The sequence below is a fragment of the Apodemus sylvaticus genome, chromosome 4 (assembly GCF_947179515.1).
Source record: "Apodemus sylvaticus chromosome 4, mApoSyl1.1, whole genome shotgun sequence".
Classification (NCBI taxonomy): domain Eukaryota; kingdom Metazoa; phylum Chordata; class Mammalia; order Rodentia; family Muridae; genus Apodemus; species Apodemus sylvaticus.
This window is the reverse complement of record NC_067475.1, coordinates 162716053-162773800: the sequence shown is the minus strand read 5'-3', so window position 1 is coordinate 162773800 and position 57748 is coordinate 162716053. Positions and strand designations below refer to the sequence as shown.

At 42.9% G+C, this 57748-nt stretch overlaps 1 long non-coding RNA gene across 3 annotated transcripts; it reads right to left on the bottom strand.

Moving 5' to 3' along the window:
* Positions 1-22985: 22985 nt before the first annotated feature.
* Positions 22986-52762, bottom strand: LOC127683537 (uncharacterized). 3 transcript variants are annotated; one of them, XR_007977574.1, is made up of 6 exons: positions 52630-52762; positions 51433-51531; positions 48906-48968; positions 46485-46583; positions 44917-45032; positions 32360-32527 (listed from the first exon to the last, which is right to left on the bottom strand). It is a non-coding gene; the product is annotated as an uncharacterized LOC127683537 (long non-coding RNA). The 3 variants fall into 3 exon arrangements; XR_007977573.1 differs by lacking the exons at positions 32360-32527; positions 52630-52762 and adding an exon at positions 22986-23092 and having other exon boundaries at positions 51433-51966; XR_007977572.1 differs by lacking the exon at positions 52630-52762 and having other exon boundaries at positions 51433-51966.
* Positions 52763-57748: the final 4986 nt, after the last annotated feature.

The window sequence follows — 57748 nt, the reverse complement described above, 5'->3', positions numbered from 1 at the left end:
GAGGGAAGGAAAGGAAAAACAGGAGAAAAGAAAAAAGGAAGAGAAAGAAAAGAAAGAGCAAGAGAGAAGCGAACAGAAGCGAACAGAAGAGGGCTAATGGGCTGCTTCAGCTGTTCAGCGCGCTTGGTGCTCCTGCAGAGGACCCAGGTTCAGTTCCCAGCACCCACATGACAGCTCACAACTGTCTGTCTCCAGCTTCAGGGGCCCCGACTTCCTCTTCTGACCTCCTCAGGCACCAGCACACGTGAGATACACAGACTTGAAGGCATAACACTCATCCCATGATATAAATACATCTAAAAAAATTTTAAAAGGGAAAGAAAAAGATGCCAACTTGGGAAGGAGTAAGAACCTGACTTGCTGCTGAAGGGTGACAGGGTGACGGCAAAAAGCACCGACTTTGTTAGACACGCCAGGGAGAAACCCTTCAACTGTGTTCATAGGTTTTAGATACTTTGATATTGCCTCTCAGGTAAGAAAGTAAGTTAATAGTTTCACCATCTGAGCGAAGCTGGGATGAGGTGCCCAGCACTAGGAGCTATCACAGGGAAGAGAGCATCTCTGCCCAGCTGTGGGATCTCCAATGAGTTTATGAGCTGAATAATCTTCAGGTGCAGCACTGTCTGAGCCCCGCATCCTTCCCGCATCCCCATCAACTAAGCAATCAGAAGTGAATGATGACGCTCAGCAGGTCCAGGCAATGTAGAATACAGTCAGAATACACTGTCTCACACACCATTCATGGTGACAGGTCACAAGGCAGAAAGCCAGTTAGTCCTGGCTGCAGCTCAAATCAGATTGAAGGTGATCGAGTACTATTTTGAAATTAATTTAGGATGCTGCAGGTGATGGATCAAGAATTGTCTTTAGAGGATACCTAAGTCCAAATATTAACAATCCAAATAGCAACAGAAGAAAAGGGTTGAGCTCATTCATCTTTGTTTTTGATGTGTCCTGATACGAGTTACATCCAGGGCCTCACGCCTTCCAAAGAAAGCCTCTACCACCGAGCATTATATCCAGTCCCATGACTTACTTACGGCTGTACAAAATGCTCTAATCATAACTATAACTATAACTATAGCTATAGCTATAACTATAACTATATAATGATTGTAGAAAAACTACACTAAATTGTTGGTAGAAATTGTTTTAGATAATGTGGTTTGGAGTAAACCTGCCTTTTTTCCCCCCCTTCCTTTCTTCCTTCCTTCCTTTCTACTTTTTAATCATTTCTCTGTGTCTGAAAGTACACTGTAGTTACAAAAATTAATTCTATCTTTGAAAGGGATTATATTCAATAAGGTTCAGGAAGGACTGATGGGAAGCGAGAGTCTGCAGCAGAGGTTGTTTTAAAGTGCCCTTCCTGGGCTCCAGATTTATTTTTCCAGCTTTCTACGGGATACTTCTTGTTTCGGGGGCGGGATCCTGCTATGTATCCCAGGTTGCCCTTGAACTCATGATCCCTTCTCTTTGCCTTCCTGGGATGGCAAACATGTCCCACAGTTTGCTTCTACTATGTACACTAGTTGACTGTCCCTCTGTCTATACACTAGTTGATTGTCCCTCTGTCTATACATTAGTAGTTGACTGTCCCTCTGTCTGTCTATATATTAGTTGACTGTCCCTCTGTCTATACATTAGTTGACTGTCCCTCTGTCTATACATTAGTTGACTGTCCCTCTGTCTATTCAAACTGTACTTATATTTCCTTTGATTTTACAATCCTTCCCCACTTTCTGGTGCTAGGGTCGAACCCAAGGCCTTATGCATGCCTGGTAAGCACTGCACTCCACCACGAACCACACACTCAGCTTCCAAATGTTTTTTCATGTTTGTTTTTCTTGGAAGGGCCTTTTTAAATGTTAGAAATGTGGTTGTAATTACTTTGGAAAGTGATCTATTTCCTAAAATCATGTTGAAAGGTGTTTTTTAACATAAAGACAGACTACTTGTATAAGGGGATTAATATACATTACTGTATATGACTCAGTATCTTCATTCATCCTCAAACTTCCTTCCTGTGTCTGAAAGGTCAGAGGTGAAATTTATTGAAACCTCCTCTAGAAAGGAAACTGAGTCCAGGCTCACCTGCAGGCAGCCTCATGTCCCTGTATTTCCCCTTAGTTTCTGCACTGCTAGTGACGCGCCTGGACCTCATGATTTGGCGAACTATTGAGACACCATGAGCATCTGAGGGCTCCAGTCCACAGCCCCATGGCCTGATGCACTTGCTCACTCAAAACAGGTTAGCCATACATGTCCCAGGCCAAGACAGCTGAAGTCACAGCCAGGTGGAGCTTTCGCCAACTAAAAAAAACACATAAAATAAAATAACTAGGGGATGACATTTGAAATGTAAATAAAGAAAATATCTAATAAGAAAGTGAAAAATCAAAAGGAGCTGGAGAGATGGCTCAGTGGTTAAGAGCACTGACTGCTCTTCCAGAGGTCCTGAGTTCAAGTCTGAGCAACCATATGGTGGCTCACAACCATCTATAATGGAATCTGATGCCCTCTTCTGGTGTGCCTGAAGATAGCAACAATGTACTCACATACATAAAATAAATAAATAAATCTTTAAAAAAATAAATAAAATAATTAATTAAATTTTAAAGACCAGAGAAAACCTAAACATTTTTGTTGTTGTTGTTTTGCCTTGTTTTGTTTTTTGATATGGAGTTTCATAGAGCCCAGCGTGATCTTGAACTCACCATTTGGCTGAGGATGACCTTGAGGTCCTGATCTTTCTACCTCAGTCTTCGGAATGCTACAGTATCAGGCATACACAACACCCAGATAGTGGAGTTTGTTGCTGTTGTTTTGTTTTTCGCCCATCTTATCTAGTTTGATTTGAGACAAGGTTATGCCTTGTAGGCCAGGCTGGCCACCAGCTCTCAATCTTGATGCTTCAGCTCAGAGTACTGGAATTGTGGGGTGTGTCTTCAAGTCTGGTAAGCAGTGCTTTTACTCTTCATGTCTACTGGCTGCCTTCACGGTGATAAACGGTGCTGTATAAACAAATCTCACTCAGCTGTGAAACCTGCAAGTTATATAATGGCCTGCCATGAAACACGCACACAGATATAACAGCAGTTACGAGAGTAGCCAACCTACCATTTTTTTAACTTAAGCTCCACGTCATAAGATTAATACTGCTGATGCACACAAGAACCTGAGATTAGATGGGTAATGGACCCTAAGGGAAAAACTACTAGTATTATTCTGCTAAATCAACATGGCAATAAAATGAGTCCTGATGATTTATTGCTATTTCCATAGAGCAGTGCATCTGTCACCCCTCATCAGAGAAGCAATTAACACGAGATCCACAGCTGGACAATGTGCAGAAAGTGAGAGGCTGAAGTGTGCAGCCCTGAATGGGATGAATGTCTTCATCAAACCCCTCCTCTCAAGGCTCAGGGTCTACTCAGAAGAGGAGGCAGAGAGCTGGTGAGAACCAGACCTGGTGGAAGATGTCAGTGGAATACCACTTACCAGAGATAACAGGGCAGATGCAGATGTGAAGACTGTACGCACCGGGTCAGCCAGACAAAACCTCAAGGTAGGGGAAAGGAGGTGGGACAAAGCCCCACCCTGCCTCAGTCATGATCACTATGGCTGTGATAAACCGCCGGGACCAAAGGCAACTTGGGAAGGAAAGGATTTATTTGGCTTCCATATCACTGTGCATCACTGAAGGAAATCGAGACAGGAGCTCAAGCAGGGCAGGAACCTAGAGGCAGGAGCTGATGCAGCCGCCATGGAGGAGCGCTGCTTACTGGCTTACTCAGCTGACATTCTTCAGAGCTCAGGACTATCTGCGGAGGCACTGCCCCACCCACGGTCTGGTCCCTCCCACTGAATTAAAAAATTCAGTCTCCTTAAAATATCTAGTGTCTCTTAAAATCAAAGTCTTCTAAAACTCTAAAATATCTTTAAAAGGTCTAAGTCTTACCACTGTGGGCTCCTGTAAAATAATAAAATAAAATAAAATAAAATAACAAAATAAAACCAAATACCGTCTTACTTCAAGAAGGAAAACTAGTATACAGTCACACTCGGAACAAGGCAAAACCAAACTTCAAATGTGTAAATAACTCCGCCCAACGTCTGGGATCCTCTAACAACCAGAAGGGGTCCGGAAAAGAGCATAGGTAACCGTGCCGTCCATGGCACGCAGAGCTTGTCTGCTGGGTCAGGCTGGCTCCACAGCACACACAGGGCAGCCATCCTTGGTGCTCCTCCCACGGTGCTGGCCTCTCTAAGACCCCAGTCTCTGCTGTCACTGCTCTCGTGGGCTCTCTTCACAGTGCGAAGCTTCAACTCCCCTGCATGGCCCCTTCAGTCCCGGGCCTTCAGTTGCCACAGAGGTCATCATACCTGGCCTCTCACAGTGCCAAACCTCAGCTGCTCTCCAGGACCCTTTCAGGCCTTCAAGACCAGTGCACCAAGTCTGCTGCCATCATGAAACTAAGTAGCACACACCTCTCGAGAAGGAACTCATCACAAAGGATGCCTACTGTGGGAGGAAACTCAGTTTTCGTCAAGACAGTGGTCAGTGATACTGTATTGATACTGATCTCTGTATTGATCAACTACACTCTAGGGCAGGCCTAACACAAATTATACCCCATAACTTTTTGTTTGTTTTGTTTTTGAGACAGTTTTCCTGTGTAACAGCCCTGGCTATCCTAGAACTCACCCAATAGACCAGGATGGTCTTGAACTCAAAGATCCACCAGTCTCTGCCTCCCAAATGCTGGGATTAAAGACATGTACCACCATGCCTGGCTGACTTTGTGATTTTTAATGACATTTTTCTTTTTAAAGAGAGAAAGCATGGACTTGGATGAACTGTAGTTAAGGGAGCTCTGGGGGGAGTTGGGACATGGGAAAGAATACATTAAAAGTAGACCATGTGAGGCTCTCAGAGAATAAATAATAAATAAATAAGTAAATAAATGGTAAATAAATAAATGCTCTTATTAAGAACAGAATCCCCCAGAGCATATACTCAATGTACTCTATATCCTACCACTGAGATATCTATGCATCCAGATTCTATTTACACTAGTGTGATGGAATCTGTACAGATGTCCATCAACTAATGAATGGATAATGAAAAAGTGGTTCAAATGCAAAACAGAATTATTTTCATCTATAAAAAATGAAATTATGGAATTTGCAGGAAAGTGCATGAAGCTGACAACTACTCTATTGAGTGACATAACCCGGGCACTAGTGTTGTAAGCCCAGTGTGGAAAGACAAGCACCACATTCTATCTCACAGGTGGATCATAACTTCAAGTTTTTAAATTTTTGTGTTTAATTTGACATGTCTGTAGAGACCAGGAAATAAAAAAAAAAAAAAATAAAACCAAAATGGGAAGAAGAAGAAACGTTAAGAAGAGTAGCGAGGGTACTGGAGCACGTGTAATTGGAAATCAGAGGGAGGAGCACGGAGAATGGAAGGGTCTAAGTGGGATGAAGGGATCTGGCGGGATAAGGGGGCTTAGACGGGGTGGGGGCTCTGGACGGGGGTGTGGGGTAGTCAGGCAGAACTAAGACTGTACGAGCTACAATATGTGAACTCAGTATTTTGCAATATGTGTACTCGGTATTTTGCAAGTTAGTTTAGTTTTGTTTCTTGGGTTTTGTTGTGTTGTTGTTGTTTTAAATGAGATTGAGGGCTGGAGAGATGGCTCAATGATTTAAGAGTACTGACTGCCCTTCCAGAAATCCTGAGTTCAGTTGCCAGCAATACACATGGTGGCTCAGAACCATCTGTATTGGAATCTGGTTCCCTCTTCTGTTGTGTCTGAAAGACAGCTACAGTGTACTCACATACATTAAATAAATAAATAAATAAATAAATAAATCTTAAAAAAAGAGAAATTGAACTGAGGTCCACTGTGTTGGCTTATGATGGTCCTCGCAGAAACCATAGGTTATAAAGTCAAGGTTATCCCCGTTCCTGACATGGGATATCTCCTCATGAATAGGAAATAGGCTCGGTGAGGCCCTCCTGTGCTGCTAAACAGCACAAGCTATGCTGATCACTTTAGGTAAGACTTTAGTACTAAAAATACCATCCAGTTTTATTACAGAACATAAAGCAAAGCGAAACACAGGAAGCTTCCTCCTTGCTGGCTAGCCTTCATCATGACTGAAGGTGCAATCTAGGCCACCAGATGAGAAAAGTCATCGGAAAACTGTGTGCTACAACACAGACCAAGCAAGCAAGATGCGCTCATTGGCAAGACTGCTGTGATGGTAACACCCCACACTGCTGTGACGGTAACACCCCACACCGCTGTGATGGTCACACATAGACTCTAGGAGAGGAGCTTTCTATTGCTGCTTTGCTCAGTGACTATGTTGTCAAAGTGCCTTTTAAATACTTATGTTCCTATCCATACATTACAGCTGCCTTCAGCCTCCATCAGGCAAGCTTCTTTGTACAGTCACTTCAGTTAACGCATAGCCAGCCAAAGCGTGGAGACTATGACGGCTGAGCTCTCTCTCATTCCTAAACAGAACATCTACATCACACACAGCTGAGAGACAGAGGAATGTACAATATGTGAGACAAGGGAATGAATTCTAGAAGAAGAGGGAAGCAAAGATGTCCCCTCCCTGTGAACTCGGGAATGAACGGGGTGATACAGAGATGATGTTCGAAAGGAACAGGCCAACTTCCCAATCCTCAGCCCGTGACTTCAGCTCTGAACACCTCTGAACAAATAACACTCTACAGATAAAGCTAAGCCTCACATTTCTCTGAGGAAATAGGTTGACTCCAAGATGTTGTCCCAAGCAGGACGTGGTGGCTTGTGCCTGTCGGTCCAGTCCTCAGAGAGCAGAGACAAAGGGGAATAACAGGGACAGGCCAGAACAGGTCATGTAAAGACCCTGTGTCTATATGCAAGACTCTGTCTCTAAAACAAAATGAAATTTAAAATACCAAAATGCTACCACAGATGCTACCACAACACATAGCAGATGCCCTAGATTATCCTTCTCAGACGCGGAAAAAAAATGTCATTTTTTTTTCTGAGTTCCCTGTCCCACACTTTGGAAGAAGTCTTTTGGGCCTGTAATGAGCTCAGTCTGAAAATTGTGTCTGAGGTGAGCATGAGCTGGAGCTGTCTGTGAGCATGGATCACAGGTGTGGCAAAGATTCTTTCAGCAAACGCAAGTCATGTATATAGCGCACGGGTTTCGAGAGGATGTCAAAATAATCTAGACGCCAATTCTCACAGCACCCAGCTTGCCTGGCAGGCTCAGGCCATGTCCACAGGAAAGCAACTGCTTAAAACCCAGCAGGTTAACAGCTATGCCGCCAGATTTCCTGACCTCTGAGGAAACCCACAAGCACAGCGGCCCATCCTCCGCTCTAGGTGACTGATGTTCCTACCTCTTAGCTGCTGAATGAACACCTCCGGAATGGACAGCTGCCTGTCTCCACTTGCCCCTCTTGAGTCACAGAACACCAAGGCTTCCTTTGAAGCAAGACCACAGAGTACAGCCTTTTCCCTCTGGGGGATTGCTTGTTCAAACACATGTGTGAGCGCTCCTTGGAGAAACTCACTTGTTCCCTTGTGTTTGTTTTCTGAATACGACAAGGAAGAATAAAAGAGAGTAATCAGGGCTTTCCAGGCCTGAAAACTAAAACTGAACATTAGCAATAAAGTAGAATTAGAACTAACTTTCCACTCGCTAAGGGTCCTGTCATACGGATCAGGTTTTCTTTAAGTGTCACAGCATATGTTACCAAAGCATCTCTCTCTCTCTCTCTCTCTCTCTCTCTCTCTGTGTGTGTGTGTAAAACACATGCACTCCATAGCTAAGTGAAAGGACTATTTGTCTGTCTCTCTTCCTCCTTCCGCTGAGTCCCTGCCTTACACACAACTCCACGTCCCTGATGCTAATGAAAGCCAAGCAAGCTCTCACAAGCAAGACCTAAACCAAACTAGTTCATCTGACCCGTTCCCGCTTCTTAATTACTATGTGTTCATTTTAATAGGAAAGGTTACTGTTCTTGTTTAATCCAACAGGTTCTGGCAGAAACATTTTAAGAAATCTGATTGCAGCATTTCCTGCAATTAACAGTAACTGTTCTTCCTGTGCTCCAGAGTGGGATAGCAGACCCTGAAAGCCAGAAACCGTCAGGTTTTACCCACTGCGTTCACTCACTACTGTGTCCGTTTGTTAACTGTCCATAAATCCTGGATTCACAGAAGACACGTTTCAGGCCTGCTTTGAGTCTTGTGCAACGCACTGAAACCAAAGTTTGGAACAGGAAGGTTTTTACTTCTATGAGCATCTAGTGTGTGCTTTCCCCCCATTTCATATATTATTCAAAACTACCCCCATTAATAGGTGTACTGTTGTCCCCATTTTATATGACTGGAAAAGTGAGACTAGTGAAGGAAGAGAACCTTCCAAGAAGCCATAGCGTGCAGAGACATGTTTGATGCACTCAGACAATTGTGGGTCACCTGCATGCCCCAGTGTCGCTCAGCATGTGGGATGCATCACAGCACAAAAGAAGCAAAGAGCTTTCCTTTCCTCTCTTTCTCTGTGAACACGATCTGTAGGCCTGGCAGAGAACATGCTAGAAACTCCTGAAGACCTTTTCAAACTCGTCAGTAACCATTATTCACCATGGCAATTCAATCAGGCTAAGAGCAAAGCCTGAGCCTGAGAGCTCTTCTTAGACGATTCAGTCATCCCGGGAGCACGCAGGAGTGTGTCCCTCCCTAGAGTACACTCTGCTCCAGTGCTTGCCTTCACCGTGTGAGCGTACGAAGAATCAAAGCACCCTTCAGTGGCATTGACAATGACATGATTCCTGGACCTCATCGAACCACTTGATGGAATAACACGGACTTCCTCCGCCAAGCAAGGAGGAATTCTGGCCACCAGACAACCTTCTGATCTCAGAGGCGGGTTCCATCGTTGTTGTTATTGCTGCCGCTACCGGTATTTTTTGTTTGTTTGTTTGTTTGTTTGGTTGGTTTGGTTTTGTCTTATTTTGTTTTTATTTGTTTTTGTTTCAGTTTCTTTTGAGTTTCCAGCTTGCTGACATAATGCTACAAATTTTAGTCTTACACACTCATAATTGTGTAAATGAACTCTTCTCCTTAATACAGAGAAGTCTAACAAACAGAGAAAGAAGTGCTAGGAAGATGACCAAATCCACTGAAGGAAGACATGATGGGACAGCTAAAGAACTGAGTCTTTACCTACTGGGAACTGTAGACATTTTCAGATAAACCAAAAAGCTTACCCTTGGACACTCCGCACAAGAAGAAAAGAAGAGGAGGAGGAGGAAAAAGGAGGAGGAGGAGGAGAAAGAAGAAGAAGAAGAAGAAGAAGAAGAAGAAGAAGAAGAAGAAGAAGAAGAAGAAGAAGAAGAGTGGTGTATGCTGGGAGCTCCCTTTGGTCCTTTTCCCTTTAAGCTGGTATCCCCTCTCCTGAGAAGCAGCTATTGAGGAACATGTAACTAGTTGGAACTGGAAGTGTGCCTAAGTGTGGTTACCTCATTGTTATAACAAGATCCACCAAATTATCCTGGGATGAAGATCAAGAAAAGGTGGAGTTTTGTGCTGAATAATGGGGCTTTGGCTTCCAGACCCTCATGAAGGCACCTGCGTGTTCTGAGACTGTGTTAGACTCTGGATCTGTCTTCTGATGTAATAACCATAAAAACTGTCCGGGATTTTAGAGACTTAAGGATTAAAGCAGCAGAGCAGGGCTGGGCAGAGGCCTCGGGGGCTGAGAGCTCTTGCTGCTCTCTCAGAGGACCACAGCTTGGTTCCCAGTCCCTAGAGCATGGCTGGGACTCACAACTGCATGTATCCCACGTCTCCCTGCAGGGACCCCTGAAATGCACGTGGTACACATAGCCTGTGTCCTCACAAGGCACATACTTAGACAGATGAAAACACTAAATAAGCAATCCTGTAAAACTGAAGGGGAGCAGAGAAAGGGTGAGAGAACAGCTACGATAGGAAATATCTAGGGACTGAAGACAGAGAGCGAGAGGGAAGAAATAAAAATAAACTGTGATGAGCTTGTGTGCAAATGTGCATATGTGAAAATTCCATGATGAAACCCATTACGTTGTATGCTAATCCAAAGCTTAATAAGATGAGGTTATATAAATAAAATAGTAACCAATAGTAGCGGTATTTAATAATGAAAATAAAAAGAGTTAAAACAAAGATTGGCAAGACGCTGAGCATAAGGATGGACTCCTGCAGTCCCAGCACGGGAGCCTGAGGCAGGAGGAGTGTGCACTGAAGATTTTATTTATAAAAAAGGTTTAGAAGAGGGGGAGGGGAAGGCTGAGAGAGGAGGACCGGGGACTACAGTTATAACCTACAGCCTTAGGTCGGGTTTCAAGGACCCTGCTCATAGCTGAGCCTGGCTGAGCAGTTGCTCAGAAGTTACCAGAGGAAGGAGAAGCTGCTGAACACAGATTGTTTCAGAAGTGGTTTTGCAATGGTGTGTGTTTATTGCAGTGCTTTGTGGCCATTGCACTGGTGGCAAACTGTGCCTGTCTGCGAGGTGTCCATCTTAACTTGTGTGCACTCTGCTGGTTTTCCTTGCACGCTCTTCCTTCTGCTGAGATCCACTTCCGTCATCCACTCAGTCAGTGCGTATTCAGTCCCCTCCTAGGCCCCACACTGTGGCGGATGTTTGAAATGCAATGGTGAGCACAAGATAGAACCTTGTTCTCAAACTTTGTGAAATACTCCAGCAGTGAAGGGGGGTTAAAAGAGGAGGTGGTCCAGAAATTACTGAGCCAACTTCTGACGGGACACCCTTGGCCTGGCTAACACACTGCAAGTCTTCTGTTTTACTGCAAAGTTCTAGAGGCTTCATGGGAATAGAACTTCCATGAGTACAGATTTTATAAAATATTTTTATTAATTCTTCAAGAATTTCTTGTGATTTATTTTAATCATATTTGCCCCCTGTCCTTTCCTTAACTCCTCCAAGATCCACCCCCTCATACCTTCCCTAACTTTGTTTTTGTTTTTTTTAATGATAACCCATCACCGCCCATTTGTGCTGCTCATATACTCTGGGTGTGGGGCCGTCTACCTGAGCATGGTCAACGTAGCAAGAGCCACATCCTCAAAGAAAACAGACTCCCTGTCTCTCAGAAGCCACAAAGTGTTCATAGCTCTTCAGTTTGGGATGAGGGCTCTTGAATTCCTTTCCACTCCATGCTAGAATGTTGACTGGATTGATCTTGTGCAGGCCTCCTGCAGAAGCCCAAGCTGCTGTGGGTTTATGAATACAGTGGCCACCAAGCCCAGAAGACCAGCCCAGCACTCCTTCACCTCTGGCGCCTACAATCTTCCTTCCCACCCCTTCTTCTGAGATGGTCTCCTCAGCACTAGAGAGGCAGGATGACACAGATGACGCAGTTGTGACTGAGTAGTAAGTGGAGATGCTTACAGACGGGAGATGTGCAATGTGAAAAGAGTAGCTCAGAGCTCCACTTCCCCCCAACTTACTTCCTTTCTACTTCACTTCCTGTCTCCTCCACTTCCTCCCTGCCCCCTCCTCCACTTCCTCCCTGCCCCCTCCTCCACTTCCTCCCTGCCCCCTCCTCACTTCCTCCCTGCCTCTTCTTTTCTACTTAACAGTACATTTGAATTTCAGATGTGCTTAAGGGCAAGAAATGAGTGAAATCAGAGTGTATACGCTCCTACAGGGGATGTGTAGCAAAGGGATAGGAACCACACAAATCCACACCATATCCAACTTCAGCCAGAACAATGAAGGAAAGACACACAGAGAAAGGACAGGGGAAGCTCACACAACCTGGAGACTTCAGGGAGGCACCAAACACATAGACTTTTACTCTTTCTACAGAAAATCATGCAATTGCTCCATCAGTCCCAGCCAATATTAGCAATATTGTCATTTTCTCCCCAAGCTGCTAAAACTGTCTACCACTTCCAAGAGAGGCTGGTTTTCTTGTGTGGTCTCACTACTTAGTGGGTGTGAAGTGGAAGAGATTATCATCCCTTTCTGTGGGATCTTCCACAGAGTAGCTGTGCTGTTTGGCTATGCCATGAGTTAGCCTTAATGGCTGCAGTGGAGGCTCCCATGGGGATCAGTAAAGAGCATAAACACTGATCCTAAGTCCCACTCCAAGAAAGTCTGGTTCATTTGAGGTTTGAAACAGCCTGGTGATTTCATGGGCAGCGATGACTGATGACACCAGGCAGGAGTGATTTGGGAAAGACTTTTATATCTGACCCTGACCCATAGCTTTTGATGTGTGGAGTAGTTGCACTGTCTGTTTTTGTGAAGGATGTACACTTTGCAAATTGGATTCAGCCAAGAGTGGTCCCAGTTTTCTCTGGACCTGAGATCCTCTACACCATGCATTATTATGTCTGGTTAAGCATATTTCAAGGATTATAACTTTTTGAAATGTACTGAGGGGAATATTCTGGGATGCACAGTTAAATATTGGGGTTGGGGTTGAAGAGGACCAAAAGCCTGAATCTTCCAGCTTCGTCTGGGAGTTGTAGAGGAAGCATGATTAGCCCAACAAGCGGAGAAGAAAAGTATGTAGTTACAGTGAGTGTGAATTTGAGACTGTAATGCTAAAATCTTAAGATTTTATCCAAATTCAAGCTTAATACGCTTCAGTTGTGACCCATCAAGGTTCATAGTCTTCAGTGAGATGGCCAGAAATCCTAATGCCAGCGTCATCTCGTGAAACACAAAGGAAAAGACCACAACCTTAGCAACACATATGCACGTGCACATAAGTATCTTCACTGAAACATTGAGCACTTCTCATTATATAAGCCACAGAGGCGATCCGAGGGAGCCTGATGAGGAGGGGAGCGCGGGGACCTGGAAAGCTGAGTGGGGCAGAGGTCAGGCTGGGCGTGGCAAGCACCCAGGCTTTGATGCCTCAGAGAGAAAGTACAGAAGGGAGGGGCTCTCCAAAGGAGCGAGGATGGAGAAAGAACGTGAGGAAACTGGTGTGGCGTTGGCAGCAAGCAGAAGGCTTAAGAAACAGGGAGGAAGCTGGCCAGCTGGGATTTAGAAGAGGTAGTGTGGGTCCTGGGAAAGCACTCTGGATGGATACGGTGAGACCCATGCACTGCCCTCATCAGCTTGGTGTCATCTACCCACTCACACAGCACAATCCGCTCTCTTCCCCAGTCCAGGAAATGTGTACGCTGCAGGTGAAGACTTTTTTTCATTTCTAAAAGTGGGAAAGCACCAAGTTCCTCAGCCAGGAGGTGAAAAGGAGTGTTTGCAAAGGGAAAGACGGAAGCACGGACACAGGTGCAGAGGACTGGCGAGTTTCGCAACGACTGACCTGGAGCTTAGAAGCCCAGAACCGATGACTCTGCAAAAGGAACAGGGACTCATGTGTGAACGAGGCATGTTGAAATAAGGACCTACAGGAACTTGTCACTCTCTATTAATTATGTAGGTGGTAAAGAAGAAAAGGATGAGTCAAAGTTATTCCTGGGCTGTAAGCCGCGGGGGATTTACACACCATGGAAACTTGAGAAACCTTGTGGGGTGTTAGGACCCTGGGGCCCAGGTTACAACACAGAATGATCAATAACCAATTCCACACGTCGTCCCTGTGGAAGCATCAGGACGCATCTGTGCATTCACCTGAGTCTCAGTGCAGTTTTCTAACACGTACCAGCAGGACAAGAACTCCCTGACCACTCCCCACCCGGAAAGACACCCATGGCAAAATGCACCGATACCCCATCCCACTGTTCAGTTTGGAGAATTACAAGCTCTAGACTGACCCATTATGATTTTACATATTAGTTTGCTAAAGCTCTGTTACAAAATTCCACACATGGGCTAGCATAAAGAACAAGAAGACACTTCTTCCTCACAGTTCCCGTCTCCTTGGCTGGCATGGTTAGGTGGTGTAAGCCCGGCATCCTCTCCTCCTCTGACTGTGATTCTGTCATATTGGATGACATGATGGTCCACGGAATGACTTCATCAAGCATCCTTTACCTACTCAGTGGCCTTGTCTGTGAATGCCATCACACTTTGAGGACCTGGGCATAGGAATTCGACCTGTGGGTGCTGGGGAAAGATAATTCACGTCATAACACTCAGTGGTATGAGTTTTCTAGCTGTGCTCTTGGAAAGTCTCAATATTTTGGAAGCAGAAACTTAAGATTGAACATTGCTAAGATGCCTAGTAAGATAGTTCAGTAGATAAGGGCACTTGCCACTAAGCCTGACTGACCCGAGTTCAAGTCTAGGAACCTACACAGGAAAGGAGAAAAGCTACACCTGCAAGTTGTCCTCTGACCTTTATGTGCAGGGGTGTGCACATGCATGCGTACATAAATACCTGCATGCACACACACACACACACACACACACGTAATTTAAAAATGTAAAGGCTACTGAAAAGTGGTTCTCCTTCCAAAAAGAAAAGGAAATTAATTTATCATGGACATCCTAGGAAATGCATAGGTAAAAATACAATATGCAACTAAATTTTTATTCTTTAGTCCCACAATTATTTTTAATTTATAAGAAAGAGGGAAAAGGGCATTTCCTTTCACCCTCTTTGAAGCTCCTACTTCCACAGTGGCCTGTGGATAGTGTCCCTCCAAACATTCATTTTACTTGTGTATCTGTGTTCTCGTGCCTTCCATTACAGAGCATGATACAGCAGAAAATAAGGCAGTCGGGCCCCCTGATGCCATTTCCTTAATGCAGTTTACAGCTCAGACAAGCAAATGCACCATCACAGTTATATGTGACAAAGGCTAGATGAAGTCTACTCGTGGTGCCAGAGAGGGTCAACACAGTGGCTCTCGCCCAATCTCTGGGACTTATTAAAGGCTTCCATGAGATCATGACATTTCAATAGGCACTCAGAGAATGGGGTAAGCAGATTCCAATCAGAAAGTGACCATCACAGTTCCAGGTGTGAGAGAGTGAGTCAGCTCCCTCAGGGCCGTTGGAAGAATTTCAGCACACTGGGGAGTGTTATAAGAGGGCATCGGGAGGGTGAGAAGGCCAGTGCACAGGTGTGCGTTAAAGAGTTCATGAGCTCCTCTGGCGCGGGAGCTGTGGAAGAGACTTAAACTGTAGACTGATTTTAATCAGACTCGTACCTCAACACGTTTACTGAGGCTACTGTGGGCAGAACAGCTGAGGCAGAGGAAAAGGAAGACACTTGCTAGCTTGTTGGAAGAGTTAAAAGTAGATGATATTGGAAGTAGGATCTTGACAAAAAATAAAATTGAATGAGGTGGCTTCTAGTGCTACAGTCGGGCTCCATCAAGCACAGCAGTGCTTCCTACTCTATGTTGTTCCCTGGTGTCATCAGTGCCTTAAGTATTGCTTGGCACAGAGTAGTAGTAGAAATATGAATTAGATAGATATCCACTTCTTTTAGGTATCTATCTTATGAAATAGTTAGATAAACAAAGGAAAGAGAGAGAGAGAGAGAGAGAGAGAGAGAGAGAGAGAGAGAGAGAGAAGGCTGGTCCCAAACTTCCAGCACTCCTGCCTCCACCACCACACCTGCTTTAGAAACACATTTTTCCCCAAATATTTTTAACTCGCAGCTCATTGCCTCTGTGGATGTGGGACATGACATGAGTTGAAAACACTTGGCCAGACTTGGGTTCAGGAGGCCTGTGATGCTGTTTCTGAGATAGGAAAGGAGAAAGAAAAGCACTAGCTTCTACAGCCTTCTCAAATGTCTCAATGGAAATGTAATGGAGTTGTGGAGAACTCATATGCAATTCCTGGTTTAGGAATCTATGAATCTTTAGTTTAATTTTCACATGACCCATGTTCAGTGTGATCATGTCTGGGAGCATGTAAGGCCGACAGCGTGTCAATAGAAGGGTCTGGAATGTTCCCTGTAAGCCTGATTCTCTCTCTCTCTCTCTCTCTCTCTCTCTCTCTCTCTCTCTCTCTCTCTCTCTCTCTCTCTCATCACCGTGTCACTCAGTCTGACCTCACATTCATGACTCCTGTACTTTGGTCTCCAAGGTGCTTGGATCACACATACATGTTATCCCACTTGATACTGCCAAGATTTTTAGTATCAACTAAAACAGCATTATATTCTACAGTTAAAGTGCGGCTGTTCTATTACTCTTTATCTTAAAACAAGATTTTTATTATATTTGTGTCTATGTGTCTTAGTTAGGGTTTCTATTGCCACGATGAGATACCATAGCCAATAAGCAAGCTGAAGAGGAGGTTTATTTGGCTTGCACTTCTATATCGCTGATCATCATCAAAGGAAATCAGGGCAGGAATTCAAACAGAACCTGGCGGCAGGAGCTGATGTAGAGACCACGGAGAGGTGCTGCTCACTGGCTGGCTCAGTCCTCTCTTATAAAACCCAAGACCATCTGTTAGGCACCGGCTCTAATACTTTGTCCTAATCTGGCTCCCCAAATCACACTGGAATCTGCATGTCCAGGCACTGAGGGTCCCTGTCCCCAATTGATTTTTGATTAATCAATAAAAAGGCAACAGCCAATGGCTGGGCCGAGTGAGAGAGGCTGGACTTTTAGGAAACTCGGGGATGGGGAAGAGGGTGGGGGAAGAAGGGAACTGACCACCATGCTGTGGAGGAACAGGAGGGGGAAATGGCTGAAATGTAGGTATAAAGGGAAAGTGGCCCCACGGGAGGGCTGCCCAGAAGAAGGCAGGGTAGCCTTAGAGAGGTCTCAAAGTGCCCAGCCATCGAGCTAGTAAGTAATATTAAAAATATCACTGTGCATATGCGTATGCATGTGCATGTGCACGTGTGTGTGTGTGTGTGTGTGTGTTTCATTCATGAAATTGGAGCTCTTGGGCGAGTGCAGCCACTGAGACCTGCCCGGAGCTCAAAGTGGATTAACCATTCACCGCCACAGCTCCCAGCCCAGGGACTGCATCACCACGTGGGTTGGGTCCTTCCCATCAATCACTGATTAAGAAAATGTCCTTGGAAATTATGGAAGCATTTTTTTCAGTTACAATTTCCTCTTTTCAGATAACTTTGGTTTGTGTCACGGTGGCATAGAACTAGCCAGAATAGTGTGTTTAGTATCCATGTGGAGACCAAACACACTATGGGTGTCACTTTTCAGGCACGGGCTACCTTGGTTTTGCAGGCAAGGTCTTTCATTGGACTGGCTTGCCAAGCAGGCTGGACTGGATGGCCAGCAAGCCACAGGGATTTTTCTCCACCCTCCAAATGCCAGGATTACAAGTATATGCCAGCACACCCAACTTTTTAATGTGAGTTCTAAGGATTGAATCAGGTCCCCATGACTGCCTGAAGCACTTTTACAACTGAGCGATCGCTTTCATCTTTGAGTCACATTTTAACAGAAAATTAAAAAAAAATAGAACAATGAGAAAAATTAAAAATAGAGCAATGAGCCAGATGACGGACTCAGTTTTGTTTTGTTTTTTAATAACGTAAGTTTGAGTTGTGTGCACTGAGTAGTTGCAGTGAGAGAGGAGGGCTGGTGCGCGCTCACTTAGATGTGTATTTAGCACTGCAGTCGGCGTGTTTCCTTCCCCTTTCTTGAGAACTGACTAGTGTTGGATGGAAAGCGGCAGAAATGCTTTGTGGCTTTCTTGTTCTCCTGCCCTCTGCCAGGGGCTGAATGAGGGGATGGGAAATGTGTAATTAAATGCACGGGGTGCAGTAGACTGGGCACGACACGTCACGCCTGCCATCTCATCCGGGAAGCTGAGGTAGAGTTAGTGCTGAGTTACAAGTCAGCCTGAGCCACATAGCCAGTCCCAGGCCATCCTAGGCTACAGAGAAAGATCCTGCCTCAAAAGAAAAGAATAAATAAGTAACCAATCAATCGATTGCTTAATTAAAGTAGGGAAATGAAAAGATGTGCAGAAAGCGAAGCAAAAGCTAAGATGTTTGAAAAGGAAACTTAGCTTTAAAATGTCTGATTAAAGCCAGGTGTGACTGAGACCCAGCGTTAGCCCCAGGACTTGGAGGACTGAAGCAGGAGGATCTTGTACTCAGAGCCACCTGGGGCTACACATAAAGCCAAGAGGAAATAAAGAATCTTAATTTTTCAGAACAGTTAGAATTAATAAAAAAAAATAAATTCTTAGAATTAAAAAAAAAAACCAAGGGAAAAATACCACTTTCCTCTTCAGAGCCAAAGATTCCGGAAAACATCTCAGCAACTGACTAATGAGCCTTTTCTCAACGTTACTAGAATATCTCTATATTAAATATACTGCCTCCAATTTACAAATGCAATCAGTCTTTATTGATCACACGACTTCACGCATAGGGAATTCAGTCCTCTCGTGGGTACCTCTTCTGCTTAGGAGATTCAGTGTTCTAATACCTATTTTTTAATTCTCCCTTTGTTGGACATTGTTATGCTTTTCTGATGCAGAGGAGATCCTACTAGCTGTCTTGCATATTTTAAGACAGGTAATATTTATACTTCCAAGTATTTGGGTTCTTGTTTGGTTGCCCTGATGGAAGGAAATTAAGACCCGAACCTCCCTAACACCACTTGGTGTCTATCTCTTCTCTTGGCTATTCTTGCAAGTCTCCTCCTTGGGATTTGAACTAAACAGATTCCCAGACAGAAGTCGAGGCCCCCAGTAGAGCACTGCTGACAGGATGGGTTACTGCTCTCAGGGAACTGTAAGCCCTGGTGCTGTCAGAGCTGAGAAGAGCTAGAAGCTTTAAACCACAGGGTTTCTGTCTCATCTGGGTTGAATATGCTAATTAAAAATAAGATTAGAGCTTTTCATTTTCTTTTCTATAGGAAGCCTTTTTTTTTTTTAATCAGCAGGAAGATAGAAAACGAAGCATTTATTATAAGTGAAAAGTTCTGTCCTAGAATTATTTAACTGGGTCTTAAAATCATGGTTAGGCTGGAGCACATGAATTCCCTGGACGCCCAGTGGCCTTGGGCCTTCATGGGCAGGAGGCCTATGGGGGTGAGGTTAGCACATTGGTGCGCAGAGGCTGAGGAGCCAGTTAGGTCAGGAGCTGTGGGAGCACAGGAGGATGAGGTTGCACAAGTGTCCCTCTGGGCCAAATGGACACAGGGATTGCACAGGCACCATTATTCTTGGCTAGTAGGGAGCTGGTTTCCAGGGCAGGCTCCTTTCTATGGTGTCTTTGGTTCTGAAAGGAGGGGAAATGCTAGATTCTTCCCAGAAGAGAGTGGTGGGGGAATAAAAATCCCAAGCCATAAAGTCCAGGAGGACACAGCTCTCCAGGCCTCCCTCACATACTTGGAGGGAGTCTTGCACACACCTTGGGGGCTACAGAGAGACTGGGGTCAGAGTTCTGCCAATCCCCACTATAGTGTGCTGTGTGTGCTCCACACCAGGCTGGGCCTGTCTTCTCTCTCTCCCCTGTAGCTGCCCTGTGCCACGAGCCTGCTCCGAGTCAAGTCAGTGCAGCCTCAGTGATCACAAGGCTGAGGTACGCGGAGCATGCGCGTTAGGAACGTCAGCCGCAGCCTCAGTGATCAAAAGGCTGAGGTACCTGGAGCATGCGCGTTAGAAAAGCACTTCCAAATGGAAGACCCTGGATAGTGCGAGGATGACTCTGCTGTCCTGACTATTTCATTGACTGAAAACTTGGCGCCATCCACTCAACAAAACACATCTTACTGTAGAAGCCTCGTCCTCCCTAGAAGGCAAACCAACAAATACATCTTGTTCCTTTAACATTCTCTTGTGTTCTCTTACCCCAAATTCCATCCTTCCCATGGCCCAAATATTTTTAATTTTTAAAACCATGATTTATTTTTATGTATTGCAATATAATTTACATAAGGAATTATTCTACAATAGAGTGATTTGGTGTTGTTTTCTATGGAAGGAAAGGGGCATTTTTCAAGTTACAAAGACCTTCTGCCGAGAACAAATGTTAAGAATACATTTTCTAAGTGGGTTAATATAATACAAATATTCAGTGACTTGTCATGTCTGATTTCTATTGAACTAACAACGAATGGAATTAAAAGGCAAGCCCGACTCTGCCTCAGGAGCAGCACACGTGAATTTACATACCCACCGTGTTAAAAAAATAATGCTACAAATTGAAACTTAAAAAGGCTGATTTTATTAGACATCTCTTGGGGCACTTAGCAATTCGTCTCTGGGAAGGAAGTTTGCTCGTTCCTCTGCTGGTTTGTGCCCAGGTTTCCTTATGTTTCTAGGCCCTGCTTGCTTCCGTCAGCCAAGATGCTAGGCGGTGGTTGGATGGTGGGGAACATGACCGGATGGACGCTGCCTCGGGCCTCCCCGAGGCTCCTCCATTAGCCGGGAACCTTGATTCCTGGGTGCTGTGTGCGTGCGTGGAGGGGCCTTAACCGGCCTTTCTTGAGCTAACACAGAGAAGCCCTTTCCTCTTGGACAGTGCGGTGCCTGCTGCAGGGCTACTGAGAGTCTGGATGCAGCATGAGACCGTCACTGCTCCCGAGACAGGAAAAGGAGAAGGGTACGCGAATGGCCACACCGGGAGGAAGAATTTCAATTCTACATGGCCTAACAATAACTGACAGACAAAATGGAGTCCTGCAGCGCTCCAACAGCGGCCGGACTGCAAAGCTCAGACACTAGTGTGTGGGAAAATAACACAGGCTTGTGCGTTTTCTCATCCCTCTATTCTCATTCCTACACAGACCGTGGTCTATTTTTTTCCCCTCCATTTGAGAAACTCAATTTCTCATTTCGAGAAAAAAAGAACTTGTGGAAGATAGTTTCCCAGCCAAATAGTTTCGCACCACATCCTCAGCTGTATTGATATATGGTTGAAGCAAGGGTCTGCTAGAACAATCAAGTGCAGACTGAAAATGCCCCACTGTTCCGAGCCTTGACTGTTCTCTGCTGCTTCCCTTCGGCCTGTTTAGGAGCAGGGTCTGGGAAGACACATCTCACTTTTCCATTCATCACAAGATCCTGGAGCAAAGCCCCAATCCTAAAATTTCTAAGAAAAACGTGAAAGGCACCACCACCCTTACATCCTAGTCAAGGCACTCAGGGAAGTTGTTCTGTCTGGGTCATCCTTCTGTCAGCCAAACAAAACACATCTGTGTCGGGGCAGTCTTCTTCAGCCAGAGCTTTTCAAGTCCAAACTGTCCCTGCCTGCCTTGCACTTCCCATCTCCTCCTGGTTCCTCACAGGAGGGTCACTGGAGGGTCACTGGAGGGCCTGTCCCCGACTTCAAGGTCCTTTTCTGGGTTAACATCAACAATAGAACAAGGAACCATTCTCTCTACCTTACAGGTCAGTTCCCACAGGAGCCGTGGCTGGCAAGGGCATGGAGTTCCAAGAGCTGGCCATTGTGTCGTTGTGACATTCCAGTCGGTGGTTAAAGTCAACCGGCTCCCTGCAGCCGCAGCCCCCCAGGTCATCTGCATGGCCTGGTGAAGCCAAGTTTCTTTGCAGTGGCACTGGACCAAGATGGCAAAGGGGAAGGCCACACGTGTCATCACAGGGGGGCACTCACTTCACCTCTGTCTTTTCTGAGAACACTATTATCTTTCACCAGACTTTGCGAGCCATGACATTTAGTAGAATTTGACCAATTTTTCTTTTCTCCGAAGTCCCAATCTATTTTCTCTATTTGTCTTTGGCAAATCATAATTGTTCTGAATTCCCAAGTTCTAAAGTAGAGTGATTATTTCTCTTTCTGTACCTTCTCTGAAAGTAATTCAGAGCGGGGTAAACACCCAAATGTTCGGCACCAGCCTAGGCTTGAGTTTTGGCAGAGCTACTGAGGAAAAAGAAAGATTGAGGAAGCGACTCTTTCATTCTCCCGGCTCTTACTGTAGACAGGATTCTAACGTGTAGTGGTATTTAAAATGCTGATTTAATAAAAAGAGGCTTGGCGTGGTGCCTAAGATAGTTGTCGAGCAGGTTTTTCACCCTGGTTTTCGCTGAGGCTCTGTAGTGCACAGATTCAAAAGTGGTGAGGTTAATGCAGCTTTAGGCCTGGAGCCCAGCCCCAGGAGCTGGCACCCACCCTCCGTGACTCCGCCACACTGCAGAGAGCTGGTGACCGGGCAGAGCGAGGGTGGGAGGAGAGCGAGGGTGGGAGGAACTGGGCCTTTCCAGATTCCTGGGGGAGCAGTCCTGGACTAAGACTTCCTCCTCCGAGGGCTTGCGATTTTCTTCATTTGGGAGATCTGGTATTTACAGGCATTCTTGTGCATCCAGGAGGGTGGAACACTCTCTGAACTCTCAGGGATAAGCTTGACTCCCCCACCCTCCTGCCCACCTTCCAAGTGGGCTTATGGGAGCGGACCACCACACTTACTTCCAAGACTTCTGGGAACTAAATGGGTTCTTTTAACCCTTGATTTAAAAAAATCAAGTCTCAGAACTGTCCAGATTCTCTCTGGCTAGTTCTAGTCTTTAATTTACCATTACAAACTGTCTTCAAAGAGCCTGGCCTATTTTTGGAGGCATGGAGCAACTTTGTTTCAAAGAGGAAAAGCCACATAGCTGGCAATGTGCAAATGCTAAGCTTGATGCCAAACGCAGGAGCTTTTCAAAATGCTGCTCTGGTCTTTGCAAATATCAGCAAAAGCTCAGGGTCACTTCAAGTCATTGCTTTGTATGCAAAGAAGTAGCTAACATCCCCAAGGCAGTGTGGGCAACTGGCACTGGGCTTTGTAGAAGGACCCTGACTTAAGGTTTACTCCCCGTTCTCTCCCAACAATTCCCAAGACAGGGACACTTTACTTCCTGTTATCTTCTAACAATTCCCAATTATAACTAACAATCACAATTGTAATAGGTCTGTCATAATGGATTTTTAAAATCTGCTCACTGCCCTGATTTTGGGGGGGAAGAAAATCTCTATGTGATGCTAAATATTTGCCCAATTTTGCTTTGTGTTGACTGAGTCAAGGTCTCCATACGTAGCCCAGGCAGGCCGTCTGATGCCGTCTGGTCTGGTTTGGCTCTGAGACAGGATCTCGGGTGGTGATGCGGTGTCATTTTGATTTGACTGCATGTGCTCTTGGCCATTAGCCTCTTTAGTATCTTTGGTGTTCACACGCATTCTTTCAGAAGTCTGTGGAAGATAAAGTTGATACTTCCTCTGAGATGGAGAAGGGGCTAGGAGTGGTGACCACATTTTGGGTTTGGTTCTTAGCCTAATTATTTTTAAATTTTTTAAAATTATTTTTAAAATTTGTCAAATCAGAATCGTAGTCTGGGATGTTGCAACTTGGGGCTCCTATCAGAGATCCCTTTCTTTCTCTCTCATTGATTTTTACTAAATTAGCCAATAGCCCAATGGGAAATTTATTCATGTTACACCAAAATATGATTCAGTGAGCTAATTAGGTTGGGGGCCATCAGAGTACACAAAACCTACTGCGTCAGGTTCTGGAGACACACTAAGGGAGTGCTCTGCCTCTGAGCGATGTCACTGGTACTCAGGTGATAATGCCTATAACAACTAGCGTTTTGCAGCGGGGTTGGTTTCAGGGTCATGTCCTCACAGGTGCATGTGTGTGGGAAGGAACCTTTGTCCATGGACTGGCTGGCACACATTGCCCGGAGAGTCAGGGCGTGGCCCGGGCCTCCCTCTGCATAGGCAACTCACACAGGCATGTGTAGGCATAATAATGCTCCTGTGCACTGTGTGATGATTCAAGTGCTGGTTTCACACTCCCCTCTATCTGGTTGCAATCCTTATTCAGAGATCTCACCTCTCAATCTTGTGTGAACACCAGAGCCTGAATGGTCCCTGAAGTGTCAGCAAAGAGAGCTTAACAACCAATGACTGAGCAGAGGAGAGCATAGGGGTGGACTTCCTGCTGGCGGGGCAGGGGTGGGGTAGACAGAGGAAGTGGGACAGGGAGAATCGCGGAGATACTGAGAAAACTGCCCCAGAAAGCCATAAAATGCAACTATCTCCAGAGTTTTGACTGGTAAGTGGCCAGATTAGTTTAGAAGATTAGAATAGAGAAGTAACTGCTCAGCATTGTGTCTTAAAGTTGTTAAATAAATAACATAGTCCAGTCTCAATTATTTGGGGGCTAGCTGGGTAAGAGGAAAACCATAATTCACTTGTCAAATAGCCACTAACAGGCGTTCCTTCTCCTCCGTGGTGGACTGTATCCTGTAAGCCATGAGACAAAACCAATCTTTCTTCCCTTAAGTCGTTTCAGTAAGTTATTCTGTCACAATAATGAAAATAGTAACTATTACTGTGCTGGGTGGGTTTATGTCAGCTTGACACAAGTTAAAGTCATCTGAGAGGAGGAAACCTCAATAAAAAAATGAGTCCACAATGCCTCAGGGTCGTCCTGCTTGCTGCTGCAGCCCATCAGCCACAGCCTCCCTCACCCACGGCCCACGCGTTCTGTGGATCCCTTCTAGCCCACCTCACCCACTCATGGCTGCCTCCCTGCCTCCAGAATCAGCAGGAATTCCCTGTGAACACACCAGCTAAGCAGTCAGTAAAACAGGCAACACACAACCACCACGCTCTCTGAAGATCCAGAGAAGAAACAGGAACCAAGGAGCAAAACAGTCACCCAACAAAGACAAACCCAGAAACCAGCACCTAGAATCACCCCTAAGACAAACCCAGAAACCAGAACCTAGAATCACCCCTAAGACAAACCCAGAAACCAGCACCTTGACATATAATCACCTGTAAGCCAAATGGTTAGACACCAGCATAAGAACAAAAGTCACCAACAAAGCAATGTGTCACCAGAGCCCAGCTGTTCTACCTGAAGCAGGTCCTCAATATAGCTGAAACACAAGAGAGAAGGCCTAAAACCCAACTATATGAAGGTAGTAGAGGTTCTTAAAGAGGAAATTAATAAACCACTTAAGTCAACAGTTCTAACCCTGCAGGCCATGATGTCTTTTGGGGTCACATACCAGATGTGAGGGCTTAAAAGGGAGAGGATTCGAGGTTAAGAGAGTGTGGCTCAGCGGCGTGGGGGAAGGTGTCCAGGCGGGGCCTTGCCTGGGCACCTCTGCCCCCTGAGGGACCACACACACACAGACATGGTATAGAATAGAGTTTATTCAGAGTAGGGGATGGGAGTTAGTGGGAGAGAGAGAGAGAGAGAGAGAGAGAGAGAGAGAGAGAGAGAGAGAGAATAGAGAGAGAGAGTAGAGAAGTGGAGTGGAGACCAGCCATAACCACATGGAGGGAGGGGAAGAGCCTCAGGGGCAGAGAGGTGAGAGTGTGGGAGAGCGGAGAGCAAAGGGAGAGAGGAGGAGCAAGTAGCCCCTCTTATAGTGGGCCAGATCTCTGGGGCGGGGCATACCTGGCTATTGCCAGGTAGGTGTGGGGTGGACCTTAGACAGAACACCAACACCAGATATCCAGCATATCATACATTTACATTACAATTCATAACAATACCAAAATTAAAGTTAAGAAGTTGCAGTGAAACTCTGTGTGTGTGTGTGTGTGTGTGTGTGTGTACATATATGCAGTGCAACTAGACCTCACTGTTCCTTACCTAGGTGAATCAAAGCAGAGATTGGTTTGGAATGTCCCATAAACACATGGACTGACAAGTAGACATGGCCAGGTTGAAGGCCAAGGACAATCCACTTCACTGTCTGTCCAGAGTCCTGTGAGACTGATGAACTCTGTACATCAGATCCTCAATTCCAGATGTGCTAAGGATGAGCTTCAGTTAACACCGACCTTGTGAGTGGCAGGGCAGGACATAATGCAACTCCAGACTGCTAGGTGGTGCTCACCCCTTCCCAACAGTCTGAGGCAACGCCTAAATTTGTTTTAACATCTCTGGCAAAGAGCAAAATTACACCAATTTAGTTTAAAGATCTTGATTGGCTTTATTTTTAGTTGTTGAATCAGACATTTCATACCCTGAAGTAAAATTATCATTCTAATAGAACGAGCAGAAGTATTGATAGAGAAGAAAGGAATATCAAATGGAAAAAAAAAAAAGACAAAAGTTGTCATTTCAAAGTTACTTTCCATATTAGAGGGAAACAAGGAACCAGATAGTTGGGAAATAACAGACTGGCTGCACCTTGTAGATAAACACACAGGAAACTCATCTGTTTGGGAAATTGGGCTGCTGCTCCTCTAGACCTCACTTCCCAGAAACTCAGACAAGCAGCTTAGTTTCAGGCTGAAGCCCACAGCTTTAATGTGACTACCTCTACTTGAGTTCAGACCTGGTGTGTCAGGACCTCCTGAATGAGTTTAGTCCAAATCAATGATCGCTTGTGATTTTTATTTGACATCTAGAAAGGTGACAATCACAGACATTTCAAATGCCTGAGATTATTTTGTGATAGCTAACGAAACTCCACTCTGTATTAGGCGTCCATCTGGTACCTAATAGCCATTTGTCTCTGATTCAAGTCCCTGGAATGTAAGTTTTTATCCATGACCTGTTGACCCCCAAGCCCTCCAGAAATATGCAGCTATGACCAGCCTGTTATGCTATGATTGATGACTGGTTTGGCCTCTGTAACTTGCTTATGCAGATATTCAAGGACAATTTGGGGTCAACTTGAGCATCCAACTTTGGCAGAACTAAACAAGTCTTGCTGCTTTAGCCTTTAAAGGCCCTTTCTTCACTGGCTCCTGATGACACATTTCTGATCTGGGTGAGAGACTGTGCTCCTGCTAGTGGCTTTAACAAATGTGCCTAACTCTAGCCTGGATAGAGTCCAGAGTTCTTCCTAGTATTCTTAAGTTCCATAACAATTTCATCCCGCACATCCTTCTTCTTCTTCAGTATCTACCGTGTGCAAGGCTAGACCCTGGGGGCCATAGCCAGGTGAAGCATTGCCTTGAGAAATTCTAAACTGAGTGGGAGTCTAGTGTGACGGAGCATACACCCCAGCAATCAGGAGGCCCGACAGAAGGGCTACGTGGAGAGATCGTCTCAATTTTTTTTTTTGATTAACTAATTAAACGAAAAGGACAAATCATCTAACACAAGGAAAACTGTCATAAACTAAAAAAAACAAAAAACAAAAAACAAAAAAAACCCAAAAAAAAACCCAAAAAAAAAACCAAAAAAAAAAAAAAAAAAAAAACAAAAAAGACAAAAAAAAGTGTCACTAAGAATTCCTGAGCACCTCTGTGACTCGTCTGTACCTTAACTGTGTAGGATCTTCATCGTTACAGTGTACATTGTTTATGAGGAAACTGAAGTCCAGAGACGCTTCAAATAACAGCTTCCCAAGGTCCTGTAAGCGCAGGCTGCACGGACGGAGTGATGCTCCTGCCTCTGCCTCCTCTGCACTAGGATTTCAGGCTACCACCGCCACCACACCTAGAATCCAGCAAAGACCTCATGATTTTTTTCCTCTTGATCTTTTTACTTACTGGGAAAACAGAAATAGAGAAAGAATTGATTTCAAAAGTAAACTCATCGTCCTCTTTTATTTTCCAAAGATTAACAAATGGTTGGACTTAGGAAGAAAACTTTACAAAAGTTTAAATATGTAATTTTAGTGACTGGAAGATGTGTAAAGTTTCCATGTCCTCTCCCATAAGCATTTTCCTTGTGTGTAATGCTATTCTCAATCTGTTTTATTTAGAATATATATATATATGTATATATATGTATATATATATATACATATATATACATATATATATATATATATACACTTTCTTAGACAACTTTTTTTAAACAGGTAAGAAGGGTTCTTTATTCACTTTTTATATTCAAACTATTTTTTTTTATTTTCTAAATTCTTTGTTTAAATTCCAAATGCTTTCCCCTTTCCCGGTTCCCCACCTCCCCATATGTCCCATAAGCCCTCTTCTCTCCACCCATTCTCCAATCACCCCCTCTCATTTCTCTGTCCTGGTACTCCCCTACAATGCTGGATCAAGCCTTTCCAGGACCAGGGCCCTCTCCTTACTTCTTCATGGGAGTCATTTGATATGTTAATTGTATCTTGGGTATTCAGAGCTTCTGGGCTAATTAATATCCACTTATCAGTGATTGCATCCCATGTGTATTCTTTTGTGATTGGGTTACCTCACTTAGGATGATATTTTCCAGTTCCAATCATTTGCCTAAAAATGTCATGAATTCATTGTTTTTAATTGCAGAGTAGTATTCCATTGTGTAAATATACCACATTTTCTGTATCCATTCCTCCATTGAGGGATACCTGAGTTCTTTCCAGCTTCTGGCAATTATAAATAAGGCTGCTATGAACATAATGGCGCATGTATCCTTATTGCATGCCAGGGAATCCTCCTGGTATATGCCCAGGAGAGATATAGCAGGGTCCTCTGGAAGTGCCATGTCCAGTTTTCTTAGGGACCACCAGACTGATTTCCGGAGTGGTTGTACCATCTTACAATCCCCACCAGCAGTGGAGAAGTGTTCCTCTTTCTCCACATCCTCGCCAACACCTGCTGTCTTAGACAACTTTTATGCATGCGGTTGGTAGGCTATCTGTGCAGAATAATAGCAATACTTCAAATAGCTGTTTGCTACTAACCTCTGTACCTGAGACAGTATCCTCTCAGCTTTCCCAGAATATTCCCAGAAGCAACCCTTCGTCAACCCTGCAGAGAGTGACAGAGAGGACCTCCAATCCCAGAGATTTTCTGCCTTAATGTGAACACCCGTGATGAGCCACCTATATATTCATAGGCATCCTGATTCCTTGCTTCCTGTTCTGTGGGTACGAGTTTTTGTCACCTTCTCCAGGAAGGGACAAGCCACACAAGGTCATTTAAATCCATGTTTGCAGGCTGTGGTCACTCATGCTTGGCTCAGAATGAACTTTTGCTTCCTGAAAGCAGAGTATGTTGTGCCTATCCATAGCCACGACTTCTGCCCTTTACAAACCATACTGTCCTTAACTGACTTTAACACACATATCCATCTCTGAGTTCAAGCCTCGCCTGGTTTACAGAGCTAGTTCCACGGCTACACAGAGAACTTTGTCTTGGGAAAAAAAATGGAAACAAAACAAACAAAAAAATTGCAAACAATTTGGAACTAGGGAAGGAATGAAGAATTGCTGTTCAGAGGAGATTGGAATAAAGCCTGTGACTTTGCTTCTGGTTTCCTGCTGAAGCTGCCACACACCACCAAGCAGCAAAATAAGCAACGTGTCAGGTCGGTAGAGGAAGTAGGAACTATGTAAACCCCATGAGAACAGTAACACAGTCCTTAAAATAGTTACTTGTAAGTGTATCCCCTTGTGAAGAGGTTATTTCTTGGATCTTGGGTCATGCCCTCTCCAGCCCTCAGGCACTTGGTGGTGGTATAGTATATCTTACTCGGATTTACTTCACGTGGAGCTTTAGAAGTAGGTGTGTGCGGGCTAACTTCAGACACTCGATATTCGAGGGCCAGGCCACTTATAACACAAACTTTAGGCTGAACTGTGTTTGTTTTGGCACTCATGACACAGTCACCTTTGGTGGAGGTTGGGTCTTTTATCATCAGCATATGCCTGAAGCCACACTGCAGAGTTCTTGGCTACTGGATTTTTACACTTTCGGAACAAGATTTCACTCTGTGGAGCGGTGTGGACTCCAAGTCATGATCTCTTGCCTCAGTTTCCCAGGGCCAGGATTGTGGACATGCTCCACTGTAGTGGGTCTGTTTCTGCAACTGTGATACAGCTCAGTACCAGCACCCCAAAAGATTCACTTGTGACACAAAGGGACACTTGGAGTAGGCTCTCGCTGCACTCTGAAAATTTCACAACAAAAAATAATTTTTGTTTGGCTTTCCGATTTGAGAGTAAGCAGAGAGTAAGTTTGAGCTAAAGTCTCTCCACAGACTCATGTTTTAGACTTTGGGCCTTATCTGATGTTACTTTTTTTGGAGGCAATGGAACCTTCAGGAGGCAGAACCTGGCTGGAGAATTAGGTCACTTTGTGTGGGTCACTGAGAGTTACACCCTGGGCCCTGGTTCCGCCACCATAGCCTCTCCTCTCACTAAACCCGCCATGTCTTCCTCCTCTCAGTGGATGAAAACTGAAATTCAATTAAATCTCTCCTCCCTTAGGTTGTTTCTGTCAAGTATTTTGGGTAAACAACATGATGGTAAATAATCTAACAACAAAACACGTGGTGAACTCAGGCCACAGAGGGAACAGCAACTCAGGGGAAGAGACGCGAGGGGCGTGACCACGGGCTGTGGTGGGGGACAAGCCCACAAGGGGTCAGCAGCCATTGCGGTGTGTAAGCAAGTCAAGATTTAGTCAACAGGACATTCATTAAATGTTTCTCTAGACACAAGCACGCAGAGACACACAAACACACCACCAAACAGACAGAGACACACAGACAGGCACACACACATCCACACACATACACTCCACAGGGTTCAGGAGAATAAGCTGTTATTAAGTGAGGTAAAGTCACTCTTGGGTTTTCTGAGCTACTCTAAAGGTCATCACAGGCCCCCTTTTAGAGACAGATGGAGGGAGAGTTTCACAGAACGGGGAAGACCACGCGAATTCAGACTCTGGGCTAATGAGCCCAGAGCTGAGCGGCACAGGCAGAGGCCACTGGAAGTGGGAGAAGCGAGACCCGCTGCCCATGGAGGCCCGCTGAGAATGCAGCTGCCCAGAGGGTAGTTTAAGTTAAGGCCTAGTGACAATAATGGAGTTCAAATTCCTGGTCTTCAGAATTGCATGACTGGAACTTTCTGCTGGTTTGATTCAACAGTTTAGTAGAACTTGCTACAGGAGCCACAAGTGACAAAACAGATTATCTAATGTTTATTAAAACCTGTGCACACACACAGACACACACCACACAGACAGACACACATAGACATACACAGACACACAGACACACACAGATACATACACATACACCACACACACAAAAACACACACACAGAGATACACACATACTGCACACAGACACAGACAGAGAAACACAAACCCCACACGTAAGTATACAGACACACACACATACACCACACACACACAGACACATATACCACACACAGAGGCACACACACAGAGATATACACACACATACACACACACAGAGGTACTCACACTACACACAGACACCAACACAGAGAGACACAAACCCCACACATAAACATACACACAAACATACAGATACACAGACACACAGAGACACACACCACACACACAGACACACAGAGATACATACCACACACACAGACAGACAGACACACACACACAGAGATACACACCACACACACAGACAGACAGACACACACACACACAGAGACACACACCACACAGACACACACAGAGAGACAGACAAACACACACACACACACAGACACACACACACTTCAGTGTGTTCCAAGAGAAGAAAGCTTGCAAAGGGCTTAGTGGAAGGAGAAGCAGTGGATGCTTTTGGAGGACTAAGGAGCTAACAGAAGCCAAAAGAAAAGTGGTGTGGAGAGCAAATCCTTGTTGTGATAAATCTCAGAGTGAGCTGTTCAAGAGGAGTCTCCTGAAAACAAGCAGAACTTGAAACAGTGTGTTGCTTGTGTTGACCAGAGGATTACAAACCATTCCATTAAAGGGGCCAAGCAGCCAGAGTGAACAGCCCAGAGAGGTCAGAGGTCAGGGCTGGGGCAGTGCTCAGAGAGCTTGGTCCATATGTTCACGGAAAGGATATCAAATCAGCCATGCTAAGTTGGTCAAACTTCCGCCCACGTGACAAACTCATGCTAATCCTAAATACAGTACACACCATAGCAGTGAATCACGGAAAAACAGACGCTCTTGTACAAACGGAAATGTTTTACTAAAAAAAAAAAAAAAAAAAAAAAAAAAAGCATCCATTTCTTTCAAAGTTATTGTCTGGGTTTGGTGTGATCCGGGAACTTGGGAAGTGAGCTCCTTCAATTTGAACCACAGCATGACTTCAGTAGATTGTTGAGTTTCAAACAACCTGAAGAACTGGACTCCATACATCTTCCTTCCTCCCTCTCTCCATTGTTTCTTCCTCCTTCTGTCTTTATTCACCTTTATCTCTTCCTCATCTCTCTCTCCTTCCCCTTCCCTCCCTCTCTCCCATTCTCTCTCTCCTCCTCCTCTCTCTTTCTTCCCCCCTCTCTCTCCCCTCCTCCTCTTCCTCCTCCTCCTTCTCGTCCTCCTCCACTTGTTTTTTTGAGATAGATTATTATTCTGTAGCCCAGGCTGGCCTAGAACTAGCTATGTGGCACAGGCTGGCTCCAAACTCACAATCCTGCTGCTTCAGCCTCCGGAGTGTTGGGTAAGGCTTCTGCTACCACACGCACTCTGCCGTTCCTATATAATCAACTTAACGGGCATTCTAACAACTATTCTCATGATGCTAGAGTAATATGCATTTAGGCACAAGTGTCTCATACCTGAGGGTCCGAGGAAGGCACACACAGTCTCCTGAGGGAGGACCCTGGGTCCCAGTGTTTCCTGGTTCAGAGGCAGTCCCTGTGACCCAGGGTTAGAGGATTTCCATGCTCTGTGAGAGGATTACTGCCCTGCTTCTGCCGCCTCATCATCTCCACAGGTGTGTCACAGCTTCAAACACGTGACAGAGAGAAGCACGTCAGAGTGAAACAGCCAACACCGTGCTCCTCATGCTGTGCTCCTCATGCCGTGCTCCTCGTGCTGTGCTCCTCATGTCGTGCTCCTCATGCCGTGCTCCTCACACAGCGTCACCAAGCAAAGTAACTGCTGGCTCAGATGTCTAAGTCAACACTTCTATGTGGTCCCCAGAATCTCACAATCTGAGGGCAAAGGGATTAAAAACCACAGATGCTTGCTTGTGACATGTGTTATTCTTTTTGCTTTTGATAAGACCCAAACAAATTCATTGCTCGTATTTTGATTTTTGTGTTACAACATTTAGCGACTATAGGACTCCTGTGTGGATCATTTCTTTTGCCTGTTGCCTCCAATGATTCAAACTGTCTAAGACAAAGGGTAGGTGATGTGCCCTGGTCATTCTGTTAGTTTTCAAAGCCTTACTCTGGAGCCCAGATTGGCCTGGACCTCAGGGCCTCTGTTCAGCCTCCCACATGCTAGCATTCCCAGAAGTCAGTCACCAACCCAGCTCGCATCGCTTCTAAGGAGCTTAGAAATACTGAGAACACGGACCTGTGAATGACACGCTCCCTCTCGTGGAGGAAGCAGGAGCCACACACGCTTGACTCCTCTGAGGACAGAACTTTAACTGCGGAGCCCTGGCTGCTTCGTGGATCACATTCCCGTAAAAAGTTACTTTGGGGGCTGGAGAGATGGCTCAGTGGTTAAGAGCACTGACTGCTCTTCCAGAGGTCCTGAGTTCAATTCCCAGCAAACACATGGTGGCTCACAGCCCTCTGTAATGGGATCTGATGCCCTCTTCTGGAGTGTCTGAAGACAGCTACAGTGTACTTACATATAATAAATAAATTATATATATATATGAAGTTACTTTGTTGCACTTAATTTCCTGAGGTCCTATCGGCTTGGGAATTTTCTGTGACTCCATTTTACCTGCATCATTGTCCTTTTTCTAAGATGGTTCTTTGTCATTAAAGTATTTTCTTCTGTCTCTAATGGAGTTCTGTCCTGTTCCAGTAAGCCCCATAGATATAGGTGAAGAAAAACAATCCCAAATTCTGTTCTAGGGACCCTGAAACAACGGAAGACCTCAGCCTTGCTTAATACCAGTCACACTGTGATGTCACTGGTCAAGCTAGCCACCAACACTAGGCAGAAATCAGCCAGGAGTGTGCCAAAGATCACCAGGCAGGGTGAGAACGCCACCAGGAGCTTCCCTCATAGTCACTTGGTGGAGGAGACTGTCCAGCGCTCGGAGCTCAGGGTCCTGCTCTGAGCACCACAGTGGTCTTTCCTACCATGGTGCCCTCCAATTTTAATGAGAAAGGGCGGCTGGCATGACACCCCCACAGCACCATCAGCCAAAGCCCACACTGTCATCTCTCCAGAAGCTCACAACCCCTGTCCCCACAAATGACCTTAGATAATAAAGAAAATCAATGCCAAGCTAAATCCAGGTGTGTTTGACTCCAAAGTCCTCGGTGCACTGGAAAGCAAGGGGGGGAAAAGAAAAAAGAAAAAAGAGCAGGCTTTGAAACGTCAGCTGATGAAAAGACATCATTTTAGAGATGTGAGAGTCTCCCGTTTTCAGACCGTGAAGGATGTGTACAAAGGAAGCAATCTGATTCCTTAGGAAAATCAAATTCTTTCAGCATGTCTTCATTTGCCGTCACTCCTGAATTCCTTGTGTTTCCCTCACAGTGCATTGGTACCGTGGGGCGGCGGTGAGGGCCACAGTGCTCAGCTGCCCGACCTGCGGCACCCAGGAGCCCATCCAGGGCTGGTAAAGGCAGTCTCCACAGGATCGTTCCCATGGACGGATGCTAGCTTCTCCCCGCCATGGTATTCCCGTAACTTGCTAAAGCCAGGTGACCCAAGAGTGTAGCAGGTGTCCCTCGCCGTCTTTTCTGTATTTGAAACACTCTAGCCCAGTTTGCCAGTGGTGGCAAAGTCCTCACTGAAGGTGTAATCCTGCCATTTGAAGTGCTTTTGGCTGAGACAAATGCTTGGCCAGGTTGTAGCTTTGCCCTAGAATGCCCAGTAAGCTGCGGCAGGCTCACCACACAGGACCTCTGGAAAGTGACAGGGCTCAGGACTGGGGTTTACAGCAGAGTTCTCTCCATCTGCCCTGTGCATGTGTGTGAATATATGATACCTAACGTATCTAACTTATGTACGTGTGTGCCTGCGACAGGGTTTCTCTATGTAGCCCAGGCTGACCGTGGGATCTAGATAATTCACCTTCAGCCTCCCAAGGGAATTAGCCTCCCAAGCTCCCGCCAAATCTTTATGGGCGTTACTCATTGTACTGCCGGCATGCTCTCCCTGTTTCCTTCTTCTTGGTAGTTGAGTAACTATGTCTGATTTACACACACACACACACACACACACACGCACACATATGCACACACACATGCATGCACACACACCACACACACCTACACCCACACCCACACACCCACACACGCACAAGCACACGCACAAACACAAGTATGCACACGCACACACATGCACACATGTATACACAGATGCACACACACGCACACATACACGCACACGTGGACATGCACATGTGCGCACACACATGCACACAAACTCACACTCACATGCACACACACACTCACACGCACATGCACACATGCACACACACGTGCACGCACACATGCACATCAGACACAGAACTGTCCTGAGCTCATTTGGGTCCCTTTACTGGAGTTCTCAAAGGCTGAATCGTTGTAGTGCCGTGGAAGGGGAGGGTAAATGCTCCCTCACAGAAGCTTACTAAAACCTGAGGGCCACACAACCAAGCACCCACAATTAATGCCTTCTGTGGGATTAGTGGCCAAGGGGTTCAGGTGAAAGGGTCTGTGTCCTAAGAAAGGGCACAAAGCAAGGGATGTGCTCTCCCCAAACACTCAAACCTCTGTTTCTGAAAGCATTCATGTACAATCAGCACAGAGAAGAGAAATAGGGAAATGCAGCCCCTCCCCCCTGCTATAGGTTTTGGGGGTTGGTTTTTTGAGACAGAATCTTGCCCTGTAACTCAGACCAGCCTAGAATTTTCTATGTGGCCCAGGCTGCCTGTGAACTCAAGCTATTCCTACCTCGGACTCTTGAAGGCTAGCACTACAGGTGTTTGACACCATGTCCAGACCATACAGTTGTTCTTTTATGGGAAATTTAAACATAATTAATAAATAAGTAGTCTATTAATCCACATGTCCAATTCCTTCCCCCTGTCAGGCAGCAAGAGTTGCAAGCACAGCACACACACACACACACACACACACACATGCACACATACACACATGCACACACACAACACACACATACACACACATACACCTACACATACATACACATACACACACACACACACACACACACACACACACACACACACACAACTTTCTCCAGATGATTCAAAGGTCAGCACTTACTGCCAAGAATATTTTCTTTACAGAAGCTTAATGTAACAATTATTGACACATTAGTCCAGTTATCTGTTCCTTGACATGTTGTGAAACAGGCTTAAGGTGATGTGTGGATATGCATATGACAAGGTAGGACTAGAATTTACACTAGAAGCGTAAAGGTGAACCAAAGGGAAAACCGCAGGCTCTAGAGATAGAACAAAGCCTCTCACTAGTCTGCGTATGTCCTCCCAACAAGGCACTAGTTTGCCTGGACCCCCAGTGGTGAAGTCGGATGAGGACAACTCTTAGCTGCATCGTCCCATCTGTAAGGGATCTGCACTTGTGTATGCACTTGAATTACCCGAAGGACCTGCAAAGCTAGAGTCACTCAGGGTCATCTACAGACTTCCCAACACAGATGGGAATAAAGAGAGGCCCTGAAGCCTGGTGTGTTATAAGTTCTCTCCCCCCCTCTCTCCCTCTCTCTCTCCCTCTCTCTCTCCCCCCCTCTCTCTCCCTCTCCCTCTCTCTCTCTCCCTCTCTCTCCCCCTCTCTCTCTGTCTCTCTCTCCCTCTCTCTCTTCTCCCTCTCTCGCTCTCCTTTTTCCTTTCCCCCTCCCCTTCCCTCCCTCTCCTTCTTTCCCTCCCTCCCTCCCTCTTCCCTCTCTCTCCAGTCCTGGCCTAAAATGACCAAAATGGTGCGGCAGGCTCATCAGCACAGGACCTCTGGGAAATGACTAGGCTCAAGACTGGGGTTTACAGCAAAGCTCTCTATCTGCCCTGTGTATGTGTGTAAATATATGATACCTAATGTGGGGGGAGAGAGAGAGAGAGAGAGAGAGAGAGAGAGAGAGAGAGAGAGAGAGAGAATAAAAATGTAGGATAGCAGCTTTTACATAAAAGTTGGTTCTAGAGAAACCTGTGAACAGTGTGCACTCGGGCAGAGACGGGCGTCTGCAGATGTCTAGATTACCAACCTGCAGCTCGGGCTTGCAGACTGCTTTGTTGAGGCTGGGTGAAAGTGCAGCAAAGCCACCATGACAGTCCCCGGGATCTTGCTTTTAGTTTGGCCTGGGCTGGGACAGGGAGGACCTAGCTGCCTTTACATCAGACAGACAGTGAGGAGGCTCTTGGTAAATAGGTCAGCAAAGCAGCTGGCCTCAGAGCAGTTTAAACCCCACCTCACTTTAGTTTATCTATGAAGTGGACTGAAGTAACTGGCAAGAAGCAACTGGCAAGACCAACTATATTCCATGTAGTGGCTATCCCTGGTGGTCAACTTGACTATATCTGGAATGAACTCTGACCTGGATCTTGGCTTAGAGATCTTGAGACACAGTGGCTATGAAACCCAGAAGATTTTCACAGGGAAATCTCTAAGTTCAAAGTCATCAGGGAGCAGGGCAGTGGTGGTACACACCTGTAATCCCAGCACTCTGGGAGGCAGAGGCAGGTAGATTTCTGAGTTTGAGGCCAGCCTGAAACCCTGTCTCAAACAACCAAAAAAAAAAAAAAAAGAAAAAAAAAAAAAGGAAACAGTTGAATCTAACCAACTCTACAGTCTACTATCATTCTATACATTTAAAGAAAACAACTCACACACATACACACAAACACACCCACAAACACACACACACAAAAATCACTTCATGGGATAGAGCAATGTCTCACAGGCTCCACAATTTAGAGTACTGAATCAATGTTTTTAAAAAAAAAAGGATTTGTATCTAGTACCTTTATAGGGGCTCACAATCTCCTGTGACTACATGTGAACAGAAACCATAGGCAAAATGCCTACCATATTCTTTATTTTTACCCTCCCTAGTACTGAGGATCAAATTCCTCTAATCTTTTATTTTTTATTTATTTATTTTTTTTGAATTTTCGAGACAGAGTTTCTCTGTATAGCCCTGGCTGTCCTGGAACTCACTCTGTAGACCAGGCTGTACTCGAACTCAGAAATATGCCTGCCTCTGCCTCTCAGAGTGCTGGGATTACAGGTGTGTGCCACCACTGCCTGGCAAAATCCTCTATTCTTAAAGGAAGTTTTGTTAATTCAATATCAAGAACACATTTGTAGAGCCGGGCGATGGTGGCACACTCCTGTAATCCCAGCACTCTGGGACGCAGAGGCAGGTGGATTTCTGAGGATTTTTGAGGCCAGCCTGGTCTACAAAGTGAGTTCCAGGACAGCCTGGGCTACACAGAGAAACCCTGTCTTGAAAAACCAAATCCAAAAAAAAAAAAAAGGAACACATTTGTAAAATGTTAACATCTGATGTTGGGTATTGGTTCTAATGCTTATTTCAGCTCCCAAAAAAGCTGCACTGCCAGATCTGAGGGTCCCTGGCCCCACTCACCCCCCCCTTCCCCGGTTCGAATGAGTAATAAAGAGTTGCCATACAGCCAAGGGCTGGGCAGAAAGACAGGGGCAGACTTAAATTCCAAGTGCAAGGGAAGGAGAGAGGGGGGAGGAAGAGAAGGATCAGATTTAAGAGCTGAAAGAGGGAAAGCATCCTACACTGTAGGTGGAAAGTGAATGCAACCCTATGGGAAGAGGGTGCAGAAGATGACAGGCAGCAAAGATACAACATAAATTTAAAATGCATTAAACCAGGGATACTGGAGGGAAATGTGTGCTACCCATCAGCAGGATTGCAAATGTCCAGCTATTGAGCTTAGTTAAGACATATCAAATGTGTGTGTGTGTGTGTGTGTGTGTGTGTCTGGTGTGTCTTTCATTTACCAATCAAGAGAACTCTTGGGCAGGTGCAGTGACTTCACTACATGTCAGAAGCCAAAGCGATTTAATTAATTCAGTCTAGTGCATTGAGGTCCCAAGAGAGTTTCACATTACCCTGGACACAGGGGGTACAGAGCCCAGTCAGCCAATACACAGTTTAGTCAAAGTTTCAACTTTTTTTAAAGACAAAGCAGAATAAGATTTTCCCACATTTTCTAGTTCTCACCAGCTGCTGTTTCCTTAGCAATAGCATATCTCCGTTCAAAGTGACCCAAACCTCCTTGCAGACTGAGAAATCTGTCAGCAGTCCAACACTGAGATGTCTTAGATGTGTTGTCTAATTAAGCTATAAACAACATTACTTTTTCATGAAAAAAAATGAGCATGAAGCCACTTCCTCAGGTCTGCAGCTTGCTTGGCAGAACACCAGGATCCTCTGCTTGAGGAAGTGCACCTCCTCGGTATCTCAGTGCTGAGAGTGACAGAACCATCCTAGGGTGCCTTGCAGCTAGCAAGGTAGGAGCATTATCATGCCATTTCTCCACACTAAAGTAAAATACTTTCTTCTGTGATCCCTAGAGATTGGCCTGTGGTCCTGAATAGCCAGAGAAATGCTGCCCTCTGTGGATTAGCTGCCTACGTTTGGACTACAACAGGCAAAAGTCTCAACATTGTTTGTACTGCATCCACAGTCTTTTTCAGCAACCTAGCCTGTGCCCTAATAAACTTAAGAACACTTAATAATTTTAGTATTAATAATTTATTACCCATTTCAGCTACATAATTCAGACTGTGCCTAAAAGGGAAAAATGAAACAAAGTATATTCTTAGAATTATCATATGTAAGAATGATGGAGATTAGAGAATTATCCAACCCTTGTTGTATAACTAAACCTTCAAGAAGTTTCAGTTAAATCTTGAGCGTGATCAAGCAAGACTAAGTCAGAAAGCAACATTCTGGTTCCCTTTTATGCTAGGCTCAAGTACAATCATATACAATACACATATCAATCACAGACATTTTTTTGTCCTCCTGCTCTCACGGAAAGCATTGAGTCAGATACTCAGTCCAAACATAAGAAGCCAATTACAATAATAACAATAACAACAACAATAAAACCTGGTTTGGTGGCACACACTTGTGCCAGGGAGACAGAGACTCCATGTCCTCCCTAGCCAGCCATCTGAGCCTACCTGTCCAATTCAAAGCCAATCAAAAATCCTATTTTACAAGAAACAGTGGATGGCACCTGAAGAATGACATCCAAGGTTGTCCTCTGGTCTCCACACGCAAGCTCACATGTGCAGGGCCACAGGACCAAACTATCCTGTAAAAGGATTTTCATCCGCTGCTGTAAGAGAGCTCAATGGGTAAAGGTTCTTGCAGCCAAGTCTGATATAACCTGTCCAATACCTGGGACCTCTGTTGATGAGGTTTGGTCTGTTGTATGTATTGTCCCAGAGACAAGAAAGTGCACAGGTAGATCCAAGTGAGGCTATGTGACCTTGCCTCCAAATTATTTCTGATTGGTGAATAGAGATGACAACAGTCAATAGCTGGGCAGAAGAAACCCATGCAGGCAGGGTTTAGCATTCCAGGACTTCCAGCATCAGAGAAGAACCACAAGGGGGAAGACACCATGGGTTAGGTGAGTCGTAAAATAAAAACCACGTGGGTTGGCTACCTGTAAATAAGAGCAGTCCAAATGAAACATGGCACATTCTGTCATGGGGTTAGTAGTGGGAAATAGACAACAGCGAGAGGTGCACAATCTGCCCAGCTCTTGTGCTGATTAAGGCTAATTGTACATAGAAAGGTTGTGTGTGTCTTTTATCTGAGAACTAAGTCAAAGGCAGGGTAAAAACCTGAGTTGGGATTAAATAATTTCTACACCATCCACATATACAACTCCTGCCCACCCCAACATACACAAATAATAAATGTAATTTTAAAGGGGGTTAAAGCACTTGTTAGTAAGCATGAGGATCCACGTTTAATCACCAGAACCCATGTGGTAGGACGATAACCTGCCCAGTCACTATCCTCTGGTCTCCATATATACATACTAACACAGACATATGAACACAGAATTAATGTAATTATTAATTAATTAACTAATTAAAGGTTTTTCACATCATCTCTTGTTGGCCCAGACTCACTTCTGTCTTTGGTTTACATAGCTCCCTTCCCCACATCTACCTCTCCTTATCTCATGCCTATCATGCTTGCATGTGTTTCTCCTCCCTAATCTCCATGTTTAAATCTATATTAAACTCTTTATAAACTACTGTTCTGGGGACTAGACCGATGGTCCCCAGGTTAAAAGAACTCACTGTGCAATCATGAGGCCTGGAGTCCAAATTCCAGCATCCTGTACACACCCATGAGTATAGCTTCCAGGAAACAGATATTGTCTTAGGCAGAAATAATAAAAAACTGCCAGTGATTTGGAGAAAAAAAACACTTAAAAATGTATGGCAAAAATGCAAAACTCTGTTCTTTTAAAATATAGCCCACAAAAGAGTTAGGACCTGGGTTATGAATGAAAAGGAAGTAAGTGAAAATCCCGGTTCCTTTCCTACCATGTAACCCAACCAAGTACCATTATTATCTCTACAAATCTGTTTCTTGCTGAGTGTGCCAAATTTATATGCTGCTTCTCAATATCAAAAGGGAAAACACTTAGCAAAGAGTTCTGGAATATAGTCCATACAGAGTAATTTACTAATTATTAAATTTTGGAACAAATGTTAAAAAGACAAGCAGTGTTTCATGTTTATTTTTAACTGTCAGGGTCAAGGCTTAGAATCCTGACTTAAAGTTGAGACTGAGATATAAAAGGAATTACAAAAAGCCATTTTGCCAAGGACAAATGCTAAATAAAAATATCTAGTACTATGGAAATATAATTTACATAGGCACAATCATAAGTTTATTAGAATAATTTGATGCATCACCTCAAAGTTTTTATTATTACAAAGATGTGGTTTCATTTTCATAAACAATAAAGGGAAAAACAGCACATTAAAAAAAGAGAGCAGCCGGGCGGTGGTGGCGCACGCCTGTAATCCCAGCACTCTGGGAGGCAGAGGAAGGTGGATTTCTGAGTTCAAGGCCAGCCTGGTCTACAGAGTGAGGTCCAGGACAGCCAGGGCTACACAGAGAAACCCTGTCTCAAAAAAACCCAAAAATCCAAAAAACAAAAAACAAAAAAAAAAAAGAGAGAGCAAAGGTAGGAATGTAGAATATTACTAGGTTGCTTTACTTTCCAACTTAAGAACCAAAATACAACACAGGAAAAACTCCTCGTACAAAAATGGTAGAAAACATCACACTAAAGATAATAAAACACCTCTCGTTCCTGAACACTTCAAAAAACAGACTTTCCTGAGATCTTCGAGTTTTCCTATCTGGAAACAAGAAGCCCCAGTAAGTTATTTCATCACCACAATCCTATTTCCAACGTCAAAGCAAAACCTAGGAAAGCCACTCTGGTGGCTTTCTCATTCTCAGAACTTTATTTTTATTTTATTCTAGACATACAGAGAAACTACTTAAAAAGTTAAATAAATTCTGATTAGGTGCACAGAAGGCTGTAGCAGCACAGCACAGCTCCTAGGTGCAGGTGGGGCCCTGGGGGGCCATGTCCCAAACAATCTTATACTCAGGTGGTCTCTGCATACATGTCTGTACATGTCTGCTCAGTCCAGAGCCTAACTTCTAAAGTGACTCTTAGTACATTTAATTTTGATGCTATGTCTAATATTGACCCAGAGAATGAAATATCGTGAAAAGTAAAAGAAAGGCATTGGGAGACAATTTCTCGACAGGGTTGGCTGCAAACTTAATAAAAGAGTATCTAGTTGTTTTATGAACAGCAAATATTTTCACAAGCACCAAATGGGCCAAAGTGCTTAAGATACAAAAACGTACATCATAACGTTAAAACAAGAATATATTATCAAGTTATTATAGCCACTTTTTCTAAGGAGAGGAAAATCTCCTTTCATCAATTTTCAATAGCAAGTGGAACTTAAACATTTCCTCTAATGTCTTCTGGTCATCTGCTCAGATTTAGAAATGAAGGAGATTTAAGTATAAAAGGTTGTTAAATATTATAAAATCCAGTGGCTGAAGAGGCAAAGAACAGACAATGATGGAAAGCAAGACAAAAGAAGATCGCCGGCTCCTCGCTACTTTCAAAGAACAAGTGCCTACCAAGGCCAAAATCTCGATGCAGACTGTTTAAACAATCAGCCAACTCAGACTCGACCACCAGACTGCGCAACAAAGGAACTTAGAGACTATTAAATATATACATCTGAGGGTTTTCTCATTTGGACAGATGTTCAGGAAGTATTTACTTAGTGTTCAACATGCCACTAGTACTGTGTACTTCCTTCAGCTACACATTTCTTGCTTTCTAGAACTCAAGTTTTTATCTTTTTATAATACCATGTAGAGGGGCTGGAGAGATGGCTCAGTGGTTAAGAGCACCAACTGCTCTTTCAGAGGTCCTGAGTTCAAATCCCAGCAACCACGCGGTGGCTCACTACCATCTGCAATGTTATCAAATGTCCTTTTCTGGTGTGTCTGAAGACAGCTACAGTGTACTCGTATACATAAATAAATAAATCTTTTTTAAAAAATAATACCATGTAAAAAAATCCAGAAAGAAAAAGCAATGTTGTACAAAGGTGTGCTTAAGAAACTAACTATAAACAATGAAGCAAGGCCTAAACAAGTTCAGGAAGTTACCCCATGATATACTGACAAAAATCACTAACTCTCAAAATTTCCTGAAAACAGATAACAGCTAATAAAAGCCTTAGAAAACTTGAAAAACTGATAGATAGATAGATAGATAGATAGATAGATAGACAGACAGACAGATAGATAGATAGATAAAATATAAATGTGTGCCTACAATTATGCTTCCCAATACACGGTGTAAGCAGATGATTACAATCAAGAAAGACTAATTCCAGAAAAGAAATCCAGATGCCCAGACTCTGTTTTACCTCATCAGGGTCTTTTACAAAATGATCCCAGTGTTTTATATCTGACAAAACAGGGAACCAAAGTAACTTGGATAAAACCAAACTCTAGATCCTTCCTACTGTGCTATATATCTGTCTTCTGGTAAGAATGCTTCTCTAAAAGAATGATTTTTTTTTTTAAGATTTGTGGTTTTAACAATTTATTCCACAAGGAAACCAATGAGAAAGAATTTCCACTTTCTTTCAAATTGTAATGCAAGGTAAAAAAAACACATAAAGGTCTTATGAATGTAAAGAGACTAGTTTTCTAAGACAGCTATGAAAATATTTTTTCTAAAAAACAAGTTCACTCAAATGAGGCATTTAGATTCTGGTTCCAAAAGAGGTTGTGTCCTTTCTTAAATCAGGGTTTCCCTACTCTGTAGCCTTCCCTTGAAAATACTGTTCTTCTGGTGCTATCTCCCAAAGGCTGGGATTAGGTACCACCGTGTCTACCTTTAAATTCTTAAAAATACTGAAGAACACAAACTTCAGCGTCTTCACTGTGACATAAGCCAAATGGCTAATAACTTATCTAGTTAATAAGAAAACAATTCACACCATGCTTTACAATCCCAATCTAAATTTATACACACTAGATTGGGTTTCAGGAAAACACCATCATCCAATTCCAGAAAACATAACTATGCACTGGTCATCTGCTCAGATTTAGATTTTGTTGTGATTCAAATTGTCTCTTGTAGAAGTTTGGACCTAGGTCTTCTTCCCAGCCCCATGCTCCCAGAAATAAAACTCAGACTCAAAATATGTATACTCACAAATATGTTGGCCTTATAGCTAGTCTTCTCTGACTAGGCCATAATGTATTATAACCCACTTACTCAAATCTACTTTCTGACACATGACCTGGGCTCAGGTACCATGTGTCAGTCTCGTCACATTTTCCCAGGCAAATATCTCATCCCTGGCTCTATCCCAGAATTCTTTCTGCCTTCTGAATGTCTCATCTTGTATTCTACACTTTCCTATAGACCATAGTTTTCTTTTAGTACAATACACAAGATATTCTCTCTACAGTCACTAGCATCCTTAAAACCTTCAACTTCAAATTGTTAATTATTCTAATTCTACTTGTACTTCTAAAGTACCAACACCACCAGCAACATCCAGAGGTTACTATGGCTTTTAAACACTCACGTGTACCTGCTTCTCCTTTCAGGATTTTATTTTGGTAATACTGCCACTCCAGCTGGATGTTAGCGCCAGGATGAAAAGGTGACCTTCCTGTGCCATGGTTGCTGACAGAGCCACTGTTTTTCCTGTGAGAAAAAAAATTGAATTGTTTCTCTAAGTACAAAAGGATGTTAAGGTCATGTAATAGAATTTTTTCATGGAATTTTAATTATATAAAATTTGTTCTTTAATCACTTATGCATTAAATCTTAAAAAGCATCACCATATAACATCACCTAATTTTTTTTAAGACAGGGTCTTCTGAAATTCTCTATGTAAACCAGGCTGGCCAGGAACTCACTGATGTTCACCTGCTAGGATTAAAAGCATGCACCATGCATGGCTCCAGCAATGTTTCTGTAAACCGACTCAATCTAAAATCAGCAGAGTCAGTTTTCCATGGCTTTTCATTTCTTACAATGAAAAGCAGACAACTCAGATCCCAGGCTCAAATTGTAGGAATAGACAACAAAACAAAAACTATAAACAGACTTTTACAATTCTGATATAAATACATTTATCCTTCCATTTTATTTTTTTTTAATTTTATAGCAATAGAAACAAACTGGAGATTCATGCACAGCAATGAAAATCTAAAGTTTAACATATAACCAAATGTGAATTTCAGACCCCAGATTCGGCTTTGGTTAAGAATAAACATTACTTTAATGTATCATTTCCTTTCATGTATAAAATGATAAGACAACAATAATGTTGTAAAATTGATGTGCAAGTAAAACACCACAGGCTTAGAGGGCAGGAGACTCAGAACAAAGAAACACATAACACAGAAAGCCTTCCTGCCTCTCCACATAAACTAGAAAAAAGACCAACTTGCTAGAAGGTAAGTTGACCCAAGGCTGAAATCAATTCTTTCAAATTCAAAATAATACCTTTCAGAGCTAAGTCACAACTACCTAGGACAAAAATAAAGCCTTGTTGGGAATCTAGAATTTTCTAGGGTTTTCACATAAGAGAAAAACTAACTTTAAAAAGAAAATGCTAGTGTAGCTATCTTGTCAAGAAAGAACTAAGGAAAAATCTTAAATAAAAATTTCAGTACTAGTAAGTAGTACACACATAAACCTAAAATTTCATTTAAAAAAAGCAGACTGCCCAGATGACTCACCTCTAGAGTATAAAATTATCACAACCCAAAGGTTAGTATGTTTACCTACATTCATAGAGGAGAGTTACTTCAACAGAAGAACAGAAAGTCTGAAGACACAGGATAATAGAAATTTCCCCTTAACAAACAATAAAAAGATATGGAAACTATCCAGAAAATATCCTCATCTGTGTGAGATAATACAGTCCTCAATTTAAGATACTCTTCTCTGTATATTTCAGCTTACACCAAGCAGTAGTTTTCTAATTTTCCTACACTTGTGAATATAGACTCCAGCCAATTTGAACAGAGGAGTAGATTTGACTAAGAAAAATCAAAATACTTTCCAAAGAATACATTGCTATCAATTCAGACACACACACACACATTGATATGTGTCACCTTTCTTAAAACAAACAAGAATACAGACCTTTGAGATCTGTTATATTTCTTATAGCCCCTGAGACAAAGAAGCAATCAATATCAACATGCTTTACAGAACTCTGCTGTCTGGGCCAGCTCAATTTGCCTAAAAGGAAAAAAGAACATTCAAACCCAAACTAATACTTCTCATTTAAAACATATTTAGTTAATTTTAGAAATCACATTTAAGAAGAATGGTATCATAACATAATATAGAATATATTATGGACTGTATACCACCTTCATAGACAAATTTCAGTTTCTCTAGTTATCTGATAGAATTTTAAATCACTTCTAACAACACCATGGTATTCTTTCTTATTCTATTTCTAATTGTCTTCTTTTAAAATTTAATTTTACAAGATAAATTTGATTATTTGTAACAATTTTGGTATGTGTAGTTTCACATACTTAGCTTTAATAAGCTCCATTCTGCACAACTCTACAAACTTTATTTAATGAAACAACAATAACAATGGCTACTGCCTCCCAGTGTTCTTGATAAGTATTAAAACAAAGAGGTTTACAGGGGGATAGATTAATTCTCACAGCACTATGGAAAACATTAGTACCACCCCCACCTTTTATAGACTAGTAATTTAAGTCCCACAGCTGATGAATGCCCAAATTGGAATTTAACTCCAGTCAGCTTGATTTCCAAGTTCTTAGGCTATCATCCTACTCTTCTAATTAGACATATTTCAAAAAGTCCACACAAAAAAACAAAAATCTACATACCAAGGGAATTTTTCTTTCACCATTAGATGTTACTAGTTCTGCAGCACGTTTATTGCATTTATGGAGCTGAAAGTTAATATTATCTCGTAAGGACAATTACTGACTTAGAAAAACCAGAGATTGTTTATAAGGATTATTATAATCCAATTATTAGGATAATATTACTTTATAATAATTTTATTACAAATACCCCTCATGGTATTCCAAAATGTAATAGTACAGGTCCTAAGTCTAAGAATCTAAACTCTAAGAACTTTCTAAGCTTGTAAGAAGTTCTGATTTCAAAGAATATGCTTGCGTATCAGCTTTAAACAACAAAACAAAACAAAATAAAAAACTTACTCCCGAACAACTGAGCCACTTCACGTACTAACTGTGAGGCGATTGTCTAGTCTCACCAGGTGCAAGGCACTGAACCTTTCTCCCTGCTGCTTTTAAGCAGATGTATGCTGGGCATCACTGATTCCTGTCGTTCCTCTTGCAGAGAGGAAATAGGCAAGAAAGGCAAACACCCATGCATGATCCTGTCGCAGAAAGTGGCAGAGCAAGGACTCACATCCAGGCTACACTAAATCAAACTCTTGCCATTCTCTATGTAAATTTCACTAATCACGATCTCTCTTTTGTAGAACAAGGTATCAAACTCAGGGACTTGAACATGTAAGGCAAAAAACAATCACAATTCTACTGTTCAAAGTACTATGAAACAGCAGGTAAACAACCTAAAAAATGTTAAATATTTAAGGGGTACAGAAGGTATAAATAAAATGCCTATCACATGGTTTCTTACAACATATAAATTTAAAAATTTACTCCCATTCATTGACCTAACTCATAATAGTATTCTAAAGCTTTCAAGATCAAGTGACCTTTGGTTTAAAAGAACCAAGAAACAAACAACAGATGGCATTATTATATAATATTCCAAACTACTGACTAAAAGCCTATTTAGATATACAAACAAATAACATAAGAGCAACAAACATTCACATAGAAAGACCCTGCAACTTTCTAAAACCCCATTAGCATCTTCCTCTTTATGCCTCCCTTTCCACAGTTATAAAGATTACTATCATATAATCTTGAACCTTACTTTTTGCCCACAAAAAAAAAAAGACCAAAACCTTTGTCAAAAATAACTGAACTAGAATCTAGTTTAAGTAACAACTATCACAAAACAGCTTCCTGTTGGATTTGGATGACAAGTGTTAGCCACACACACAAATGAGACGATCTACATAGATGTTAAAACAATCTCCCTAAGTTTACCACCATAGTTACAACAGTTCTATTTCAATGTTACTTTTTAAGAGTGCATTATTGAAATAGCCTTCTAGAAAATCTCAATTACCGTTACCAATCAGCATCATTCTCACAGGAGATTAGGAACGGAATATAAAATGTCACGTTTATACAGCTCATAAATTCAGCTGTTTATAAAGTCCCCATGAAGAAGGAAAGCTTGGAATCCCAGTGCATACAGCACTGAAATGACCTGTCATTTTGAGGTAGCCACAGTTAAGATTAATGGGAAGCAAAGTTTTCAGTTATACTTACTGTAACATATATAACCTAACATTCCTAGAGGATTTTCATATTAAGAAGTTTGGAATAATTAGAATACCAGTAAGAACATCAGAATGAAAGCATCAAATAGAACTGTTTTGAAGAAAACAATTTTAGTACCTACCTATGTCAGGTACAAGGGAAGACCAGCCTGTTTTCGTTTTGTCCCAAATCAGAGGAAGCTTGCCTGTTAAGATAAAGGATTGAGCAGGAAGTGAAGATCCACTTAAATATATTTAAAGTGCAAATTATACTAGGTATCACCAAACACCCAGAAGTCAACAAAATGGTGTATTTAAAAAAAAATCAAGCCAGGTGCAGGACTTAAACCACAGCACTCAGAGACTGAGGGCAGGCAGATCTCTGTGAGTTCGAGGGTAGCCTGGTCTACAAAGTGAGTTCCAGGACAGTCAGGGCTATACAGAAAACCCTGACTCAAAACCAAAACAAAATTCTGACAGTTAGCTTTAGTGTTGAACCATTATGACTCTAGATATCAATAGTAGCATATCCGACAAACACATATGCATGTATTACTGGCAAGAAAATACACTGTTAACAAAACATGTCTATGCTGCTACAGCAGACTAGACAAAGGCATATTTGGAAAACAGCTGTGTAAGAAATATAGTAAAACACACATTTAAATAACTAACACTATTTGGATTTGTATTAAAGAGTCAGACCACACAAGCAGACCATCATGTACTTAGGTGATGCCATGTGAACCTTCTCTCTATTTTAATTGGTCAATCAAAGGTTAGAGTCTATGATTGGGTAGTGGAGGGGAAAGGTGGGACTGGAGGTTCAAAAGGGGGAGCAGGTAGAGGAAGAAAAAGAGAGAAGGAAGAGGAGAGGAGGAAGCCACTATGGACCACATGGATGGGAGAAAGCACAAATCTTAGTGGTTGGGAAGTAAGTATTTTGCCAATGAAGACATATGACTTATAATTAAAATATTTGGATTATGTGTCATTTATATGGGCTATAAGGGTTGGAAATTTTAACAACAAATTTGTGTACCTTATATCCAGCTTAGAACTGAACTAAATTGAGAGGAAAATCCAGCCCCCTATATCCTAAACAACCAGAGGTAACAACGCAGCCCTGAGCTGGGCCACAAGGTGGCGCCAATGTCACAGCATAGTTGGGGTTCCCTGAGCCTGAGAAAAATTCAAGGACCCAAAATCAATGCTGCCTGAAAAGCAACATTCACAGCTGAAGATCAGCAACTGAACAACAACAGCTATCTTTCCAAAACTTTCTTCACAGACACAGCAGGCTGATCTAGGCGTTTCAGCCGCAAGCCAACCTTCCCCTGCAGCTTTCGAATTTCCAATATCCCCCCACCACACTTCTAAACAGGGCACAGGACAGACAAACCAGCTCTCCCAAATGCTTACACTGCAGGCTGCCTAATATCAACACACATGCTGAAGGCTATAGTCCAGACAAAAGATCCAGAGGGCTCAAAAACACAAAAGCCAAGGATCTTTGTGCGGTCAGCCCCTCCCTACTAATTAAAGACCAATAATAAATACTAGTAAAGACTAATAAAAAGGCCAATAATAAATACTAATAAAAAACTAATAATAAGAGGACCACAATTTTCTAAATCCAACACCAGAGGGAAACAAACAAACATACCAAATAATAAGACCAAATAATAAGAAATAAATAGTAATTACTGCAATTGTTTTCTCATTCATTTCCTTCCACATGAATAAGGTGCTACAGAGAATTAAGGAGTTTCTTAACTAGTGATTATAAAAAGCAATGATTTTTTTAAACAATTTTTTGTATCTCAGAGTATATGTGACCGAAGTCTAGAAATTAAATTTGCCAAGGTACATTGAAGAAAATTTTGCATTTTCTAGAGACTAACTCTAAAACCTGTACTAGGATAGACTCTGAAGTAACACTTTACCAGCAAAACTTGTAATTATAAACAATATGATCTACCCTCATTAAGCAAAGCAAACATTTTGATTGATTAGTACTTAGTTTTAATTCAACAAACCTGTCCCTAATAGTTAGTTTCAGTCATCGCAGAGACAACAGTACAATACTATACTAAAGAAAATGTAGCTCTAGCTTTTGTCTCTAGAACAAGGACCTACACTAAGGACTAAAGAATGCTAATAATCACATACATTAAGAGTCATAGCCCAGAGAAACAATGAAATCATCTAAGCCAGTAAGACAGCCAGGCAATTGAGCAGTGATGTATGAACAGAGATCTTAAATGCTAAACGTGCATCGGACAGCTGCACAGGTCAAAAAAAAGTAATACTGACATACATATTGAGAACAATTTGCTGTGGGGACAAACATACACAAAAGTGACCCTAAGAAGACTCAAAATTAAGAAAAAATTGGGGAGTAGTACCCAATAAACAAAGACAAGTGCTAAAATGATCAGCAAGGAAAAGAATTTAGATTGGGTAAATGAAAGCTCAGAAAGAGGTTATTTGGAATCAAAGGGAAAAATAAATAAATAAATAAATATCTGGGAGGTGGAGAGAAACTGATGGAACAGTCTCACTGAGCAAAAAAGTGGGTGAGTGGGTATCTTAGAGTTTTATTGTTGTAAATAGTCACCATGACCAAGGAAACTTTTATAAGGAAAGCATTGCATTGGGCTGACTTACAGTTTCAGAGGTTTAGTTCATTATTATCATGGTGGGAAGCATGGCAGCATCCAGGCAGACATGGGGCTAGAGAAGTTGCTGAGAGTTCTAGATCTTGATCTGTAAGCAGCAGCAGGAGACAGTGTCCACACTGGGTGAAGCCTGAACATAAATTAAGACCTCAAAGCCCACTTTCATAGTGACGCACTTCCGTCCAACATGGCCACACATGCTCCAATAACACCACACCTCCTAATAGCACCACTCCCTATGGGACAAGCATTCAAACCCATGAGCCTATGAGGCCCATTCTTATTCAAACCATCACAGTGGATAAGTCCTCTGCCTGGAGCCAGCCCTGGCAGAGGTGTTTCTTTCTTCTTGGTTCTTCTTGAGGCAGCAGAAGGGGGAAGAGCATGCTGAACCCCTTTAATACAGTTCCTTATGTTGTAGTGACCCCCAATTACAAAATTATTTTCATTGCTACCTCATAACTGTAATTTTGCTGTCATAAATCATAATGCAAACATCTGTTTTCAGATGGTCTAAGGCACCCCCCCTATATATGGGTCATGACCCACAGCTGGGAGCTGCTGGGCTGGGCATTAGGTGTTTACATGCAGCCTTACCAGTCTTGCTGGGTCCAGCATTTTCTCACTGTGCCCCCAGTCCTCCTTTTAGGAATAGTAATGTATATCTGTGCCACTGCATGCTGAAATTAATACACATTTAGAATTCACAGGGTCTTATTGAGACGGTGGAAGATTATGGGAGCCTCTGAAGTAGGATTAAATACACTTTGCATTATAATAACGGCCTCTTAGCCTTTGGAGCCTGGGAGTGGAATGTAGTGGTTTGAACGAGAATGTCTCCCATAGGCTCAAATATCAGAACCCTGGTGGTGACTTTACAGCTATAGCTTACTAGGGGCAGGCTCTGAGGCTTGCATGTAAACTTGCCTCAATTCCAGTTCACTCTCTCTGTTCATGTTTGGGGCTTAACATGTGATCTCCCAGCTCCCTTCCATGATGGTCTCATCCCTCTGGAGGCACAAGCCAAAATAATCTCTTCCATAAATTCCCTTGGTCATGGTATTTTATTCCAGCAGCAGAAAAGTAAATAATACAGGCTATAAATAATCAAAGATTAAAACAATTTTTACTTAATCTTAAAAAATTCATGATAAAATTGGGCACCAAAAAAGTAAAATGTACGCACAGTCTGTGCTGCACTGACTATTGCAGCCAGTGTCCTTCCTCCTGCGTGGCAGAACTGCTGTTCCAGCTTCTGGACTCAGCCACAACCAAGAAAAGGCAAGACAGTAAACAACAGTTACAGCTCCTGCCACACAATTTACTTAAAACCCCGGACAGATTTACAAGTGCAATCTCAGTTTTTAACCCAAAAATAATTAGGCTCCACTGTTTTGATTATTTTGTCTTTGATGTAAAACTATAGGTGACAACAATGGTATGTGCTGTCCAAACTGCAAACAACTTGTTTTTAACAGATTATTAAAATAGTATACATTCACTGTGATTTTTCAAAAATTAGAGACATAAAAAGAAAATGTTTTACTATATACAGATGACACTATGTACTAGATACTTGTGCAATGTTCCTAATTCTCAGTATTACCAGCAATGCTGAGATAAACTAAAATACGTTAAATTGTTCTATGCAAAATATCTACTTCCTCAGGACAAAATTCTTGACAGGAAAATGAACTTTAAGGGTTACAGTTTATGAACACTGAAAACACAGAGTTGGTGTATAAAGTCACTTCATACCTGAAACCATATCATAAACTAAAAAGAAAATAATTATCTAGACATGTAACTGTCTTTATTCATTAAACACACCCATTTTCCCAGTCATCATTCTCAGATTGCTTCCTCCAACAGCACCACCTCGTGGTGGGTAGAAAAAATTAAGTCAATTTTAGATCATAATGTACTCTTCGTTGATATTTATCAAGGGAAATGGGAAATTTGAAAATTCAAATGTCCAATTAATGGAAGACAAAAGATTAATGCCAAGTAAATTTTGTCAAATGCATTATTTTCAGGATGCTTTATCAGTACAATCTGTCCAGAGAACTTCCTCCCTACAGTTTAAGCCTCATATTTAAACACATTTCAACCTTTCAACTGGGTGAGTGAGGTCTATAGAGAATGAATCCATGCCCTCCTGAATAACAGCACTTAACATTCACTTTGCATAAATCATCAATAAATCAAATTAACAGTCACTTACTTGTTACCACTAATTAGTTAAACAATCTACTAAAATATTCCCTTTGGAGTGTTTGTATAAAGATACAGAGAGGAGGGGATATGTTCTATGGTGGTGTGGTGAGGTATGGGAGAATGGGGTGCCTCAGCGGGCCCATGCCAAGGCATCCCTTCCTCCTGAGGACCAGCCACATGATGGTATAGTATAGAATAGAGTTTATTAAGGGCATGGGGACGGGAGTTAAGAGGGTGGTAGAGGTAGAGAAAGAGAGAGTAGAGAAGTAGAGTAGAGATGTAGAGGCCAGCCACGGCACGTGGAGAGAGAGTGGGGAAGGGAATGAGAGAAGGGAAAAGGGAAGCAGGAAAAGAGCAAGGGAGGAGCAAGAGACCAAGAGGGCAAGGGAGCAAAGAGGGGGCAACCGGCCTCTTTTATAGTGGGTCAGGCCTACCTGGCTATTGCCAGGTAACTATGGGGTGGAGTTTGGACAGAATGCTAACATCCTTCATCATCTGACAGAAAATGGCTCTTAAACTAGGTCATACTAGCCACTCAAGAAAACACACACAGTATAACACATCTGCCATACAAACTGTACCCCGTGAGAAGTTCATTAAAAGAACACACCACAAGGGACTGATTATCATGAAAACAAATGTAATACATGCGGCTGAAATATAATACAGCAACGGGGTATTACTGCACACCCATGCCAAGATGTGCTCTTGAGAAACTACTACATGCAAGAGGTCAGGGGTGAGGAGGTTTACTGGGAGACGGCAGAGGGATGAGGACCTGCAGACTGGGTAGAGGCAGACAAGAGCAGAGCCATGAGGGCAGATAAGGGAAGAGGGGGCCAGAGGACAGAAAACACTGGCAGAACTAAACTGTACCATACAACACCAGGATTACCAAACGCTGACACGTCTCTAGCTTCAGGCTTAGGGACTAACTAGTAAGCTCATTATTAGATCAAAAGAGTCACAAAGTCAAATTTTTCTAGCCACAACTTAGGCTATCACTGCATTATATTTTATAAATTAATACAATATTTACAGTGCTTTCAGTAATTATGCATGTTTATATCAAAGATTATTATATGAAGCATTAAACACCCTATCAAAGATTAATTAGCTTTTTTAAGACTTATAAGAATCTTTAACACTTAAAACATATTTTATCCACACACATGACTCTTTAGTTTTTGAAATGACCTTTGATTTGGTTTCTCTTTCTGAAATTTGTATTAATGACATATTATATACATGAAATATGGCTAAAGATACACAGAAGTAGTGAGCTAAGTCATAGGAGTAAAAAAGAAAATTTAAATGTTTTAGGGGCATACGGAAAAGGCCCTGAGAATAAATTACTAATTCTGCGAACAGAAGAGTTTTGCTTTCAAATTTGCTCCAGGCAGGTGTAAGGGTGTTCAATGGTGTATTCATTACAAGCCCAGAACTGCCATATGTTTCTCTTAAATTCTCCTTAAGTAGCTTATTTACCAGTCCTGAAGACTTTATCACTTAAGAGTCAGAGAAATTCCTATTAGAAAATTACTGTTTCCAAGAAACTCTGAATCTATACACCTACTTTTAAAATCAAATGACTTGAGAATTCTGCTAATGTGTATGTCACAGTCATTAATGTAACTGAATAAGAATGTCCCCACAGACTCAGATATTTGGACACTTAGCTGGTGGTGCTCCTTGGAAGGGATTAACAGATGCGGCCTTGCTGGAGGAAGTGAGTCCCCAGAGGTCAGCTTTGAGAGGTTAAAGACTGTTGCCATATTCAGTCTGCTTTCTCTGCTTCACACTTTGTGCCTGCAGATGTGAGCTCTCTGCATTCTACTCCAGCTGCCACGCCTGCTGCTTGCTGCATTGCTGCCCATCATGATGTCTATTAAACTATAAGCAAAGTTACTTTCTCATGGGAAGGGGAGCAGGAAGGTCGCTTCCTCAGGTTTGCAGCTTGCTTGGGAGAACATCAGGTTCTCTGCGTGAGGAAGTGTCTCCTCTGTCTTGGTCGACTGAGAATGACAAAGACCCTAGGTTGCCTGGAAACTAGCAAGCTGGGAGCAATCTCCTCATGCCATTTCTCTACAAATAATAAAATATATCTTCAAATTTAAAGCCAGGTATGGGGTATTACACCTATAATTTCAGTGTCTGGGAGGTAGAATGAGGAGAATCAGGAGTTCAAGGACAGCTTCATTTGCATAATGAGCTCAGGACCAGGCTAGACTACAGAAACAGTATCTGTTCTGAATAGATAAATAAATAAATAATAAATAAATAAAATAAATAAATAAATAAGAAATTAAAAATAGTAATTCATCTGATTGCTCATTTTAGAGCACCTATGCTCACCAAGGTTTCTGCTGTGAAAAGTCAGTGACAAAATCCTTCTTGATGGTGTAATGAGGAGGGTAGAGAGGTCTGATACTGAGACAGATGCTAATACTATAGATGTGGATCAGGAGTGCAGTACTTGCCTGTCTTTCAAGAGGCTGTGAGCTTGGTGTCAATATTGAAGGAAAAACAACACCAAGCAAAGCCCACAAGAAACTAAAACTGTGTTTTCTATACAAAATTGTCCCAATCAAAGACACCTCCCAAGTAATGGACATTAGTCAAGTATCAGCAGAGAACAAAATTTACAAAGATCTGCTACTTCTCCCCAAATGGGATTCTTTCCACTCTGAGACCAATCTGTCAACTCCAGAGGAGTGGCTGACGAGAAGCCATGTTTTTAACAAACACCATACTAAAAGAATGAGGACTGCAGTCTACAAATCTTCCAGATATTCTGATCTCTATATAAGGGGTTAGTATCTCAGAAATAAGAACAAACTAGAAGTAAACAAATCAAGTTTTCCAGAAATTAAACCCCACCTCACTTTAGTTTATCTGTGAAGTGGACTGAAGTAACTGGCAAGAAGCAACTGTAAGACCAACTATATTCCATGTAACAGCTATTCCTGGTGGTCAACTTGACTATATCTGGAATGAACTCTGACCTGGATCTTGGCTTAGAGATCTTGAGACACAGTGGCTATGAATCCCAGAAGATTTTGACAGGGAAATCTCTAAGTTCAAAGTCATCAGGGAGCAGGGCAGTGGTGGTACACACCTGTAATCCCAGAACTCTGGGAGGCAGAGGCAGGTAGATTTATGAGTTTGAGGCCAGCCTGGTCTACAGAGTGAGTTCTAGGACAGCCAGGGCTACACAGAGAAACCCTGTCTCAAACAACCAAAAAAAAAAAAAAAAAAAAGGAAACAGTTGAATCTAACCAACTCTACAGTCTACTATCATTCTATACATTTAAAGAAAACAACACACACACATACACACAAACACACCCACAAACACACACACACAAAAATCACTTCATGGGATAGAGAAATGTCTCACAGGCTCCACAATTTAGAGTACTGAATCTATGTTTTAAAAAAAAGGATTTGCATCTAGTACCTTTATAGGGGCTCACAATCTCCTGTGACTACATATGAACAGAAACCATAGGCAAAATGCCTACCATATTCTTTATTTTTACCCTCCCTAGTACTGAGGATCAAATTCCTCTAATCTTTTCTTTTCTTTCTTTTTTTTTTTTTCCCGAGACAGAGTTTCTCTGTATAGCCCTGGCTGTCCTGGAACTCACTCTGTAGACCAGGCTGTACTCGAACTCAGAAATACGCCTGCCTCTGCCTCTCAGAGTGCTGGGATTACAGGTGTGTGCCACCACTGCCTGGCAAAATCCTCTATTCTTAAAGGAAGTTTTGTTAATTCAATATCAAGAACACATTTGTAGCGGGTAGTGGCGATCAAGCAAGACTAAGTCAGAAAGCAACGTTCTGGTTCCCTTTTATACTAGGCTCAAGTACAATCATATACAACACACACATCAATCACAGACATTTTTTGTCCTCCTGCTCTCATGGAAAGCCTTGAGTCAGATACTCAGTCCAAACATAAGAAGCCAATTACAATAATAACAATAACAACAACAATAAAACCTGGTTTGGTGGCACACACTTGTGCCAGGGAGACAGAGACTCCATGTCCTCCCTAGCCAGCCATCTGAGCCTACCTGCCCAAT